The 70,668-nt window shown below is 47.1% G+C and overlaps 19 pseudogenes; all 19 read left to right on the top strand.

Annotated features, from left to right (window-relative positions):
• Nucleotides 1-29,319: 29,319 nt before the first annotated feature.
• Nucleotides 29,320-29,438, top strand: LOC146798324 (5S ribosomal RNA; annotated as a pseudogene).
• A 966-nt stretch (nt 29,439-30,404) lies between these two features.
• Nucleotides 30,405-30,512, top strand: LOC146798323 (5S ribosomal RNA; annotated as a pseudogene).
• A 340-nt stretch (nt 30,513-30,852) lies between these two features.
• On the top strand, nt 30,853-30,970 carry LOC146798322 (5S ribosomal RNA; annotated as a pseudogene).
• An 88-nt stretch (nt 30,971-31,058) lies between these two features.
• LOC146798321 (5S ribosomal RNA) lies at nt 31,059-31,177 on the top strand (annotated as a pseudogene).
• Nucleotides 31,178-38,895: 7,718 nt separating this feature from the next.
• Nucleotides 38,896-39,014, top strand: LOC146798320 (5S ribosomal RNA; annotated as a pseudogene).
• Nucleotides 39,015-39,129: 115 nt separating this feature from the next.
• On the top strand, nt 39,130-39,237 carry LOC146798319 (5S ribosomal RNA; annotated as a pseudogene).
• Nucleotides 39,238-39,340: 103 nt separating this feature from the next.
• LOC146798318 (5S ribosomal RNA) lies at nt 39,341-39,459 on the top strand (annotated as a pseudogene).
• Nucleotides 39,460-40,000: 541 nt separating this feature from the next.
• LOC146798317 (5S ribosomal RNA) lies at nt 40,001-40,118 on the top strand (annotated as a pseudogene).
• A 104-nt stretch (nt 40,119-40,222) lies between these two features.
• On the top strand, nt 40,223-40,340 carry LOC146798316 (5S ribosomal RNA; annotated as a pseudogene).
• Nucleotides 40,341-40,659: 319 nt separating this feature from the next.
• Nucleotides 40,660-40,778, top strand: LOC146798315 (5S ribosomal RNA; annotated as a pseudogene).
• A 103-nt stretch (nt 40,779-40,881) lies between these two features.
• Nucleotides 40,882-40,990, top strand: LOC146798314 (5S ribosomal RNA; annotated as a pseudogene).
• An 8,756-nt stretch (nt 40,991-49,746) lies between these two features.
• LOC146798313 (5S ribosomal RNA) lies at nt 49,747-49,865 on the top strand (annotated as a pseudogene).
• A 316-nt stretch (nt 49,866-50,181) lies between these two features.
• LOC146798312 (5S ribosomal RNA) lies at nt 50,182-50,299 on the top strand (annotated as a pseudogene).
• A 334-nt stretch (nt 50,300-50,633) lies between these two features.
• On the top strand, nt 50,634-50,752 carry LOC146798311 (5S ribosomal RNA; annotated as a pseudogene).
• Nucleotides 50,753-51,071: 319 nt separating this feature from the next.
• Nucleotides 51,072-51,190, top strand: LOC146798310 (5S ribosomal RNA; annotated as a pseudogene).
• Nucleotides 51,191-52,169: 979 nt separating this feature from the next.
• Nucleotides 52,170-52,278, top strand: LOC146798309 (5S ribosomal RNA; annotated as a pseudogene).
• A 2,731-nt stretch (nt 52,279-55,009) lies between these two features.
• Nucleotides 55,010-55,118, top strand: LOC146798308 (5S ribosomal RNA; annotated as a pseudogene).
• A 3,004-nt stretch (nt 55,119-58,122) lies between these two features.
• Nucleotides 58,123-58,234, top strand: LOC146798307 (5S ribosomal RNA; annotated as a pseudogene).
• A 490-nt stretch (nt 58,235-58,724) lies between these two features.
• Nucleotides 58,725-58,843, top strand: LOC146798306 (5S ribosomal RNA; annotated as a pseudogene).
• The last annotated feature ends 11,825 nt before the right edge of the window (nt 58,844-70,668 follow it).

Genomic DNA, 70,668 nt, shown 5'->3' with positions numbered 1-70,668 from the left:
CCCGGGGCTGCGGGTCCCCGCTACATAAATAAATAAATTGCCCCCGGGACTTACCCCACCCTGGGGCTATGAAAATGAAGAGCAGGAGCCCGCGCTTCAGTTTTTTTCCAGCAGGATTCGCGCACCCTGTACGAATTCTGCCGATTTTTTGTTATTTGTTTAATGCTCTTTTTGCCCTGGGGGTCCCTGTGGGACCTGCTGAGCAGGCCTAGGGGGTAAGGGTGTTTCTACCCTGCCCCCTTTTCTTGTTTTTTTAAACTTTATTTCCCCTTTTTGTTGTGACTCGGTTCTACCGAGTCACAAGATGGCTGCCAACAATTCCTGGTTTGGAGTGTTGGCAGCCCTTCAGAGTGTAGCTCGTGCCCAGGAGGGTGCGCAAACCCTCCTCGGAGCTCAGATATCGAAACTTTCTTTTTCTAATTTCTCAGCAACTACTGAACCGATTTACACCATTTAACAACAAGCATTGGCATAGCCAATAGGTCTCGCTTTTGGGACCTTATAAGTATTCAGTTATGCAGCACAATATCCTTGGTGCAACAACATCAACTGTTGCATGGCTAAACACTTATGAGGTCCCAAAGGCGAGACCTATTGGCTATGCCAATGCTTGTTTAATCTCTCCTCATCTGCCTTCTCATGCTCTCTTCACTTGCTGCTCTCATTTCCAACATTGAGAAATCAAATAAAAAAAGTGAAATTGCTTGCATAGCATTCATTATGGAAAAGCACACTTTAAAAACAATGTGTTAAAAGTAAAACAGATACTTCTGGATAAGAAAAATGTCCCAATGTCCCTAAAATGTCAATTTCCAAATGAAGCATTTCAGATCAAACCTCATTTGTTTGTAACATCGTCCTGAACATCTCACCCGTATCTGTTGGACTTGGCCCTTCTGGCAGGTTCACCCCTGAATTTTTTTTGCTTTTATTGGTGACTTGGTGATAGTGGTTTTTGGTTCCTGCGCACTTTCCCTGTGTCCCAGGGTAAAGTGCGTGCGCACTGAGTGCATGTGGTGAGATAGGCCTGCCCTCCCATAGGAATGTATGCGTCCCTGGTAGTTCCTGATGCGTGGGGTGTGCATGGTCGAGTCTGGTATGTACAGATGTGTGTGGTTAAATGCTGCGCAATGATGCGTGCGGCGTGCGTGTAGCTAGTATGGAAGTGCCACTTCTAGAAGTGGGCACTTCGGTGTGCCGTGTAAAATATGTGCCTTGTCACGTGATTGGCTGGCTGAGGTCATGTGACGGGCTAGGGATTCCCCAGAGTCAGGAGGAGTCACCCGGTGGTGAATAGGGAGATTAGCATGCTGATGGCTGGGGAGGAGTGCGCCTTGGACCTGAATAGGGCAGGGCTTTCCCCACATAATGCTGGCTCCGCCCCCTGTGGTGCGACTGACGACCCTAGCCCTGCCAGTGAATAGAGTGAGGGGCTGAGCACATCAAGGGTGCTCCCCAACCAGCTGCGACTGGTTTTCCCCCTCACCCTGAACCAAGAACAAAGGGCTTTACTGTATAAAAATGGGGCTGTGTCCCCACAAAATCTGTTCTCTTCCAGGATCCTACCTGAGGGGGGCTGCTGCTGCTGCTGGACCAGAGGACCGCCACTTGGACTACCTCCCTGCCTGGAGGCCCTGTGAGCTGGCTCTGGATCCAGCCTTGCCCCCCCCCCACCCCTGCCTGGCTGCATGCAGGGGAGAACTTTGCTGGACTTGGTGTCTATGGGCATCCCTAAGCGCCTGGAAGCGTTTTTATTTTCCTTCAGTGCTCAGGAGCGCTTTGTTGCTGCAAGCCGGTGCCCACCCGGCATTTGCCCCGTTCTGGACTGATCCTGAGGTCCCCTGGCAGGTGCCCACCCTGCCAGGGACATTGCCGTGGTCATCGGCGGGTGCCCACCCCGCTTAATTAATTGTCTCTAGAGCGGGTGTCTACCCCGCATTGTTATCGCCATAGCGGGTGCCTACCCCGCTTATTTGCAACCCGTTGGCCTTACAAACGAAAGCGGGTGCCCACCCCGTATTGCCAGCCTTCGCGGGTGCCCACCCCGCTTTGTGTGCCTCAACAGTGGAGCCATCGTTGCATTATCATTTGGACCGAAGGCGGGAGCCCACCCCGCGCTTCGGTAAGGAGAAAAGTTCTCCGCCGCTGCCGCCGGCGCCGCGAGAAGCCGGAGGGTTGCCTGGCAACCGGGACTCCTACCGCTACGTCACTGGAACGCAGAGCGGGCAGGAAGTCCCGGCGTCAGGAGAGACCGCGAGAACTGAGAGGACGGAGCAGTGCAGGCTCCGTGTCCGTCCCGTGCGGGCCGCTGCCCCGAAGCCCGACGCCACCGCGGAAGCCCAGCGGGAGCACCCTGGAGCCCAGGTGAGGCGTCCTTGTGTGTGGAGTCCCCATGGGGCTGAGGGGGGCATTTGTGATGGAGAGCCTGCGAGGCTCCAAGGCTCTAGGGGGCATTTCATTTGTTTCTTGAGCCCCGAGAGGGCTCCACCGGCGGTGGGGGCATTTCTGTCGTGCCGGCAGGCACCGGGGCAGTGCGAGTGTCGGGCGGCCCCGGAAGGCAGCGGGCCGCCCCAACGTGTTCCCGAGCCCCGAGAGGCTCCAACGAGGCCCACATTGTTTTCGCTTACGAGCCCAGGGAGACTCCAAACATAGGTGGCATTGTGTGCGTGTTCAGAGCGCATTGCACGCTCCAATGACGGGGGCAATACTTGCATAGAGCCCTGACAGGCTCTAGGGGGCCACAAGTGTTGCGCATTTAGAGTCCAGGAGAGGCTCCAACCCCTGCCATATTTGTTTAAGAAGGCACAGTGGTGCCCCAGCATTTCTCCAGTTGCCCAGCACTTAGTGGGCAACTGCTACGTGTAGGTTGTGCTTTGTGCGCCCTGGTTTGCGCAGCCTGCGAAGGAGCACCCTGACTCTGCTGGACACAGGGCGTCCTTACCCCAACAAGGCCAGTTGGCCTAGGGACTGCCACAGGTGGTGGCTAACGTGAGTTTTGCGCTATTTGTTCTTAACCTGCACCTCTGAATGTGTTTTATGCGTCATGTGTAATGTGCTTTTACCCCTACAGGTATTGTGATACTTAGGTGGTTGTTTCTCTCCTAGTATAGGTGGTACTAGTGAGGTCCTGATTCCCTGCGTAATATTCCTAAGGTGGTTAGGGTTGCGTAGGTGGTACTTACTTGTTACCAGTAGTTACTGGTTGTGTGCTACATTTTCTATTTAGTGCTACAGTGATTGTATGTGCTATGTTCTAAAGTATTATTCCTACGTCTAAGTGCTATTTCTACAAAGTGCTAATTCCTGACAGTGGTCCATGTGGCCCTGTCCCCTGTATATATAATCCCTTGTAAATTCTGCCCGTGCCTGTTGGCACATTGTTAAGTGTGTGTTTTTATCTAATGTGTTTTGGTATAATACAAAGGCTATTTTTATATAATACCTTGTGTGGAGTTTCCTTTGTGGTGGGCCTTGGGTGTTGTTGCTGGGTGCGCGCGCAAACGCTTTACACATTGCCTCAGGGATAAGCCTGACTGCTTGTGCCAAGCTACCAAGGGGGTGAGCAGGGGTTATCTTTGGCATGTACCTTCCTTGCCCTGACTAGAGTGGTGGTTTCTGCCTGGCTTTGGCGCAAGCGCTAGCCAACCAGAAATCCCATTTCTAACAGTATCTATGAAGAAAAGCGCACTGGTTCCATTAAGTGGGAGCTCTTCTTCTGCAGCACAGGGGTGGCTGGCTGCCAACCTGTCAGTGGGCAAAGTTTGAATGGAATCTGAACATAATGCTAGGGTTCATATTTGGATTCAAAATATTCACCCAGCGCCTAGTATTGCCACGTGGCACAAGCAGAAAAGCTCAAATGTAATTTAAGTCTACTTTTATTAATTCGATCCTATTAAAGTTAAAGTTACCATTGATGATTTTCACGTCATAAATATTTCCCCACCTCGTCACCTCAGCTTCGTTCTTCCTGAGTTGCACAGAATGTTTCCATGTTGAGTTGGCGACCAGGCAAGTGCCTTGGGATGATAAAGTTGGAGTGAGCGCAATATAAGAATTATGATCACATGTGTACCGCCCGCATCCACAGTACACTTCATGTGCCCCAAAAGAGTGATAGTGATGCACAAGCTGGAAGCCTGTTTCACAAAATAACAGCGAGCCTGACCCTGTTTTTCACAGTACGAAGGCCAAGTAAAGAAAATAACAATTTTAAAAGTATTTCAAGCGCTGTGACTGAAAAAGCTTATTTTTCACCAAGAGTTCTTATTCGTACATTGTACCGTGTTGTGGTGCATGTAACGTGTATAATAATATAATAAATAAATCACACCTTGTAGAAGGGCGGGTGGAATCACATAAAAGTATTACTGTCACGGTTATAGGAGTTTGTTTTTTCACTTGTGTGATAATTTTAAGTTCAAAATAACAAATTGAGGCGGGTGCCTGCCTAGCTGCATTCTTCCCAATCAGCGCAGGAGTACAAGGAAAGAAGAAACGCAAGCAGAGAGGGAGGGCGAAGGGCTAGGTGAGGAGGAGGAGAGAGGAAGGAGGAGTGAAGGGGAGAGCAGAAGCAAGAACCGATAGGTGGAAGATGAAAGAACGGAGCAAAAAGAAGGCAAAGAGGGCAGGGAGAAAGCAAAGGAGAGTTAAAGTGTGACAGAGGGCAGAAATGGCAGAGAGGGGAAGAAGGGTGGCAGGAGCAAAAGGAGCTGAAGAACAAACATGGGGAGGCAAGCGGAGAGGCAAAAGGGCATAGGAAGGGAGAAGAGAGGAGACGAAGTAGACGGGAATGACGTGACGGTCAAGATAAGAAAAGGACGAAGAAAAGATTATGAAAGATAATGAGTGCAGCGCTGCTGCTAATGTGCATGCTACATTACAAAACAGGAGCCCTGAAAAGACACAATTAAAACTAATTGTGGGATAATAAACTTTAACAAGCATTGGCCGCGCGGCCGTGAAAGTGACACGGCTGTGCGGCCCGCTAAAGTGAAAGTGATCACGATCGCGATCAATGACAGTTGGCGGCTGCGCGCATGCACGCTCGCGTGAACGCAAGCGCTAGGCCACCAAAAGCCTGTGGCAGCACTTAGAAAACCCACACACTAAAAGTCTCGCCAGACCAGCACATGTGCTGGGTCGGGCAAGACCTAAAAAGGGCTCTTTCTGAACCAAGGGCTACCTTTTTGACAAATTTGATGTAATTCCGTTCAGCAGTTCCGGCTGTAGCTTTGTCTAAAGTTTCCTATGGAAAATAACATGGGGAAAATGCGTTTTAAGACCCACTTTTTTCTCAGCCCCCGCTTGACGAATCTCCCCGAAACTTTCAAGACAGAAGCTGACCGGAGCTAGCCACTTTTTAAAAAAAATTCGGGAAGATTCATCAACCAGCACCAAAGTTATTGGAAAAAGAAAAAACGCTTTTCCTATGGAAACTAGGTCCTAACCAAGCCTGGGCAAATCACTACACTAAGCTCGCGTAATTTGCGAAGTTTGCGCTACTTCGCACTACGCGAATTGCATGTAGCACAGTGCAAATACGCGTAGCATAGCGTAGCGTAGTGCAGCGGTCATTTTTTGCTTGCTCGCGGTCCTCAACGTCAAGTTGGCGACCGCGAGCAAGCAAAATGATATCCTGGCGAAACTTTTTCCTCGTTCGCGATCAGCAACATCAAGTTGCCAATTGCGAGCGTGGAAAATAAACCTCTCGGCGAGATTCTCAACGCAGGGAGGTCAGGTTTCTCATTGCGAGTGGTCGCGTATGCTCGCGACCGCTCGCGATGAGAAACTACCAGTCCGCGTTGAGAAAGCTGCCGCTCGAGTAAAAATCTACTCGAGCAGCAGAAAACTACAGCTCGCACTGTGCAAGATGCCATTTTCAATGATTACACCGTGCCGGATGCTTGTCCGCACTGTGCAATCATTGAAAACAACATCTTGCACAGTGCAAACAGGGTACTACGCAGTTCGCGAAGTGCTACGCGTAGCTCGAGTAGTGCGAAGTGCACTTTGCGTAGCTACTCGTAGCGCTGTTTCGCAAACTACGCCCAGGGTTAGTCCTAACTATAATTACCTACTGGTGACCGCCATTAGGTTATATATGTATATATATATATATATATACAAGAAAGAAGCAGAGAACTTTGGCTAGTTCTCAAGTTTAGGTGGAAAGCATCTCCTGTATAGAGCACTCTCAACAGCAACGACACGCTAGATCTGCTCACGTCAAATGTCTGCTTTTCTATCAAAGTCTTTAAGCGTAGGATTAGCACAGTTTCATCTATGCCAAGAAAGAAAAGAACAAAGTCTTTTGCCATTTCTACAGCCATATCTTTAAGCATAGGATTAGCACAGTGCTGTCCATGCTGAGCTGTGACAAAAGCCAATTACCACTCTAGGCACAGTATCACAGTTTTGAATTGGTAAAATACCAACCAAGCCAACCTGAAATGAGTAAAATCAACCCCTGACATAGTGTTTCGCTCTACTTAGAGCTCTTCAGAGAGGTATAGCTTTGTCCAGACACAAGGGAGCACCCAGTATAAGTCAAAGCAATACCTTTTTAGGCATAGCGTGATGCAATAATTTTGCAAAAAGGAAGCAGAGAACTCTGGATAGTTCTCAAGTTCAGGTGGAAAGCAGATCCTGTAAAGAGCACTCTCAACGCCAGCGACACTCTAGATCTGCTCACCTCAAATGTCTGTTTTTCTATCAAAGTCTTTAAGCATAGGATTAGCACAGTGTCATCCATGCCAAGAAAGAAAAGAACAAAGTATTTTGCCTTTTCTACAGCCATATCTTTAAGCATAGGATTAGCACAGTGCTGTCCATGCTGAGCTGTGACAAAAGCCAATTACCACTCTAGGCACAGTACCACAGTTTTGAATTGGTAAAATACCAACCAAGCCAACCTGAAATGAGTAAAATCAGCCCCTGACATAGTGTTTCGCTCTACTTAGAGCTCTTCAGAGAGGTATAGGTTTGTCCAGACACAAGGGAGCACCCAGTATAACAAAATCTTTAAGCCTAGGACTAGCACAGTGCTGTTAATGACTAGCTGTAAAATTACAAAAGCCAATTACCACTTCAGGCACGGTATTAAAGCTTGAAATCTTTAATTGCAGAAGTTACCCAGCATGATATTCACTGAAAAAACTATAGGTTTCAGGGACGTTATAGTTAGTTGGACATTTCACTCGTACAAAACCATAGAAATTCCCCCGTTATGGTTAATACAGCGAACTATAACTCGCGCCCCCGCAATGCACTGCTGATGATGTCACATATTACATCATTCATGACATGGTCAGTGACATCACTGATGACATCACTGATGACATCATCCAGTGACTGCGTGTTTCTATAAAGTTTAAATATGTAATTTATATATGCCAAGGTGTATTGAAGAATGAGTGGGTGTATAAGTGTCTGGAAGGAGGATTTAGCAGGTGCATCACTGACTGTTTAAGTGAGTTATTACATGTGTCTTATTGAATGCATGGGTTAGTGACTAAACTGTGTGAATGTCTGTACCGGTCTGTCTGCTGTTGTATAAGCTGCTCCATGGGTTGGTTAGTAGCTATATGAGTGTCTATATGGGTTATTGATTGGTTGCCTGAGTATTTGTATGGGTGTCTGAGTATGTGTGTTGGTGCGTGGGAGGTGTGTGACTCTGTGCATACATGTTTGAGTGATTGATTCACTGGCTGTATGGGTTCAATAGTGCATGTGGAAACAGCTGTATGGGTGGGTCAGTGTGTGTATGGGTGTGTTACTGAGTGAATGGATGTCTCAGTGGTACATGTCCAAGTAACTACATATGTAAAAGGCAGTGTATGTGAAAGTTGGAGTATATAAATGACTACATGTGAGAGTCAGTGATTGTGAGAGTGGCTGTATAGATGAGTGTTTACTTGTATCAGTGATTGTATTAGAGAGTAATTATGTGTTTGTTTCTGTTTGAATAAGTGAGCTGTTGTGTGTATAACTCTATAGGTCAGTAAATGGTAGTGTGATTGATTCTTTGCATGACTGACTAGGTGTGTGAGTAACTCCATGAATGATTAGTGCTGTGTGAGTATCTGTATAGGTGTATGAGTGCATATGATAGTGTTGTATTGATGAGTGACTGTATGTATGAGTGATTGTATGGGTGAATGAGTGGATTTGTGTGTAGAACTAGGAATCAGTGAGTGCGTATGTAGTAACTGGTATTGGTGTGTCGATGGTTTCCAAAATGGTAGTCTGTATTTTACAGTGGGTGTATTAAAGGTTATATTGGAGTGTCAGGAGGTGCATCCGATTTTCACGTGGATGATGTCATCAGTGATGTCATCAATGATGTCATTTGAGATGTCATCAGTGATTTCATCAGTGATGTCACTGACCATGTCATGAATTACGTAATATGTGAAGTCATCAGCTGTGCATTGCTGGGGTGCGAGTTATAGTTAACTATAACAGAGGAATTTCTATGGTTTTGTACGAGTGAAATGTCCAACTGAATATAACGTCCCTGAAACCCATGGTTTTTCAAGTGAATTTCTAAGGTTTTTTAAATACTAATTTCTAACTATAACGTGCCTGAAACCTATGGTATTTTCAGTGAATTTCAATGGTTTTTTAAATGCTAATTTCTAACTATAACATGCCTGAAACCTATGTTTTTTTCAGTGAATTTCAATGGTTTTTTAAATGCTAATTTCTAACTATGCCTACAAAGTTAGGACATGTGAAGAAAGAGGAAGAAAAGCGCAGAAAGAAGCAAGGCAAATGCAGTAAGAGGCAAAAGAAGGCCAGAAAGACAAAGAAAACTGCAGGAAGAAGAAAGAGATGTGCAGAAAGAACCAACAGAGGACCACAAACTCCTCCTGTGCCCCCAACGTTTTAGTGATGGGTACTGGTGGTAACTGACTCTGACTAACCAGGACCAGAGCCAGTGCTATGCTAAAAGACACTTAGAATACAGTAAAAATACATACATACACTAGGGAACACTATGTGTTGGGGTACCCCTGTAATTGGCATGACTTCCTCTGTATTTGCCGTGAGTTAGTGCCTGGGTCATTACATGAGTACATGGGTAGTGACTGGATGATTAGAATGCTGCAAGGACAGTGCATGGTGATTTTATATCTGCTTGGGTTTTGGCAGAGTGATTGGATGAGTATATGATGCTGGATGGCTGATTTGAGGAGTGCATTGGTAGTGACAGAGCGATTTCTGGAGTGCATTGGTACAACCTGGATAACTGGAGGAGTGAATCACTATTGTGTAGGTGATTAGAGGTCTGCATGGGTAGTGCACAGGGGATTGTAGCAGTGCATGTGTTAGTGCCTGGGTCATTGCATAAGTACATGGGTACTGATTGGATGATTAGAGTACTGCAAGGACAATGCAGGGTGAATTAATAAAGTGCCTGAGTGATTGGATAAGTACATGGTGCTCGGTGGGTGATTGGAGGAGTGCATGGGTAGTGACAGGGGAATGGCTGGACTGCATGGGTACTGCTCAGGGTATTGTAGCAGTGTATAAGTTAGTGAATGAGTCATTGGATGAGTGCATGGGTAGTGACTAGATGATTAGAGTGCTGCAAGGAGAGTGCATGGTGAATTTATATAAGTGTTTGGGTTTTGGCAGAGTGATTGCATAAGTACACACATGTCATATTAGGCCCCACCCCCTCCCCGCACCACTGTGCAAACGCACCCCCTGGCGGGTTTTAATTTGGGGGATTAGTTCCCCTTGAATCCTGAGGGTCCCTGGGGGCCAACTAGCCCGCCAGGTACCTCCAGTAAGCGCCACAGAGCTGCGCTGCAGAGAGGTGGTCCGAGGCCACACCCCTTTTTACACCTCTCCGCAATGCAACTCTTTGGTGCTTATTGGACGCACCTGGTGGGCTAGTTGGCCCCCAGGGACCCTCATGATTCGAGGGGACTTAATCCCCCAAATTAAAACGTGCCACAGGGCGTGTTTGCACACTTGTCACATCAGGCCACGCCCCCTCCCTGCACCACTATGAAAACGCACCCCTGGAGTGTTGTAAATTGGGGGATTACATCCCCTTGAGTCCTGAGGGTCCCTGGGGGCTAACTAGCCCACCAGCTACCTCCAGTAAGCGCCACAGAGCTGCGTTGCAGAGAGGTGTAAAAAGGGGCGTGGCCTCTCAACACCTCTCTGCGACGCAGCTCCCTGGCGCATACTGGAAGTACCTGGTGGGCTAGTTCACCCCTAGGGACCCTCAGGATTGAAGGGGACTTAATCCGGACATTTATAATGTGCCAGGGGGTGCGTTTGCACAATTGCTATGTCAGGCCCCGCCCCTTCCCTTCACCACTGTGCAAACGCGCCCCCTGGCACATTTTATGTTGGGGGATTATTTCCCCTTGAGTCCTGATGGTCCCTGGGGGCCAACTAGCCCACCAGGTACCTCCAGTAATCGCCACAGAGCTGCGTTGCAGAGAGGTGTAAAAAGGGGCGTGGCCTCTGAACACCACTCTGCAACGCAGCTCCCTGGTGCATACTGGAGGTACCTGGTGGGCTAGTTGGCCCCAGGGACCCTCAGGATTCAGGGGGAGTTAATCACCCAACTTAAAACGTACCACAGGGCGCGTTTGCACACTTGTCACATCAGGCCACGCCCCCTCTCTGCACCACTGTGCAAACGCACCCCCTGGTGCATTGTAAATTGGTGGATTAAGTCCCCTTGAGTCCTGAGGGTCCCTGGGGGTCAACTAACCCACCAGCTACCTCCAGTAAGTGCCACAGAGCTGTGTTGCAGAGAGGTGTAAAAAGGGACGTGGCCTCTCAACACCTCTCTGCAACGCAGCTCCCTGGCGCATACTGGAAGTACCTGGTGGGCAGGTTCGCCCCCAGGGACCCTCAGGATTGAAGGGGATTTAATCCCCCAATTTACAATGTGCCGGGGGTGTTTTTGCACACTTGCTATGTCAGGCCCCGCCCCCTCCCTTCACCACTGTGCAAACGTTCCCCCTGGCGCGTTTTAATTGGGGGATTAATTCCCCTTCAGTCCTGATGGTCCCTGGGGGGCAACTAGCGAACCAGGTACCTTCAGTAAGCGCTACAGAGCTGCATTGCAGAGAGGTGTAAAAAAGGGGCAAGGCCTCTGAACACCTCTCTGCAACGCAGCTCCCTGGCACATACTGGAGGTACCTGGTGGGCTAGTTGGCCCCCAGGGACCCTCAGGATTCAAGGGGACTTAGTCCCCCAACTTAAAACGCACCATAGGGCACGTTTGCACACTTGTCACATCAGGCCACGCCCCCTCCCTGAACCACTGTGCAAACGCACCCACTGATGCGTTGTTAATTGGGGGATTAAGTCCCCTTGAGTCCTGAGGAACCCTCGGGGCCAACTAGCCCACCAGCTACCTCCAGTAAGCACCACAGAGCTGCGTTGCAGAGTGGTGTAAAAAGAGGGCGTGGCCTTGGACCACGTCTCTGCAATGCAGCTCCCTGGCACTTACTGGAGTTACCCTGTGGGCTAGTTGGCCCCCAGGGACCCTTAGGATTCAAGGGGACTTTATCCCCCAACTTAAAACGTGCCACAGGGCGCGTTTGCACACTTGTCACATCAGGCCACGCCCCCTCCCTGCACCACTGTGCAATTGGCCCCCTGGAGCATTGTAAATTGGGGGATTATATCCCCTTGAGTCTGTCCTGAGGGTCCCTGGGGGCCAACTAGCCCACCAGCTACCTCCAGTAAGCGCCACAGAGCTGCGCTGCAGAGAGGTTAAAAAGGGTCGTTGCCTCTCAACACCTCTCTGCAGCAGCTCCCAGGCGCATTCTGGAGGTACCTGGTGGGCTAGTTTGCCCCCAGGGACCCTCACGATTGGAGGGGACTTAATCCCCCAATTTACAATGTGCCAGGGGGTGGGTTTGCAAGCTTGCTATGTCAGGCCCCGCCCCCTCCCTTCACCACTGTGCAAACACTCCCCTTGGAGCGTTTTAAGTTGGGGGATTAATCCCCCTTGAGTTCTGATGGTCCCTGGGGGCCAAGTGGCCCACCAGGTACCTCCAGTAAGCGCCACAGAGCTGCGTTACAGAGAGGTGTAAAAAGGGGCGTGGCCTCTGAACACCTCTCTGCAACGCAGCTCCCTGGCGCATACTGGAGGTACCTGGTGGGCTACTTGGCCCCCAGGGACCCTCAGGATTCAAGGAGACTTAATCCCCCAACTTAAAACGCAACACAGGGCGCGTTTGCACACTTGTCACATCAGACCACGCCCCCTCTCTGCACCACTGTGCAAAGGCATCCCCTGGTGCATTGTAAATTGGGGGATTAAGTACCCTTGAGTCCTGAGGGTCCCTGGGGGCCAACTAGCCCACCAGCTACCTCCAGTAAGCGCAACAGAGCTGCGTTGCAGAGAGGTGTAAAAAGGGGTGTGGCCTCTCAACACCTCTCTGCAGCAGCTCCTTGGCGCATACTGGAGGTACCTGGTGGGCTAGTTTGCCCCCAGGGACCCTCAGGATTGAAGGGGACTTAATCCCCCAATTTACAATGTGCCAGGGGGTGGGTTTGCACACTTGCTATGTCAGTCCCCGCCCCCTCCCTTTACCACTGTGCAAACGCGCCCCCTGGGTCGTTTGAAGTTGGGGGATTTCATCCCCTTGAGTCCTGAGGAACCCTCGGGGCCAACTAGCCCACCAGCTACCTCCAGTAAGCACCACAGAGCTGCGTTGCAGAGTGGTGTAAAAAGAGGGCGTGGCCTTGGACCACGTCTCTGCAATGCAGCTCCCTGGCACTTACTGGAGTTACCCTGTGGGCTAGTTGGCCCCCAGGGACCCTTAGGATTCAAGGGGACTTTATCCCCCAACTTAAAACGTGCCACAGGGCGCGTTTGCACACTTGTCACATCAGGCCACGCCCCCTCCCTGCACCACTGTGCAATTGGCCCCCTGGAGCATTGTAAATTGGGGGATTATATCCCCTTGAGTCTGTCCTGAGGGTCCCTGGGGGCCAACTAGCCCACCAGCTACCTCCAGTAAGCGCCACAGAGCTGCGCTGCAGAGAGGTTAAAAAGGGTCGTTGCCTCTCAACACCTCTCTGCAGCAGCTCCCAGGCGCATTCTGGAGGTACCTGGTGGGCTAGTTTGCCCCCAGGGACCCTCACGATTGGAGGGGACTTAATCCCCCAATTTACAATGTGCCAGGGGGTGGGTTTGCAAGCTTGCTATGTCAGGCCCCGCCCCCTCCCTTCACCACTGTGCAAACACTCCCCTTGGAGCGTTTTAAGTTGGGGGATTAATCCCCCTTGAGTTCTGATGGTCCCTGGTGGCCAAGTGGCCCACCAGGTACCTCCAGTAAGCGCCACAGAGCTGCGTTACAGAGAGGTGTAAAAAGGGGCGTGGCCTCTGAACACCTCTCTGCAACGCAGCTCCCTGGCGCATACTGGAGGTACCTGGTGGGCTACTTGGCCCCCAGGGACCCTCAGGATTCAAGGAGACTTAATCCCCCAACTTAAAACGCAACACAGGGCGCGTTTGCACACTTGTCACATCAGACCACGCCCCCTCTCTGCACCACTGTGCAAAGGCATCCCCTGGTGCATTGTAAATTGGGGGATTAAGTACCCTTGAGTCCTGAGGGTCCCTGGGGGCCAACTAGCCCACCAGCTACCTCCAGTAAGCGCAACAGAGCTGCGTTGCAGAGAGGTGTAAAAAGGGGTGTGGCCTCTCAACACCTCTCTGCAGCAGCTCCTTGGCGCATACTGGAGGTACCTGGTGGGCTAGTTTGCCCCCAGGGACCCTCAGGATTGAAGGGGACTTAATCCCCCAATTTACAATGTGCCAGGGGGTGGGTTTGCACACTTGCTATGTCAGTCCCCGCCCCCTCCCTTTACCACTGTGCAAACGCGCCCCCTGGGTCGTTTGAAGTTGGGGGATTTCATCCCCTTGAGTCCTGAGGATCCCTAGGGGCCAACTAGTCCACCAGCTACCTCCAGTAAGCACCACAGAGCTATGTTGCAGAGAGGTGTAAAAAGGAGCATGGCCTCTCACCACCTCTCTGCAACGCAGCTCCCTGGCGCATACTGGAGGTACCTGGTGGGCTAGTTTGCCCCCAGGGACCCTCAGGATTAAAGGGGACTTAATCCCCCAATTTACAATGTGCCAGGGGGTGCGTTTGCACACTTGCAATGTCAGGCCCCGCCCCCTCCCTGCACCACTGTGTAAACGCGCCAAAATTAAAAAAAAATATAACAAATGTTTGGCCCTGGGGGTCCTTCTGTGACCCCCTGAGCAGGCCTAGGGGGTCAGGGTGTTTCTACCCTGCCCCCTTATCTTGTTGTATACCTTTGTTTCTCTGTTTTCTGGTGACTCGCTTCTACCGAGTCACAAGATGGCTGCCAACACTTCCTGGTTTGGAGTGTTGATAGCCAATCACAGTGAAGCTCATGCACGGGACTTAGGCTCCGCCCAGATATCAAAACTTTTATTTTTCTCATTTCTCAGCAACTACTGAACGGATTTACACCATTTAAAAGAAGGTCGCTTTCTGATCCAAGCACTACCTTTTTGCCAAATTTGGGGTAATTCTGTTCAGTAGTTTCGGCTGTAGCCTTGCACAAAGTTTGGGAAATTGATTTTTTGACTCTTATTTTTTGAATCTCTCAAAAACTACTGAACGGATTTACACCATTTCTGAACCAACGCGCTACCTTTCTGGCAAATTTGGGGTAATTCCGTTCAGCAGTTCGAGCTGTAGCTCATTGCAAAATTTCCTATGGAAATTAACAAGGGGAAAACGTGTTTTGGGACCCTCCCTTTTTTCTCAGCCCCCGCTTGATGAATCACCCCCAATCTTTCGGGATAGGAGCTGACCTGGATAGACTTTTTTTCGGAGAATTTCGCAAAGATTCATCAAACAACACCGAAGTTATTAGCAAATCAAAAAATGCTTTTCCTATGGAAACTAGGTTGTAACTATAACTACCTACTGGCGACCGCCAGTAGGTAAGAGATATATATATATATATATATATATATATTCACTTAAAAAAACATAGGTTTCACACATGTTATAGTTAGCTGGACATTTCACTTGTGAAAAACCATTGAAATTCCCCCATTATAGTTAGTGCAGGCAACTATAACTCACGCGACCGCAATCCTCTGCTGATGACGTCAGATATTACATCACTGTATTTAGACACTTATTTACCCATGTCTTCTTCCATTAATTTTTAGCTATACATATATTACAAATATTTTTTTTTCAGAAAGACACATATGTCATCAGTGATGTAATATCTGACGTCATCAGCAGAGGATTGCGGTCGCGTGAGTTATAGTTGCCTGCACTAACTATAACGGGGGAATTTCAATGGTTTTTCACGAGTGAAATGTCCAGCTAACTATAACATGTGTGAAACCTATGGTTTTTTAAGTGAATTTGCAAGGTTTTTTAAATGCTAATTCCTAACTATAAAGTGTGTGAAACCTATGGTTTTTTCAGTGAATTTGTACGGTTTTATAAATGCTAAGTTATGTATTTATTTTATTTTTTTAAGGTTTTTCACCATGCGCGCACCGTGCGCGCGCTGTGGGCGTGCGGTGCGCTTCGCGCACCGCACGACCAAGTTACGCAGTTCGCGGAATCTTTCCATTTCTACCATACACGCACGCTACGCGCACTCCGCGATTTTTCGAACCAAAATTAAAAGATATTTTGGCCCTTGGGGGTCCTTCTGGGACCCCCTGACAAAGGCTAGGGGGTCAGGAATTGTCCACCCTGCCCCCTTTTCACGTTCTCCACCTTTGTTTTTCACCCCCTCAGACTGCGAGAGACAAAATGGCGGCCGACACTGCCTGGTTTCGACCGATTCGAATGTTTACTAAGATCTAACAACCAATCAGAATCGCGCTCGCGCACGGCAGCGTGCGCGTACGGTAAGTTTACCGTACGCGCACGGTGCGCGCTTATAGATATATATATGCTTTTAAATGCTATTTTCTCAGGAAATACTGAACAGATTTACACCAGACCTGCAAAAGGCACATCCCTGACCTGAGGAATACCTCTCTGCCAAATTTCAAGTAATTCTGTTCAGCCGTTCGGGCTGAAGCTTGGACTAAAGGTCCTATGGAAAAATGCATGGGGAAAACGCGTTTTGGGACCCCCCCTTTCTTTTTCTCAGCCCCCGCTTGACGAATCCCCCCGAGACTTTCAGGGAAGGAGCGGAGCGAGGATTCGTCAATCGGCGCCAAAGTTATTCCAAATAGAATGTTGCGGATTTCCTATGGAAACACGATCCTAACTATAACTATCTACTATCTACTATCTACTGCCAACCGCCAGTAGATAATATATATATATAATTATATATGGAACTGTGGGACCCGTGGGAAGTGGCGCGCATCCTGGCAGAGCCTACCGGCTTGTCAATACTGTTCCAAAGTTATGTGAGCGTACTCTCAGGATATAGCACAGACAATCCAATTCTTTGCAGGGAATTGTTTAATAACACAATGCGGTTCGACTGCCCAGCAGCCTAGGTCACATTTATTTACACCACCCCTAGGGTGTCCTTAAAAGTGCATAATAAACATAAATGAGGGACACACGAGGGTCTAATGTTTCAGCCAAATTGGACTGGTCTAAAAGTTATTAGTCAAAGACACGTTAAAGCCTAAACTTGGTGCAATATAATAATAGTCAAAGGAAATTAGACCAGATTACTACTCTTGTATACACATATATCAAATAAGCACCATAGTATAGTATAGTGTGATGCAAAAGGTCATGCACTTATAAGCATTATTGGCAAGGTGCCTCAAAGGCAGGAATCAAAGGTAGACGGCGGAACATCGGCAGAAAAATGAGCGTAAAAGCATAGTGCCTGGACACTGCCATGTCGCTGAATCACATACTTCTAGTACAGAGCTGGTCCAGGCCAGATTGTAAAAATGTGCACCAAAAAGGCGCTTAAATGGATACGGAAGAGGTTAATAAGACTCTTATTAATTTGTCCAAGAAACCTTTAAGTGACATTGAGAATCGAATTCTCTGCTTAGGTCCTCTTTCTGTCCCTCCTCTTCTTTTAACTATACAGACACGAGAATAGACCTGTACAAATACATACGTAAACTCAAACTTAGAAAGTGGCACAAGTTGAGGTCTGCAGGTCCAGACAAAACCGATGCAAGCCATACACAGGGCAATGAGTTTGACCTTGACATTAGAGACATGGACACACTTGTCATATTATTGCAGTTGCAACAGGAACCCAACCATATGGGGACAGATGCAACTGTGACATCTGTACTTGATGTGTTGGGTATCACCCATGATGCAGCAGCCAGTACCAGTTTCAAGCCATGATCCACTTTCTTCCCTACCTTTCCACACGATAGCATTGACACATTCCATGAGGTAGTCACCAAATCTCTCATGGAATTTTGATGGCTACAGCCTGAACTGCTGAACGAAATGACTCCATATTTGGCAAAAAGGTAGCTCTTGGTCCAGGAAGCACTTTTTTTTGTTAAATGGTGTCAAACCGATAAGTAGTTCCTGAGAAATGTATTTTGAAAAAAATATTGATATCTGGTGACCGGGGTGGATCCGCGAACACCGCCCCCCCCCCCCCCCCCCCCCGCTCTCGAGCCTGACTCTGATTTGCTGCCAATACTTCAAACCAGGAAGTGTTGGCAGCCATCTTGGCAGCTATCTTGTGACTCGGTTGAACCAAGTCAAAACACAAAAGTTGAAAAAAGGGGCACGGTAGAGACACCAAGTCTGCTCAGGGGGTCCCAAAAAAGCATTTTTTATTTTATTTACAGCAGGATTCGCACCAAAAAAAAGGAATATTAGGCATGGTCTCCAAAGCTTCGTTTAATTAAGGCCCTGTGTGGGCCTTAATTAAACCAGGGGCAATGGCAAATGTGATGCGGGCCCGGGGACCGCCACCTCTCTGGGGCTTTCATCTTTAAATGGGGGGCCTCCCACCCACGGCAGCCAGTGGTGATTGCTACCTCCATCAGGTGTGGGGGGGGTCCTGCCACCCACACTCCCCCGGGGACCACCACCTCCCCAGGGCTATGCAAATGAGGGGAGGGGGCCTCACAGCCCCCCTCCAGGAGCCCTTCTTGGCCCTGGGAACCACCACCCCCAGGGCCGGCTCAAGCAATGTCCAAGGGGGCCCACCCCAGCACACTGCAGTTTGCTATGGCAGGGCGGGAGCACTGCTCCTGCCCTGTCATAGCAAACTTCTGCTTCGCTTCATGGAAGTGAGAACAGGAAAACTGCTTTTGCTTCCATGAAGGGAAGCAGAATTGTTTTTGGGCAAAGGGAGCTGCATGTTTGCAGCTCTCTGCAGGGGCATTGGGGCTCCCCCGTGGTCTCCAATGTGAGGCCAAGCCCTGGGGCCCAAAATGCCCTGGGCAGGGGAGCCGCACAGGCCCACTACCTATGTTTTTTTAATTATTGGCTATGCTCCAGGGATAGGGTCTCTGGGGCTATATATTCCTCAGAAGGAAGGGGTCCCCAGGGCCAAAAATGTCCCTGGTTGAGGGGGGCCGCTCTGGCCTACTATTCTTTAAAAAAAGAATTGGCAAGCGATGGGGGACGGGGTCCCCGGGGCCAAAAATGGCCAATGAGGGGGGACCAAGCGGCCCCCCTACCTTTTCTACATATATATATATATATATATTTTTTTTTTTAATGGGAGGGCCCCGGGTATGGGGTCCCCGAGGCTGATATCAGGCAATGTAACGGGGGCCATTAATTTTCTTTTTTTCCTTTCGTGATAGGAAGCGCTGCTCTCAGCGCGGCTCCCCATGTAACGTCACAGTGGATTAATATATAATTCAGAAGGTAGTGTTGCATTTGTGAACTTCTTTAAAGAGCTAGTTAGATTGAAGTTAATGGTCACATCACATTTGATAGAGTTAGACATAATGTAAAAAAATGAAAATTGAAAGTTACATTTGAAAAGCGTATTATATTGTTGTACATTGAATTCATACTTTTGATTTGAAAATTCGCGACAGGTTTGTGAATCTGGAAAATATTTTAAATGAGTATGTATGTTAGAAAAAAAATAAGGTTCCCTTTTGGGTTATAGGGTGTCTCTAAAAAGAGCCGTTGTTTTCATTATGACTTTGTTGGAGCTACATGTAAGTGTGGATGCACAGCTTAAGGTTTTTGATGAAAAACTCTGTTTCCTTCAGAGAGTTTGGGACTCACGTCTGAGCATACCCGTGCCACTCGGGGTGACAAATGCAAAAACAACAGTTGATGGACAGAATGCAGAACAATGTCATACATTCACCCCAGTACAGAGATCTGGGCCTAAATCCATCTTTTTTTGCTCACCATGCCATGCCGTCCATCAATTGTGTGTCTTTTGCTTTCTCGCCCTAAGTGTGCCGGGTATGCCTAGACGTAGGTCCCGGGCTCACTGTGCCACTGGAATCAAGCTATCCTGGCTGAAGAGGGGTGAAACCCCGAAACCGGTCCTAGGATGCTTGTTTCCGGTCCAGGGAGGACCTGGCTTGGCAGTTCGGTCTGGACTGTTCCCATGAGGCACAGGGCGAAGACTGATTTGCATATGGCCAGGTCTAAACTAGGGTGGCATGGTGAGCAAAAGAATGATGGATTTAACCCAGATCTCTTGACTGGGGGAGAATGTTTTGATTTGTACTGCATTCCGTCCATCAATTGTGTGTCTTTTGCTTCCTTGCCCTTAGTGCGCTGGGTATGCCTAGACGTAGTTCCCGGGCTCACTGTGCCACTGGAATCAAGCTATCCTGGCTGAAGGGGGTGAAACCCCAAAACCGGTCCTAGGATGCTTGTTTCCAGTCCAGGGAGGACCTGGCTTGGCAGTTCGGTCTGGACTGTTCCCAAGAGGCACAGGGTCAAGACTGATTTCCATATGGCCAGGTCTAAACTGAGGTGGCATGGTGAGCAAAAGAATGATGGATTTAACCCAGATCTCTTGACTGGGGGAGAATGTTTTGATTTGTACTGCATTCCGTCCATCAATTGTGTGTCTTTTGCTTTCTCGCCCTAAGTGCGCCGGGTATGCCTAGACGTTGGTCCCGGGCTCACTGTGCCACTGGAATCAAGCTATCCTGGCTGAAGAGGGGTGAAACCCCGAAACCGGTCCTAGGATGCTTGTTTCCGGTCCAGGGAGGACCTGGCTTGGCAGATCGGTCTGGACTGTTCCCATGAGGCACAGGGTCAAGACTGATTTGCATATGGCCAGGTCTAAACTGGGGTGGCATGGTGAGCAAAAGAATGATGGATTTAACCCAGATCTCTTGACTGGGGGAGAATGTTTTGATTTGTACAGCATTCCGTCCATCAATTGTGTGTCTCGTGCTTTCTCGCCCTAAGTGCGCCGGGTATGCCTAGACGTAGGGCCCGGGATCACTGTGCCACTGGAATCAAGCTATCCTGGCTGAAGAGGGGTGAAACCCCGAAACCGGTCCTAGGATGCTTGTTTCGGGTCCAGGGAGGACCTGGCTTGGCAGATCGGTCTGGACTGTTCCCATGAGGCACAGGGTCAAGACTGATTTGCATATGGCCAGGTCTAAACTGGGGTGGCATGGTGAGCAAAAGAATGATGGATTTAACCCAGATCTCTTGACTGGGGGAGAATGTTTTGATTTGTACTGCATTCCGTCCATCAATTGTGTGTCTTCTAAAATGGTGTAGAACATGCTGTTTTTGAGAAAACCGATAACTGATTGGCTGATCATCAACATTGTGCACTCAAAAATAGGATGCATGTTACTTTCCTGGAAAAGCATGTTGCTGATTGGTTATTAATTAATTATCATTGATAACAAAGGCAACTACACAGCTCAACGTGAGGCCATAAAAAAGAGAGGAATAATGACAGCAGTGGCACTAAGGAACCTAAAAAATAAGATCTCAGGACCATGTTTCCTCCCCCTAACCAGGGTGATACAGGCAAAACTAATACCACCTATGTAAGCGAACCATGAGATGGACAGATGCTGAAACACTGAATGTCACTATAGCAAAAGTTTTGAGAATGATCTATGGGTTACCAGGACATACATCACCCGCACAAATGAGGCTAGAATTTGGGTTACAAAGACAAGAGCTGGCCCCCAAAGGAGCATTTATTAAAAAATGGTATAAAATCAAAAGAGGGCAGCCCGATTCGCTGAACGTCTACCTGTGGAAAGAATTAAAAACCACAGAGACCTGCCCATCCAGACACTATTTGGACACTTCACTTGATGAACTGGGGATACGGCACCTCTGGGAATCAACAGGGACCTATGCGAGTTTCAAATAAATAGTAAACAACATTGTTAAAAAAGAATCCATCATATAAGACAAAGCCATCCTGTCAGAACGTGCACATGACTGGCTGACCATACAGACTTACAACAAAGCATCACCTCCAGCATACCTCTACACCATCTTCTCTAAAACCACCAAAGAGATGTTTCTGAGATTCCATCTAAGCTTATTACCATCTGCATACCATCTGCCCCCATGACTATGCCCTCCAAAGCCAGCAACCTGTCGACTCTGTGGGGAAGGTGAAGAGAACATAGTGCACCTCATCACCATATGTAGGAAGTTAAGTTCACACGGAAACGCCGATCTCTCCTCAGACCACTCTTCAATAAGAAACATATACGGACCCGAAGGCAAGCAGTGCTAGCAAGCTTCTCCGGCGAGGACATCCAACTAAGCTGTCGCCTGGTAAAATTCTTAACCGCCGCTGAACGCAGTATCAAGAAGCAACCTGATTGCCTGGGAGCTGGCACTACAGATGAGCTGAATCCGGTTCCCTCACCCACCTCGCGCAAGACTCTGACTGCATCTCCACTATATTTAGAACTCTAGCATAGTTTAAATTTGAATTTGAATTTGAATGGGGATTTGTAAAGCGCGTAGCTACCCTAGGGCGTCCCAGCGCTGAATTGACCTATAGTTCCAGAGGGGGGGTAGAAGAAGTGGAAGATTATGGGAAGAGCCAAGTTTTTAGTTGCCTACAAAAGGCCAAAAGATTGTATTCTCTCCGCATGGAAAGTGGGAGAGCGTTCCACAGTTTTGGGGCGTTGTAGGAAAACAAGCGCCCCCCGGATCGGGCCTTTTTTATTCTGGGAACGCTGGCCAGGGAAAGGGAGTCTGATCTGAGTTGTTTGTTAGAGTGATGGGGTTTGACGATGGAGACTACCGACACTCCTGAGGCGGAAGCCGGGAGAGAGACACTCGAATTTTAAAACACTGCAAATTTTAATCTTATGTTTTTACCTGTATGCTTGTAGCTTTCTGGGCACTTTAATTCCCATCTGGCTAATCCCGCACAGCGGATGCAAGCGCTGTCGCGGGCTGGGATCTCACTCATTGCCGCCATTCTTCGAACAGCCCACAGGCCACGCCCACGGACGTGAGGCCACGCCCCTTTCTCCGCATCCTATAAGAATGTGTATATCTCGGACGCGCAGCGGACGAGCGCAGCGGGCGCGCCGTCAGCGCGCCAAAGGCGTGCCTAAGGCAAGCCCGTCTGCGCCCGTCCGCGCCCTGACGGGCCCCAGGGCATGCCATGCTACAGGGCGGATCACCTATTCCCGTGAAGAGCTGCTGGCCACCAACAACGGCCAGGGCCACCTGTATGAGTCATCACGCAATCGAGCCCAGAGACTGGGGCTCCTAGTTAACCGCTGACCGTGGATCCGGCAATCCTGGCGGGGGAGTGGCAGCCATCTTCCGCCACGACCTGAGCGTCACCGCCTTGACCTGCCTGAATCTCTCAGACACTGAAAACTTGGTTCTAAAAATTGATACTTCCTACACAACTATGGCATGCGTCCTTCTTTACAGACCCCCTAACAACATGCCGTCCTTCCCTTTAGCGCTCAGTGAACAAATTGCCAACCTAGCCATTGATCATACCAGGATTCTACTGGTGGGGGACCTTAACTACTGGTTCAACGATCCTCTGCAAGGTCCTCAGTCGCGTGAACTCACTGAGCTTCTTACAAAACTAAACTTCGAACAACATGTACGATCACCAACTCACTGTAAAGGCCACATTCTGGAACAGGTCTGGACCAACTCTCTTCTAGTTACGACCCCGGTCACCTTTCCGTGTCTATGGTCGGATCATCTTCTTATCAAATTTAATCTCATCCATCCCCCTAAAAAGTCCACCGCCACAGCTATGGGTGGAAGAGCTAGGAACTGGAATTCCCTAGACAGGCCGGAATTCCTACAAACTCTTGCTACCTCCATTCCCTCCCACAACCCTGATATCAATATAGCAGAAAACAATCTCTCTCTCTGGCTGCAATCAGCCAGCGATGCCCATGCTCCATACAAGACGATCAAATTGGCCCGACGAGCCGATGCCCAAAAATGGTTCTCTCCTGACTTAAAAGCAAAAAAACTGGCCCTTCGACAACTTGAGCGACGTTGGCGTCGCAACTATGCCCCTGACGCTAAAACTCGATACATCTCTGCCAGGAAGGACTACATGAAATTTATTTTAGTTACTAAAACTGCTTACTTTTCCTCCCGTATAACCAACTCAACCAATAAATCTAAGGACATATTTTCTATTCTTAATGAATTAACCAACCTTGACAATGTTCTGCCTAGTTTGCCCCCGACCCAGGTTCTCTGCAATTCACTGAACGTTTTTTTTACAGAGAAAATCACGGCCATCAAAGCCAGTATTCCACAAACCTCAAGTCCTCTCCTTTCTGTTCCAAGCCCCAACACTATCGACTTACTTAGCAGTTTTCCCCCCATCACCCCAGAATTATTCCAGGAATTACTGGTAAGAGTAAAATCTGGCGCCCCATCTGACAGATGTCCTCCTTATATCTTGAAAGACAGCCTATCAGTTAATCCGGCTCCCGCCTGTACCCTTCTAAACAACTCTTTGGCCACTGGACTAGTCCCCCTCGCATTCAAAGAAGCTATCGTAATACCCCTTCTGAAGAAACCAGGTGCAGACCCGACTTGCAATGCAAATTATCGTCCAATCTCCCTTCTTCCCTTCCTTGCAAAGGTGTTGGAGGCTCATGTCGCCAACTGCCTGTCCAACTTCATAGAGACATCAAACTACCTTGATCCACATCAGGCGGGCTTTCGTCCAGCCCATTCAACAGAGGCGGTGGTAGTGGCAGTAATGGACACCCTTAGGGACTGCGCAGACAATCGCATTCCACAGGCTCTAGTGCTCCTGGATTTGTCAGCCGCATTTGACACGGTTGATCACACCATCTTGATCGGCCGTGTCTCTCAGGCTGGCCTCCGGGGCACGGCAGCTGGCTGGCTGAAGTCCTTTCTAGCAGACCGTTCCCAGGCAGTTCACCTGGGTAACTTAGCGGGCACCAAGCAAGCCATCACATGTGGTGTACACCAGGGCTCGTCCCTGTCACCCCACCTGTTTAACCTCTATATCTTCCCTTTAATCCAAGCTCTTAGAGACAAACAGGTAACGGTGCTGAACTACGCGGCCGACCTACAGCTCCTATTCACAATTGACAACTCAGATACGTCCATCTCCTTCTTTCAATCAACAATGAGGTTCATCCAAGCTTGGATGAACCAAAATCATTTGAAATTGAACCCAGGAAAAACCGAGCTGGTCCTGACTGGGGACAGCGCTAAATACTGGGGCCCACATTATTGGCCAACAGAAATGGGTCAAGCTCCGATCCCTTCATCTTCGGCAAAGACGCTTGGCATCACCCTAAACAGCGACCTTTCTCTAAAAACGCAAGTAGGCCAGGTGGTCTCCACGTGCCTCTTTCAAATGAGAAAAATCCGGAAGGTTCGCCGCCTTTTGACCCACGAAGCCCTGATACAGGTGGTGATCGCAACTGTGATCTCTCACATAGACTACGCTAACTCGATATATTTGGGCCTCCCCCAGTTCCTTCTGAAACGACTTCAGATGGTGCAGAATCAGGCAGCAAGACTGATTTTGAACCAGCCTAGATGGCATTCTGCCACCCCCCCTTCTGAAAACACTTCACTGGCTCCCGGTCGCCCAACGCTGTACCTTCAAAGAGTTTTCGTGAGTAGGCGTACGATGCGATAAGTTTCTTTAGCAGAGTTGGCTGCCGCTAATATTTTTTCCTCAAAGAAGGTTGCCTGCGTGTTTTTTTACAGTTTTTATAGTGCTTGATGGCGGCCCTATACTCGTTTTTACTTTCCGTCGCCCAGTCCTTTCTCCAAAGGCGCTCGAGTTTTTTGCACTTCTTCCTAAGATTACAGATGAGCTGAATCCGGTTCCCTCACCCACCTCGCGCAAGACTCTGACTGCATCTCCACTATATTTAGAACTCTAGCATAGTCAAGCCCTGGCACACCTTTCACTTAAACAGATCATCCAAATCTGAACGGTCGAGGGAGCAGTGCACCCGCGCCACAACAACCCTAAAAACAGTATTCGAGCTGGGAGCCTCATGCCGTGGAACGCTAACACTGAATACTCAAAGTTAGATGTTAATAGAAACCTTTCCTATTTTGCACAATTAGTTCCTACTATATTTCAATGGTTTTAAATGTACGCATTTCATTTTGGTGCAAAGGTCTTAATCAACTATGTAGATAGCCTGCTGTACCCTTAGAGCTAAACGTCGAACACAATAGTAGGTTATCTTTTGCTGCCCTTCACTAAGCCCAAAAAGTCCCTGTTGCATTCTGCACTATCTTCTGCACACTCTGGCACCTGCCTCTTGCCGTTTCCTCTATGCTGCTGGTAAGATTCTGACTAAGGAGGACAATTTATTTCCTGCATTGCAGCTACACTTCTGTTTACAAAAGTCATTAATCTGGGCTTTGGCCCACTAAGGTTTTGGGGGGCTCATCTTAAGGTTATTTTATTGTGTTTTAACAGTGGCTAACAGCCTTTTAAAATTGCTGTCCTGGAAAATGATATGTGATGCATGTTTGTAAAGGTTTTATTTATCCATACAATAAACACTTCCTTACTTACTCACTTACCATCGTGACCCTACACTGTGGCACCGCGAAGGAGTCGTGACTCCTATAAATTACAGAACCAGTCTGGGCACTTTTAGAAGACACTAAGAAAGGGTTAATATGTCCAACCAATAGAAATGTGTTTCAGAATTTGAAATAATGAAGGAAGCATTTTGATTTGTTACTTACATTTATTTGTGTGCAGAAAGAGAGGGAAAGTTTGCCATTACTGGTTCTACTTTGATGAGAGTGGTGCATTACATTTATTGTGTGAGAAAGAAAATCTTTTATGAGTTTCTGATATTTCATATTCTGCAATACTATTTCAGAGGCGAGTTACAAATTTGTAAGGTGTGTAGTAGTGCTTCAGTCTTTGTAATGATATTTTTAACTTTGAAAAGCATTATTTTTAAAGTTTGCTAATTATTACAGAAGTGTGGTGTTTGAAATATGTTATGAAATGTAAAAATGTGTATTGTAGTTTGTTTTATTGTACTCAAATGAAAATTTAAATATGTTGTGCACTATAATATGTGTGCTTTGGTAGATGGATTAGTGAATAGGGTACTTCGTATGAGTTTCTGGTAAAGTATAGTTGAAATACGCCTTATAAATTTAGGTGTCTGCTTGAAATGAGAACTGCAGTCTGTCAAGTTGAAAGGAGTGCATGGTCTTGTGACTGAGGTATCTCTCTACTTGTACATGTATTTTCTGATGTGTTATGCATGTGAAGATGCTAGACGTGCGAAACACAGGTATACAACTATTTGTCTGTTTCTTTTATTTATGATGGCACTAGCAAAAGCCACAGACACATGCATGCATGTTTTCAACAATATGGTGACTCTAGCAACAGTAATATGAGAAGGATTGCTGTTTAAAATTTGGTAGCTGTAATATTCTGAGTAGTTGCTTAATAGTGAAACTGCAAGAGAAAAGTGGGTTTCTTTTATGATGCCACTAGCAAAAGGCACAGACCCATGCTTGCATGCTCTCAGGAATATGGTGAGACTTACAACTTGAGGTGTGGGGGTGAGTTTACATACAACGCATGCGTGCATATTTCAAGTATAGGAATAGGGAGTCATTTACATAAGGGTATTTTTGGGATATTTATCATCGCAAAGGTAATAGTTAATTTTGTTTTCATGCTATGTTGTTGTCACATGAGTTGGTATGGTGGGGCAGAGATTCACGATTGTTTTTAGGTTAACTTTTTTGAAAAATTCATGTTAAAAAGGATGTCATTTATTAAGTGACTTTTCAGATGGTTCAGTGGTTGACAGATGTATTTTTCACATACTATAGATATCCCTGAAGAAGGTTGAAAGAACCGAAATACATTGGATGTAGTAATTGGACTTTGGAGAACTCAGAATTTTGTCAAGTGTTCTGGAATAGGCCTGGATGGGCAACTTTGGAATATGTAACACGCACAAGCAATTGGAATTTTGAGCCTTTGACGTGATTGAGGAACTGTGAATAAAAATTGGAGATTAAAAAGGATGAACTTTGGAATACTTTTGGCTTAAGTGTATAATATTGAACACTAGTGTATCAGGCCGTGTAACCCTTTGTTGACCTGTAAACAATGGGTCGACACTTTTTGAGACTTACAACAATGACATGCGAAGGGTTGGTGCTTTATATTTTGCGAGGCCCAACACTCTTAGTAGTCGCTGAATAGTGAAGCTGTAAGAGAAAAGTGAAGTTTAAGACATGTTGGCAGAGGGATTAATGATTAGGCTACTTCATATGAGTCTGTGGAACGGTACACTTGAAGTACGCAGTATAAATTTAGGTGTCTGCTTGAAATGGGAAGTGCAGTCTGTCAAGTTGGAAGGATGGCATGGTCTTGTGACTGAGGTATGTCGCTACATGCATCTGAAGATGCTTGACCTATAAAACACAGGTATACATCTATTTGTATGTTTCTTTTATGTATAATGCCACAAGCAAAAGGCACAGACACATGCATGCATGCTTTCAGGAATATGGTGAGACTTACATCAGTGACATGCGAAGGGTTGCTACTTTATATTTTGCTAGGCCCAACACTCTTAGTAGGCGCTGAATAGTCAAACTGCAAGGGAGAAGTGAGGTTTAAGACCTGTTGGCAGAGGGATTAGTGATTAGGCTACTTCGTATGAGTATGTGGAAAGTTACACTTGAAGTATGCCGTATACATGTAGGTGTCGACTTGAAATGGGAAGTGCAGTCTTCCAAGTTGAAAGGACTGCATGGTCTTGTGAATGAGGCATGTCTCTACTTGTACATGTATTTTCACATGTGTTATGCATCTGAATATGCTAGACGTATAAAACACAGGCATACTTCTTTTTTTATGTTTCTTATATGTATGATGCCACTAGCAAAAGGCATAGACACCGGCATGTATGCTATCAGGAATATGACGAGACTTACAACAGTGACATGCAAAGGGTTGCTGCTTTATATTTGGCTAGGCCCAACACTCTTAGTGGTCGCTGAATAGTGATGCTGTAGAAGAAAAGTGAGGTTTTAGAGTTACCTGGATGGGAGAATGCCTGGGAATATCAGGTGCACTAGGCTTTTTTTTTGCTTTAGGTGAATGAGGGTGGCTTGTCTTGCTTACGATGGCCAGCATTGAAGTAGAATGAAAAAAGCTAAGAGCCCCAAAGTCAATGCTCTTCATACCTACAGCCATACCACACAGAAAGCACGTGACCTCATCTGATCTCGAAAGTTAAGCATGGTTGGGCCTCGTTAGTCCCTGGATGGGAGACCGCCATGGAATACCAGGTGCTGTCGGCTTTTTAGTTTTTGTTTGTTTTGCTTTAGGTGAATGAGGGTGGCGTTTCTTGCTTACTATGGCCAGCACTGAAGTAGAATGAAAAAAGCTAAGAGCCCCAAAGTCCGTGCTGTATATGCATACGGCTATACCACCCTGAAAGCACCTAATCTCAGAAGCAAAGCAGGGTCGGGCTGGGTTAGTACCTGGATTGGAGACCGCCTCGGAATATCAGGTGCTGGAGGATTTTTCAGTTTTTCTATTGCTTTAGATGAATGAGGGTGGCTTGTCTCGCTTACTATGGCCAGCACTGAGATAAAATGAAAAAAGCTGAGAGCCTCAAAGTCAGTGCTATTCATGTCTACGGCCATTCCTCCCTGAAAAACATGATCTTGCCTGATCTCAGAAGTTAGGCATAGTCGGGCCTGGTTAGTAACTGGATGAGAGACTGCCTGAGAATACTAGGTGTTGTAGGCTTTTTTGTTGTTGTTGTTGTTGTTTTGCTTTAGGTAAATGAGGTCAGCTTGTGTTGCTTACTATGGCCAGCACTGAAGTAGAATGAAAAAAGCTAGGAGCCCCAATGTCAGTGTTCTTCATGCCTACAGCCATACCACCCTTCAAGCACCGTATCTCATCTGATCTCAGAAGTTAAGCAGGGCAGGGTATGCTTAGTACCTGGATGGAAGACCGCCTGGGAATACCAGGTGCTGTAGGCTTCTTGTTTGTTTTGCTTTAGGTGAATGAGTGTGGCTTGTTTCCCTTACTATGGTCAGCACTGAATTTGAATGAAAAAAGCTAGGAGCCCCAAAGTCTGAACTCTTCGTACCTATTGGCATACCACCCTGAAAGCACCTGATCTCGTCTGATCTCAGAAATTAAGCTGGGTGAGGCCTGATTAGTATCTGGATGGAAGACTGCTTGGGAATAACAGATGCTGAAGGCTTTTTTTTGTTTTGCTTTAGGTGAATTAGGGTGGTTTGTCTCGCTCACTATGGCCACCACTGAACCAGAATGAAAAATCTAAGAGCCCCAAAGTCAGTGCTCTTCATACCTACTGCCATACCACCCTGAAAGCACCTGATCTCGTCTGATCTCAGACGTTAAGCAGGGTCAGGCCTGGATGCGAGACCGGCTGGGAATCCAAGGTGCTGTAGGATTTTGTTTTGCTTTAGGTGAATGAGGGTGGCTTGTCTCATTACAATGGCCAGTACTGAAGTAGAATGAAAAAAAGATACATACCTACTGGCATACCACCCTGAAAGCGCCTGATCTCGTCTTATCTCAGATGTTACGCAAGGTCGGGCCTGGATCGGAGACTGCTTGGGAATACCAGGTGCTGTAGGATTTTTGTTTTGCTTTAGGGAAATGAGGGTGGATTGTCTTATTTACTATGGCCAGCACTGAAGTAGAATTAATAAAGCCAAGAGCCCCAAAGTTAGTGTCCTTCATGTCTATGGCCATACCACCCTGAAAGCCCCTAATCTTGTCTGATCTCAGAAGTTAAGCAGAGTCGGGCCTGATTAGCACCTGGATGGGAGTCCTCCTGTTAATACAAGGTGCAGTAGGCCTGTTTTCGCTTTTTGTTTTGCTTTAGGTGAATGAGGGTAGCTTGTCTCACTTATTATGGCCAGCACTGAAGTAGAATGAAAATAGCTAAGAATCCCAAAGTCAGTGATCTCCATGCCTACGGTCATACCACCTTTAAATCACCTGATCTCAGAAGTTAATCAGGGTCGGGCCTGGTTAGTACCTGGATGGGAGACCGCCTGGGAATACCAGGTGCTGAGGCTTTTTTTTGTTTTTTGTTTTGCTTTAGGTGAATGAGGGTGGATTGTCTCGCTTACTATGACCAGCACTGAAGTAGAATGAAAAAAGCAAAGAGTCCCAAAGTCAGTGTTTTTCCTACCTACTATCATACCACCCAGGAAGCACCTGATCTTGTCTGATCTTAGAAGTTAAGCACTGTCGGGCCTGCTTAGTACCTGGATGGGAGACTGCCTGGGAATACCTGGTGCTGAAGGCTTTTTTTTGTTTTGCTTTAGGTGAATAAGGGTGGGTTGTCTCGATTACTATGGCCATTGCTGAAGTAGAATGAAAAATGCTAAGAAACCCAAAGTCAATGCTTTTCATGCCTACAGCCATACCACCCTCCAAGCACCTGATCTCGTTTGAGCTCAGAAGTTAAGCGGGCCGGGACCGGTTAGTACCTTGCTGGGAGACCATCTGGGAATACCAGGTGCTGTAGGCCCTTTTTTTGGGTAGCTTGTCTCGCTTACTATGGCCAACACTGAAGTAGAATCAAAAAGGTTAAGAGCCCCAAAATCAGTGCTCTTCAAGCCCACGGCCATACCACCCTGAAAGTACCAGATCTCCTCTGATCTCAGAAGTTAAGCTGGGTCAGGCCTGGCTAGTATCTGGATGTGAGATAGCCTGTAAATACCAGGTGCTGTAGGCTTTTTGTTGTTTTGCTTTAGGTGAATGAGGGTGGCTTGTCTCACTTACAATGTCCAGCACTGAAGTAGAATAAAAAACCAAGAGCCCCAAAGTCAGTGCTCTTCATCACTACTGCCATTGCATCCTCAAAGCACATGATCTTGTCTGATCTCAGAGGTTAAGCAGGGTTGGGCCTGGTTAGTACCTGGATAGGAGATCACTTGGGAATACTAGGTGCTGTAGGATTTTTGTTTTGCTTTAGTTGAGTGAGGGTGGCTTGACTTGCTTACTATGGCCAGCACTGAATTAGACTTACAAAATCTAAGAGTCCCAAAGTCAGTGCTCTTCATGCCTAAGTCCATACCACCCTGAACCACCTGATCTCGACTGATCTCAGAAGTTAAGCAGGGCCGGGCCGGGCCTGGTTAGTACCTTGATGGAAGACCGCCTGAGAATACGAGTGTAACGCCCTGAACGTCTCAGGATCGTTTAACAGACACGATAATGAGAACGCAACCACTTGTGAAGGTTTAGTTATTTTAATGAAGGCAAAAATAATACAAGGAATAAACAAAGGTTATAGTCACTGGAATCCTCCAGGCTAAGTACGTTACCAGCCCACAGCACGGATGGTCCTAACCGTCCTCTGCATATACGCCGATCCCGGCGTATGCCAACAGAGGGCAGAAATGAAATGGCCGACAATGCCAATCGGTAGGCTGTGAGGGGCACGAAGAGTGTTGGGGAGAATCGAGGAGTCAGGGAAACACCCAGCCGGGGTCTCTACCTGAAGGGAGCAGCCGCTCAACCTCTTCCTCAGACTGCACCGGGACGCGGAGTCACCTCCTGGTGATGCGTCACCGATACCCCAATCACAAGCAAAGAAGACTGAACCGAGAGCAGCCGCTCGATCGATCCCGTGGACTTCCGAGTCTGTAACGCGGCAAACACCTCCTGGTGTGCGTTACAGCTGGCAGTCCCTGTATCTCTGGTCGGGCTGGGAGTTACGACTCCAACCAGCAAAAGCGCCACTGCGCTTTGACTCAGCCGAGTCAAAAAGCGAAGCTCAATGGTTATCCGGTAGAGCTTCCGGGTCCTTCACAGGTGACGATGGGGCAAGACACGGCCCAGGGAGTATCGACTCGACCTACCTCCGTTCTTGCCTTACTGGAGTACCACTCCGGAACACTGCTCTTCACTAAGCAGGTACGTCGGTGTAAACACAATATCCGACAGCGTTGTACCTCCCGGTTCCTCCCTTTATAGGGCGTGTTTTCCTTGAGTTATGTAACAGCTCTCCTGTTTACAGAAGGGCGTGTTTTCCTTGAGTTATGTAACAGCTCTCCTGTTTACATAAGGGCGTGTTTTCCTTGAGTTATGTAACAGCTCTCCTGTTTACATAAGGGCGTGTTGTCCTTGAGTGATGTAACAGCTCTCCTGTTTACATAAGGGCGTGTTTTCCTTGAGTTATGTAACAGCTCTCCTGTTTACATAACCTCTCAACCGCTAAGCATCCTGGGAGATGTAGTCCGTTTTCGCTGGTTACCGTTTTCCTCCCCTCGCATGACAGGACTTCTTGACAGTACATCCTCCCTCTCAGCGGCTCCCCCTGGGTCCAGCGCTGGCAGGAAAACGCCGATGGAACAAGGAGACCAAGCGCGGAGCATGAACCCCTTCAGCCGGTTCCCATGACTGCTCCTCCGGGCCATAGCCTTTCCACGCAACCAGGTACCACAGCTTCCCCCTGCGCCATTTGGACGCCCGTATGCCCGACACTTCATACTCCACCTCCGACTCCACGCATACCGGCCTAGGTGTCCCAGACGGCTTGGAGGGTGCTGGTTTGAGCAATGATACATGAAAGACAGGGTGTATCCGCAATGACTGGGGCAAGCACACCTTCACGTTCACGGGACCCATACACTTGGTAATTCGATAGGGGCCCATGTACTTGGGATGGAACACACTGTTCTTTCGAAACCTCATGTTTCTTGTGGATATCCAGACGTAGTCTCCAGTGCGGTACAGTGGCCCGGGCCTTCTCTTCCTGTCTGCCGCAGCCTTGTATCTTCTCTTGGCCTCTATTAGGACAGCCCTTGAGCACATCAACGTGTCTTTTATGTGTGCCACCCTGTCCGCTGTGGCGGGAATCCTGTCCTCTCTGAACGGATGTAGAAATGGCAAGAACCTGGGATGTTGGCCATAGTTGCTATAGAAAGGAGATGACTGTGTGGAGCTGTGAGTGGCGTTGTTATGGGCTATCTCTGCAACCCATAGCAAGTCGACCCATTCTTCCCTGCCCTGGTCCACAAAACATCGCAGATACTGTTTGAGCGTTTGGTTCAGACGCTCGGTTTGGCCGTCCGTTTGAGGGTGGTAGCTGGTGGACAGGGCGGTCTTAACATGCAGCGCAGTGCACCAAGTCTTCCAGAATTGCGCAGTAAACTGCAACCCCCGGTCCGACATGATCACCCCAGGTAATCCATGCAGTCGTACCACATTCTTTAGGAGTAGTGACGCCAATTCCCCGGCCGTAGGGACTCTCTTGCAGGGGATGAAGTGCCCCATTTTCGTCAAGTAATCCACCACCACCAGTATTGCCGTCATCCCCTGGTCTACCGGTAGGCCCACCACGAAGTCCAGTGATATGCTATCCCATGGTCTATCCGGGGTCGGAAGTGGATGTAAGAGCCCTTGGGTTCGGCCATGGTCGGCCTTCATGGTAGCACACGTAGGACACTCCTGTCCCCACCTCCTGACATCCACTCTCATGGTTGGCCACCAGAAATGCCGTCCCATGCTAGCCACCGTTTTTTCAAAGCCCAAATGACCTGCGCATGGAGAGTCATGGCACCAGATGAATGCTTGTTTCCTTAGCCTAGGCGTGGGTATCAATAGGCACCTGCCCTTCAGGGGTATCCCGTCCTTCAGCTGCCATTCTCTGTGACTGAGGAGCCACCTCCGCCATGCGAATGACCTGATCCCTCTCTTTATTCCCCTCAGGAAAGTATCCGGTTGGATAACCCCCAATACCATCCTCGGGGAAATGATGGAATGCTCGGTCGCAGGCAATGGTTCCTTAACTGCAGATTGACGGGACAGGGCGTCCGCCTTCCGGTTTTCCGTCCCCGGCCGATATGTGATGCGGAAGTTGAACCCCGCAAAGAAGATCATCCACCGCAGCTGTCTGGGAGAAAGGTGTCTTGTGGCCGTCATGAACTGTAGGTTCCGATGGTCCGTGTACACCGATACCACATGTCTTGCCCCCATCAACCAATGCCTCCATTCGGTGAAGGCGTCCTTGATTGCGAGAAGCTCCTTCTCCGCAATATGGTAGTTGCGTTCGGCGTCGTTGAGTTTGCGGGACATGTACGCAACGGGATGAAGCACCCCTGTGTCGTGGTTGCGTTGGGACAAGATAGCCCCCAGCGCCACATCCGATGCGTCCGCTTCCACCACGTAGGGGAGATCCGGATCGGGGTGAGCCAACACCGGCGCCTTACCAAAGGCGCTTTTCAGGGCCTCAAAGGCTTTGTTCGCTTCAGGGGACCAGACAAACTCCTTGGACTTCCTCAGTAGCTGTGTGATTGGGGCCACCAATCCTGAAAATCCATCTATAAACCGCCTGTAAAAGTTGGCGAAGCCAATGAAACTTTGGACGTCCTTCACGCTTTGGGGCACCGGCCATTCTTTCACCGCCTTGATCTTTCGTTCTGCCATCTCCTGTCCCTCTGGACTCAGCATCACTCCGAGGAATTCCACGGATGTGACGTGGAAGTCACACTTGCTGAGTTTACAAAACAGCATGTTTTCCCTCAGCTTTTGGAGCACAGCTTTGACGTGGTGTACGTGCTCCTCCACACTGGACGAATAGATGAGGATGTCGTCGATATATACGACCACGTAGATATCCAACTCCTCTCTGAATACCTCATTCAAAAAGTACTGAAAGGCTGCCGGGGCGTTGCACAGACCGAACGGCATGACGAGGTACTCAAAAAGGCCGAACCTGGTCTTAAAGGCGGTCTTCCACTCGTCTCCGTCCCTCATGCGCACCAGATGGTATGCCCCTTTCAAATCCAACTTGGTGTAGATACGAGCTTTCTTGACCTGTTCCAGAAGTACACTGATGAGAGGCAAGGGGTACCGATTCTTTACGGTTATCGCATTCAATGCCCTAAAGTCCACACAGGCTCTCAGCTCCCCATTAGCCTTCGGGATGAAGAAGAGTGGCGAGGCGGCCGGAGACTTGGACGGGCGGATGAATCCTAGCTTGAGGAGTTTATCCAGGTACCCCCGGAGATGCACGTTTTCAGGCTCCGTCAGGGCATACAGCCTGCCGCAGGGAACGCTGGCCCCTGGCACCAGGTCGATCTGGCAGTCAAACTGTCTATGTGGTGGTAGCACTTCCGCTTTCACCTCATCAAATACATCCTCAAACCTGTGATAAGCCTGGGGGAGAGCCACATCTTTTTCTGCCGCTGTAGCCACCGTCTGACTCCCGCTCTCGTCTGCGTCAAGGGATTCCGTTCTTATTCCACAATGCAGGATGCAATACGGTGACGTCAGTTCGATGCGATGTGTTGGCCAATCCACAGAGGGGTTGTGTTTCTGTAGCCACGGCAATCCCAATATGACGCCATATTGGGGTGCTCGGATGATGTTAAAATCGATTTGTTCCAAATGGTTCCTCCCACATCTCATCGGAAGGACCCCCGTGTGCTGCCCGATGGGCCCCGTCACCAATCGCCTTCCGTCTACAGCATAGACGTCTTCGGGTACAGCTTTGGGAAGAAGCACTAGCCCTAGCCTGCATGCCTCGTTGTGGTCCATAAACATGCCAGTGGCCCCTGCATCCACCATGGCCACAACGGGTATCCACTGGTCATGCACTCCCACGTGCACCGTGAGAAACAGGTGTCGTTGTCCCTTAGTGACCGAGTTGGAAAGTGAAGGGATGGATGAGTGACTCCGAGATGCCCCTTCTTTGGTCTGGGAGTCCTCTAGTTTTCCGCCGGTACGTCCACCACGGCTGTTACCGACCGGTTGGCCCGATAACGTGACGTCTTCGGTTTGGCAGGGCATTCACGTACGTAGTGGCCTTTTTTTGCCACAATATAGGCACAATCCTTGTTTACGGCGTGACTCTTTCTCCGTGGCTGTGAGGCTCGCTCGTATTGCGCCGATGTCCATGGGTTCTCCCTTGGATGCGGTGGAAGTTTCAGGACTTCCCACTGTCACATAGGATGGAAGGGATTTTCCTTTTCTCCCATGATCCCCCTTTCTTTCACTTAGCCTATGTTCCAGCCGTAATACCAGGTTGATAAGGCCCTCACATGTCTTGGGTTGTGGGTCAATATGAGCCACGGCGTCCTTGAGCTCATCGCACAGCCCGTGATGGAAGAGCGCCGTCTGTTTAGCAACAGGCCACTTGGTTTCCGCAACCAGCCTTCGGAACGCGTTGAGATACTGCACCAGGTCGTTGGATCCCTGTCTCAACTCAAGCATTTCACGGTCCGCCGTGTACGAGTCAGCCCTTCTGTCGAAGACCTTCAGGAATTCCTCGCGAAAAGCACCCCAATCACATAAGATGGGGTCGTCCCTGCTCACCAGAGGTACGGCCCATTGTGCCGCGTTTCCAGCCAAATAGGATATAAGGAAAGCCACACGAGCCTGACTCGTGGGGAACGCCCTTGGTTTGCACGATAAATGTAGCGCCACTTGTGTGAGGAATACCTGCACTGTGTTAGGATCCCCACTGTACCTCTCTGGTGTTGCCAAGGGGACGGCTACCGGCATTTCCACTACTACCGCAGGGGTCTGGTTCGTGAGGGAGGTGCTGGGCGTGAGCGGGTCCAATTGGATAGCATCCAGTCTGGCTTTTACATCGGCTGTTTCTTGCCTGGAGGCAGCCAATTCAATTTGCACGGTCGCCAAAGCAGCCAGCACATCATCAAGTGTTGCCATGTCTGTTATCGACCGGGAGACAGTTAGTGTTATTAAGGTCGGATATTTTGTAACGCCCTGAACGTCTCAGGATTGTTTAACAGACACGATAATGAGAACGCAACCACTTGTGAAGGTTTAGTTATTTTAATGAAGGCAAAAATAATACAAGGAATAAAAGGTTATAGTCACTGGAATCCTCCAGGCTAAGTACGTTACCAGCCCACAGCACGGATGGTCCTAACCGTCCTCTGCATATACGCCGATCCCGGCGTATGCCAACAGAGGGCAGAAATGAAATGGCCGACAATGCCAATCGGTAGGCTGTGAGGGGCACGAAGAGTGTTGGGGAGAATCGAGGAGTCAGGGAAACACCCAGCCGGGGTCTCTACCTGAAGGGAGCAGCCGCTCAACCTCTTCCTCAGACTGCACCGGGACGTGGAGTCACCTCCTGGTGATGCGTCACCGATACCCCAATCACAAGCAAAGAAGACTGAACCGAGAGCAGCCGCTCGATCGATCCCGTGGACTTCCGAGTCTGTAACGCGGCAAACACCTCCTGGTGTGCGTTACAGCTGGCAGTCCCTGTATCTCTGGTCGGGCTGGGAGTTACGACTCCAACCAGCAAAAGCGCCACTGCGCTTTGACTCAGCCGAGTCAAAAAGCGAAGCTCAATGGTTATCCGGTAGAGCTTCCGGGTCCTTCACAGGTGACGATGGGGCAAGACACGGCCCAGGGAGTATCGACTCGACCTACCTCCGTTCTTGCCTTACTGGAGCACCACTCCGGAACACTGCTCTTCACTAAGCAGGTACGTCGGTGTAAACACAATATCCGACAGCGTTGTACCTCCCGGTTCCTCCCTTTATAGGGCGTGTTTTCCTTGAGTTATGTAACAGCTCTCCTGTTTACATAAGGGCGTGTTTTCCTTGAGTTATGTAACAGCTCTCCTGTTTACATAAGGGCGTGTTTTCCTTGAGTTATGTAACAGCTCTCCTGTTTACATAAGGGCGTGTTTTCCTTGAGTTATGTAACAGCTCTCCTGTTTACATAAGGGCGTGTTGTCCTTGAGTGATGTAACAGCTCTCCTGTTTACATAAGGGCGTGTTTTCCTTGAGTTATGTAACAGCTCTCCTGTTTACATAACCTCTCAACCGCTAAGCATCCTGGGAGATGTAGTCCGTTTTCGCTGGTTACCGTTTTCCTCCCCTCGCATGACAGGACTTCTGGTGCTGTAGGCTTTTTGTTTGTTTGTTTTGCTTTAGGAGATTGAGTGTGGCTTGTCTCCCTTACTATGGCCAGCACTGAATTAGAATGAAAAAAGCTTAGAGCCCCATACTCAGAACTCTTCATACCTACTGGTATACCACCCTGAAAGAACCTGATCTCATCTGATCTCAGAAATTAAGCTGGGTCAAGCCTGGTTAGTAACTGGATGGGAGACTGCTTGGGAATACCAGGTGCTTGCTGTAGGCTTTTTTTTTGTTTTGCTTTAGGTGAATGAGGGTGGCCTGTTTCATTACTATGGCCAGCACTGAAGTAAAATGGAAAAAGGTAAGAGCCCTAAAGTCAGAGTTTTTATACCTACCGGCATACCATCCTGAAAGCACCTCATCTCGTCTGATGTCAGATGTTAAGCAAGGTCGGGCCTGGATGGGAGACCACCTGGGAACACCTGGTGCTGTAGGATTTTTGTTTTGCTTTACGTGAATGAGGGTGGCTTGTCTCGTTTACTATGGCCAGCTCTGAAGTAGAATGAATAAAGCCAAGAGCTCCAAAGACAGTGCACTTTATGTCTATGGCCATACCACTCTGAAAGCACCTGATCTTGTCTGATCTCAGAAGTTAAGCAGAGTCGGGCCCGGTTAGCACCTGGATAGGAGTCCGCCTGTTAATACAAGGTGCAGTAGGCTTGTTTTTGTTTTTTTGTTTTGCTTTACGTGAATGAGTGTGGCTTGTCTCACTTATTATGGCCAGCACTGAAGAAGAATGAAAAAAGCTAAGAATCCTAAAGTCAGTGATCTTCATGCCTATGGTCATACCACCTTGAAAGCACCTGATCTCAGAAGCTAAGCAGGGTTGGGCCTGGTTAGGACCTGGATGGAGACTGCCTGGAAATACCAGGTGCTGTAGGATTTTTTTTTTGCTTTAGATGAATGAGGGTGGCTTGTCTCACTTACTATGGCCAGCACTGAAGTAGAATAAAAAACCTAGGAGACCCAATGTCAGTGGTCTTTATGCCTATAGCCATACCACCCTGAAAGCACCTGATCTCTTCTGATCTTAGAAGTTAAGCAGGGTCGGGCCCGGTTAGTACCTTGCTGGGAGACCGTCTTGGAATACCAGGAGCTGTAGGGCCTTTTTTTGGCTTTAGGTGAATGAAGGTGGCTTGTCTCGCTTACTATGGCCAACACTGAAGTAGAATGAAAAAGGTTAAGAGCCCCAAAATCAGTGCTCTTTGTGCCTACGGCCATACCACCCTGAAAGCACATAATCTCAGAAGTTAAGCTGGGTCAGGCCTGGCTAGTATCTGGATGGGAGATAGCCTGTAAATACCAGGTGCTGTAGGCTTTTTGTTGTTTTGCTTTAGGTGAATGAGAGTGGCTTGTCTCACTTACAATGTCCAGCACTGAAGTAGAATAAAAAAACAAGAGCCCCAAAGTCAGTGCTCTTCATCACTACTAACATTACATCCTCAAAGCACATGATCTCGTCTGATCTCAGAAGTTAAGCAGGGTTGGGCCTGGTTAGTACCTGGACAGGAGATCACCTGGGAATACTAGATGCTGTAGGGTTTTTGTTTTGCTTTAGTTAAGTGAGGGTGACTTGTCTCGCTTCCTATGGCCAGCACTGAATTAGACTTACAAAATCTAAGAGTCCCAAAGTCAGTGCTCTTCATGCCTAAGTCCATACCACCCTGAAGCACCTGATCTTGACTGATCTCAGAAGTTAAGCAGGGTCGGGCCTGGTTAGTACTTGGATGTTAGACCACCTGGGAATATCATGTGCTGTAGGCTTTGTTTTGTTTTTTTGCTTTAGGTGAATGAGGGTTGCTTGTCTCGCTTACTATGGCCAGCACTGAAGTAGAATGAAAAAGGATAAGAGCCCCAAAGTCAGTTGTCTTCATGCCTATACCACCCTGAAAGCACCTGATCTCTTCTGATCTCAGAAGTTAAGCAGGGTCGAGCCTGGTTGGTACCTTGATGGGAGACCGTCTGGGAATGCTAGGTGCTTTAGGCTTTTTTATTTTTACTTTAGGTGAATGATGGTGGCTTGTCTCGCTTACAATGGCCAGCACTGAAGTAGAATGAAAAAACCTAGGAGCCCCAAAGTCAATGCTCTTCATACCTACTGCCATACCACCCTGAAAGCACCTGATCTCATCTGATCTCAGACGTTAAAAAGGGTCAGGCCTGGATGGGAGGCCGCCTGGAAATATAAGGTTCTGTAGGATTTTTGTTTTGCTTTAGGTGAATGAGGGTGGCTTGTCTCGCGTACCATGGCCAGCACTGAAGTAGAAGGAAAAAAGCTATGAGTCTCAAAGTCAGTGCTCTTCATGTCTACGGCCATGACACCCTGAGAGCACCTGATCTCATCTGATCTCAGAAGTTAAGCAGGGTCAGGCCTGGTTACTAACTGGATCAGAGACTGCCTGAGAATACCAGGTGCTGTAGGTCTTTTTTAGGCTTTAGGTGAATGAGGGTGGCTTGTCTCGCTTACTATGGCCAACGCCGAAATAGAATGAAAAAGGTTAAGAGCCCCCAAATCAGTGCTCTTCGTGCCTATGGCCATACCACCCTGAAAGCACATGATCTCAGAAGTTAAGCAGTGTCGGGCCTGGTTAGTACCTGGATGGGAAACCGCATGGGAATACAGGGTGCTGTAGCCTGGTTTTGATTTAGGTTAATGAGGTTGGCTTGTCTCTCTTACTATGGCCAGCAATGAAGTAGAATGAGAAATGCTTAGAGCCCCAAAGTCAGTGCTCTTCATGCCTACGGTCATACCAGTCTTAATGTACCAGATCTCCTCTGATCTCAGAAGTTAAGCTGGGTCGGGCCTGGCTAATATCTCGATGGGAGATAGCCTGTGAATACCAGGTGCTGTAGGCTTTTTGTTGTTTTGCTTTAGGTGAATGAGGGTGGTTTGTCTCCCTTACAATGTCCAGCACTGAAGTACAATAAAAAACCTAAGAGCCCCAAAGTCAGTGCTCTTCATCACTACTGATATTGCATCCTCAAAGCACATGATCTCGTCTGATCTCAAAAGTTAAGCAGGGTCGGGCCTGGTTAGTACCTGGATGGGAGATCACCTGGGAATACTAGGTGCTGCAGGATTTTTGTTTTGCTTTAGGTGAATGAGGGTGGCTTGTTTCGCTTACTATGGCCAGCACTGAAGTAAAATGAAAAAAGCTAAGAGCCCCAAAGCAGTGCTCTTCGTGTCTAAGGCCATACCACCTGGAAAGCACAAGATCCCATAAGTTAAGCAGGGTCGGGCCTGGTTAGTACCTGGATGGGAGACTGCCTGGAAATACAAGGTGCTCTAGCCTTTTTTTGTTTTGCTTTAGGTGAATGAGGGTGGCTTGTCTCAAATACTATGGCCAGCACTGAAGTAGAATGACAAAAGCTAAGAGCCCCAAAGTCAGTGCTCTACATGCCTATGGCCATACCACCCTAAAAGCACCGGATCTTGTCTGATGTCAGAAGTTAAGCAGGGTCAGGTCTGGTTGTGAGACGGGCTAGGAATACCAGGTGCTATAGGATTTTTGTTGTTTGTTTTGCTTTAGGTGAATGAGTGTGTCTTGTCTCCCTTACTAAGGCCAGCACTGAATTAGAACGAAAAGGCTAGGAGTCCCAAAGCCAGAACTCTTCATACCTACTGGCATACCACCCTGAAAGCACCTGTTCTCGTCTGATCTCAGAAATTAAGCTGGCCCAGGCCTGGTTAGTATCTGGATGGTAGTCCGCCTGGGAATACCAGGTGCTGGAGGCTTTTTTTTATTTTTGCTCTAGGTGAATGAGGGTGGCTTTTCTCACCTACTATGGCGAGGACTGAAGTAGAATGAAAAAAGCTAAGCGCCCCAAAGTCAGTGCTTATCATGCCTACGACCACACCACCCTGAAACCACGTAATCTCAGAAGTTAAGCAGTGTTTGGCTTGTTTAGAACCAGGATGGGAGTCCGCCAGGGAATACCAGATGCTGAGGAATTTTTAATTTTTTGTGTTTTGTTTTAGGTGAATGTTAGAAATGGAATTTTGGTAGGCTAGGGCATGTGCCAAAGCCAGACAGAAACCACCACTCTAGTCGGGATAAGGGAGTTACACTCCTAAAATAACCCCTGCTCACCCCCTTGGTAGCTTGGCACGAGCAGTCAGGCTTATCTTAGAGACAGTGTGTAAAGACAGCGGTGTTGTGGGCCACCTACGGTGTCAGGAAGACCCGCAAACAGTACCTTTTAGAAATGCAGGGCGTCGGCGACCTCTCGTTGAGCTTCCGAAAGCACGGCATCCGTAGGCATTGTTTCCAGAGGTTGGTGCAGGAGTCGTCGGGGCCCTCGAAGTCACACGCGTTGCAGATCAAACTCCTCTCTGTTGAAGTCAGGAGCGCTGGTGTCGGCAGGTGTCGGGTTCAGCGGTGAGAAGTGCAGCAGTGCGGTGCCCTCAGTTCGCGGTGCGAGCATAGGCTCGGTGGTGGCGTCAGATGGCGTCGTCGGTGAGACCAGGTTCACGATGCGAAGTGAATGCGGTGCTCTTCGCGGTGCTGGTAGGTCGCGGTGCAAGCAGCGGCGGCGTCGCTGCTGAAGCGCTATCGTCGGCTGTGGAACTGGAGTCGATGGTGCCGGAGTTGGTAGGCCAAGGCTGTGGTGTAGGATGAGAGCGATGCGTCGTGTAACTTTACGAGCGGTGCCCTTGAACCACGGTGCAGGCAGCGGCGTCGATTTCGGCGTGGAGCGAAGTTGTCGGGGATACCAAGGCGTCGTCGTAAAGCGGGGCGGCGCGGACTGCGGGGCTCACAGATCATGGTGCGAGCAGCGGCGCGGTGGCGGCATCAGCAGGCATTGTCGGTGAGATCAGGGTCGTGGTACGGCATTGCAACTGTGCCCTCTGCGGTACCTTCAGGACACAGAGTCGGCAGCGGCGCCGTAGATGTCGTCGGGTGGCTTTTCTTCTGTTGCAGCACAAAACACAGTTTCCAGTGCTGAGGGCAGAAGAGCTTGAAGTATTTGCTGTTCCTTAGACTTCTTCAATAGGGGGCAAGCTCTACCTCAAGCCCCTGGAGAAACTCACAAAGTAGATTGCAGAAAGTTCAGTCCAGCCCTTTCACTGCCCAAGACAGAAGCATCCACTGCAGGTCAACACAGCAAAGCACACAGCAGGGTGGTAGTTCCTCCTCACAGCTTCTTCGGCTCTTCTTCTTGGCAGTCTTCTTGGTCAAAAGAGTTCTAACATTCATGGGTCTGGGACCCAATATTTATATCCCCAAATCCTTTGATATCTTAGGCAGAGAGTGTCTGTACCCAGCCAAAGCCAGTTCTACCTTCTCTGGTGTGACTTCCTGGCAGGAGGTGGAGACGGCATGGTCAGAGTAAGACCAGGCCCTTTGAGGTGCAAGGAAATCTCCTCCCCCTTCCCCAATTGCAGTCCTGGTCTATTCAGCCCTTTCCTGACCCACCTAGACTATCTGGAGCCACTCCTGCTCCCCAGCCATCTGTCATCCAAAACCCAGACAGGCAATCCACATTCCAGCAGAGGCACATGGGATGAGTGAGCAAGAAAATACCTACTTTCTAAAACTGGTATCTTCAAACACAGAATGTAAAAATCACCTTCACTAAAAGATGCATCTTTAGATTCTGAGTTCAGGTATACTAAACTTTATTTTCCTACCTAATTCCCCGGGCCAGTTATGTTTAAAAGATGTTATAAACAAATTCCTCATTCTGTCCTATTGGAAACCGGTAGCTTTGCAAAAGCGAAAAACGAAATTGGCCGAAATGCACTATCTGGACATGCCACACACACCAGGGCTTGTCCTACCTTTCACATACACTGCACCCGGCCCACAGGGTTACCTTGGGCATACCTTAGCGGTGGCTGACATGTAAGAAAAGGGAAGGTGAGGGACTGGCAAGTGTGTGCACTGGCGAAGTCGACATGGCAGTTACAAACTGCACGCAGACTCTGCAATGGCGAGTTTGAGTTACCTTTTCATGGCTACTCACGTGGGTGGCACAATCAGCGATGTAGGTCCACTAGTAGCATTTGATTCACAGGCACTGGCACATTCAGTGCACTTTACTAGGGACTAACAAGTAAATCAAATATCTAATCACGGATACACCAATCCATGACACAATTTACCCCAGGAGCAATTGCACTTTACCACTGATCAGCAGTGAGAAAAGTGCGCAGAAACACTACGCTAGCAAAAACAGAGTAAAAAACTGGGAGGTCAGAAAGCAAAAACTCAGGGGAAACAAGCCAAAAGATGCCAAGTATAACAGTGAATGAGGATGGCTTTTCTCACCTACTATGGCCAGCACTGAAGTAGAATGAAAAGAGCCCCAAAAGTCAGAGCTCTTTACACCTACGGCCAAATCATCCTGAAAGTACCTGATCTCGTCTGATCTCAAGAAGTTAAACAGACTCAGGCCCGGTTAGTACCTGGATGAGAGACCGTCTAGGAATACATGGGACTGGGGCTTTTTTTTTGCCTTAGGTGAATGGCGGTGGCTTGTCTCGCTTACAATGGCCAGCACTGAAGTAGAATAAGAAAAGTTAAGAGCCCGAAAGTCAGTACGCTTCATTCGTTCTGCAATACCACCCTGAAAGCACCTTATCTAGTCTGATCACAAATGTTAAGCAGGGTTGGGCATGGTTAGTACCTGCATGGGAGACTGCCTGGGAATGCCATGTGCTGTAACCTCTTTTTTACTTTTTGTTTTGCTTTTGGTGAAAGAGGGAGGCTGGTCACGCTTAGTATGGCCACCACTGAAGTAGAATGAAAAAAGCGAAGAGCCCGAAATTCAGTTCTTTTCATGACTACAGCCATACCACCCTGAAAGCACCTAATGTTGGTTGATCTCAGAAGTTAAGCAGTGTTGTGGTTGGTTAGTACCTGGATGGGAGACTGCCTGGTAATACCAAGTGCGGAGGCATTTTTTGTTTTTTGTTTTGCTTTAGGTGAATGAGGGTGGCTTGTCTCACTTACTATGGTCAGCACTGAAGTAGAATGAAAAAAGCTAAGAGCCCCAAAGTCAGAGCTCTTTATACCTACAGCCATACCACCCTGAAAGAACCTGATCTCGTCTGATCTCAGAAGTTAAGCCGGCTCGGCCTAGATAGTACCTGGATTGAAGACCGCATTGGAATACCAGGTGCAGAAGGCTTTTTTTTGTTTTGCTTTAGGTGAATGAGGGTGGCTTGTCTTGCTTACTATGGCCAGCACTGAAGTTGAATGAATAAAGCGAAGAGACAGAAAGTAATTGCTTTTCATACCTACTGCCATACCAACCTGAAAGCACCTGATCTCTGAAGTTAAGCAGGGTCAGGCCTTGTTACTACCTGTATGGGAAACCACCTGGGAATACCCGGTGCTGTAGGATTTTTTTTTGTTTTGCCTTAGGGGAATAAGGGTGGCTTGCTTGCTTACTATTGCCAGCAATGAAGTAGACACAAAAAAGCTAAGATCCTCGAAGTCAGCTCTCTTCATGCCAACAGCCATACCACAGTGAAAGCACCTGATGTGGTCTATTCTCAGATGTCAAGCAGGGTCGGGCCTGGTTAGTACCTGGATAGGAGACAAGACACCCTCATTCACCTAAAGCAAAACAAACAAACAAAAAGCCTAAGCACCTGGTATAACCAGGCAGTCTCCCATTCTAGGTACTAACCAGGCCCAACTCTGCCTAAATTCTGAGGTCCGATGAGATCAGGTGTTTTCAGGCTTGAATGGCCGTAGGCATGAAGAGCTCTGACTTTGGTACTCTTAGCTTATTTCATTCTACTTCAGTGCTGAACTAGCCACCTTCATTCACGTAAAGCAAAACAAAATGGCCTACACTAGCTGGTATTCCCAGGCGATCTCCCCTTCCAGGTACTGACCAGGCCTGATCCTGCTCAACTTCTGAGAACAGGTACTTTCAGGTTGGTATTGCCATAGGCATGAAGACCACTGACTTTAAGCTCTTAGCTTTTTTCAGTCTAAATCAGTGCAGGCCATAGTAAGCGAGAAAGGCCACCCTCATTCACCTAAAGCAAAATAAAAAAATAAAAAAGCCTACAGGCTCTGGTATTCCCAGGCGGTCTACCATCCAGGTACTAACCAGGTCTGACGCTCCATAACTTCTGAGTTCATAAGAGATCAGGTGCTTTCAGAGTGGTATGGCTATAGGCAAAAGAGCACTGACGTTTGGGTTTTTAGCTTTTTTCATTCAACTCCAGTGCTGGCTATAGTACACAAGACAATACACCCTCATTCACTTACAGCAACACAAAAAAACAAAAAAAAGCATCAGCACCTGGTATTCCCAGGTGGTCTCCCATCCAGGAACTAACCAGGTCTGACACTGCTTAACTTTTGAGACCAGCCAAGATTAGGTGCTTTTAGGGCTTGTAGGTTTTTTGTTGGTTTTTTATGTTTTGCTTTAGGTGAATGAGAGTGGCTTGTCTCGCTTAATATGGCCAGCACTGAAGCAGCATGAAAAAAGCTAAGAGCCCCAAAAGTCAGTGCTCCGAATTCCTACGGCCATACCACCCTGAAAGCATCTGATCTCAGATGTTAAGAATGGTAGGACCTGGTTAGTACCTGGATGGGAGACTGCCAGGAAATACCAGGTGCTGTGGGCCTTTTTTTTTGCTTTACGTAAATGAGGGTGGCTTTTCTCGCTTACTATGGCCAGCACTGAAGTAAGTGAAAAAAGCTAAGAGCCGAGGAGTCTTCATGCCTACGGCCATACCACCCTGGAAGCACCTGATTTTGTCTGATCTTAAAAGTTATGCATGGTCAGGCCTTGTTATTACTTGGATGGGACACCTCATGGGAATGTACGCTTTCTGGGTTTTTTTGCTCTAGATGAATGAGGGTGGCTTGTCTCGCTTACTGTGGCCAGCACTTAAGTAGAATGAAAAAAGCTTAGAGCCCCAAAGTCAGTACTCTTCATGCCTAAGGCCATACCACCCAGAAACCACCTATCTTCTGAACTCAGAAGATAAGCAGTGTTGGGCCCAGTTAGTACCTGGATGGGATACCGCCTAGGAATACCAGGGGCTGAGGCTTTTTTTTTTGCTTCCTGTGAATGAGGGTGGCTTGTCTCGCTTACTATGGCCAGCACTGTAGTAGAATGAAAAAAGCGAAGAGTCCAAAGTCAGCGCGCTTCATCAGTCCGGCCATACCACCCTAAAAGCACCTTATCTAGTCTGACCTCACAAGTTAAGCAGGATTGGGCGTGGTTTGTAGCTGCAGGAAACGTCCCAAAACGCAATGTGGCCACACCACATTTTCACAGTGAAAACAAACCCTTTTTTTGGAAAGTGCTTAGCTGTAGATTTTGAACCCTAGCTCTGCCGGCACCTAGGAAAACCTAGCAAACATATACATTTTTGAAAACAAGACACCCAGGGGAACCCAGAATGGGGTGACTTGTCTGCCCTCACCAGGTTCTGTTACCCAGAACCCCTTGCTAACCTCAAAATGTCACCAAAAAAACACATTTTCCTCACATTTCTGTGGTGGAATGTTCTGGAATCGGCGCGGATCCACAAAATTCCACCCACCCTGCATTCCCCAAAGTCTTCGGAGAAAAATTATACCTCACATGTGTTGGTAGGCCTAGTGCCCGCGACACGAAGCGGCCCAAAACGCAATGTGGACACACCACATTTTCATAGTGAAAACTGACCCCTTTTTTGCAAAGAGTCTAGCTGTAGATTTTGAACCCTAGCTCTGCCGGCACCTAGGGAAACCTAGCAAACCTAGACATTTTTGAAAACTAAACACACAGGGGAATCCAGGATGGGGTGACTTGTCTGGCTCTCACCAGGTTTTGTTACCCAGAATCCCATGCAAACCTCAAACTTTGTAAAATAAAAAAACACATTTTCCTCACATTTCTGTGGTGGAAAGTTCTGGAATCTACGTAAATCCATGAATTTGCTATCACCCAGCGTTACCCCAGGTCTCCCAATAAAAATGGTACCTCACTTATGTGGGTGCCCCAAGTACCCGCATCGGGCGAAGGCCCAAAAAGTATTGAGGAGACATCAAAATGACCTATCACAAAACAACCTGGTTTTGCAAGGGAGTCACCTGTGTTTTTGACCCCTGGCTCGGTGGCCATCTTGGGAACTCTACCAAATCCACACATTTCTGAAAACTAGACACCCGGGGAAGTCCAGCAAGGTATGGCTTGTGTGGGTTCCCCAACGTTTCCCTACCCAAAATCCCCTGCAAACCTCAAACTTAGCAGAAAGAATCCTTAGTGTCCCGAGTAAAATGATACCTCACTTGTGTGGGTGTCCAATGCAGAATTGGCTAAAAACGTATTTAAAAAAAAAATGTAGCGCTTAGAATTGTCGGTGCTATTCCCTAAATCCCTATGTTTTGGGCTCTTCCCAATCACAGGCCCTTGCTCCACCCCCACAAGTGAGGTATCATTTTACTCGGGAGACTGAGAGGAACGCTGTGGGGAGTCCACAAACCCTGGCTATCTTTAAAATCCCCATGGTGTTGGAAAAAAAGGACGCAAATTCGGCCTGGATACCTTATGTGGTCCAATAGTTACAGGGGTCTAAGCGCGAACTACACCAAATAGCAAAAAAAAGGCTTAGCACAGAGGGGGGAAAAGGCCTAGTAGTGAAGGGGTTAACTATCTTTTTTGCTTTAGGCTAATGAGGGTGGCTTTTCTCACCTACTATGGCCAGGACTGAAGTAGAATGAAAAAAGCTAAGAGCCCCATAGTCAGAGCTCTTTATACCTACGGCCATACCGCCCTGAAAGAACCTGATCTTGTCTGATCTCAGATGTTAAGCAGAGTCTGGCCAGATTAGTACGTGGATGGGAAACCGTCTTGGGATACCAGGTGTGGTAGGCTTTTTTTAACTTTTGCTTTAGGTGAATGACGGTGTCTTGTCTCGTGTACTATGGCCAGCACTGAAGTAGAAAGAAAAAAGCTAAGAGCTCCAAAGTCAGTAAATTTCTACCTACTGCCATACCACCCTGAAAGCACCCGATCTTGTCTGATTTCAGAAGCTAAGCAGTGTCAGGCGTGGTTAGTACCTGGATGGGAGACCGACTTGGAATACCAGGTGCGTTAGGCTTTTTTTTGTTTTTTGCTTTAGGTGAATGAGAGTGTCTTGTCTTGTGTACTATGGCCAGCACTGAAGTAGAATGAAAAAAGCTAAGAACCCCAAAGTCACTGTGCTTCATGTCTACGGCCATACCATCCTGAAAGCACCTCATCTCAGCAGTTAAGCAGGGTAGTGCCTGGTTAGTACCTGGATGGGAAACAGCGTGGGAATACCAGGTACTGTAGGTTTTGAGGATTTTTTTATTTTGCTTTAGGTAAATGAGGGTTGCTTGTCTCGCTTACTATTTGCCAGCACTGAAATAGAATGAAAAAATCTAAGAGCACCAAAGTCAGTGTTCATGTCTACGGCCATACCACCCTGAAAGCACCTGAATGCGTCTCATCTCAGAAGTTAAGCAGGGTTGGGCCTAGTTAGTGCCTGGATGGTAGACAGCCTGGGAATACCAGGTACTGTAGGCTTTTTTTGGTTTTCTTTAGGTGAATGTGGGTGGCTTATCTCGCTTACTATGACCAATACTAAAGTAGAATGAAAACATCTAAGAGCCCCAAAGTCAGTGCTCCTTATACCTGCGGGCATACCGCCCTGAAAGCATGTGATCTCAGAAGTTAAGCAGGGTGGAGCCTGGTCAGTGCCTGGATGGTAGACAGCCTGGAAATACCTGGTCCTGTAGGCTTTTTTTTCTTTAGGTGGATGAGGGTGGCCTGTCTCACTTACTATGGCCAGCACTGAAGTAGAATGAAAAAAGCTAAGAGCCCCAAAGTCAGTGCTCTTCATGTCTACGGCTATACCACCCTGAAAGCACCTCATCTCGTCTCATCTCAGAAGTTAAGCAGCGTCGGGTCTGGTTAGTACCTGGATGGGAGACTTCCTGGGAATACCAGGTGCTGAGGCTTTTTTTTGTTTTTTGCTTTAGGTGAATGAGAGTGTCTTGTCTTGTGTACTATGGCCAGCACTGAAGTAGAATGAAAAAAGCTAAGAACCCCAAAGTCACTACGCTTCATGTCTACGGCCATACCATCCTGAAAGCACCTCATCTCAGCAGTTAAGCAGGGTAGGGCCTGGTTAGTACCCGGATGGGAATCTGCCTGAGTATACCAGGTACTGTAGGTTTTGAGGATTTTTTTTATTTTGCTTTAGGTAAATGAGGGTTGCTTGTCTCGCTTACTATTTGCCAGCACTGAAATAGAATGAAAAAAGCTAAGAGCACCAAAGTCAGTGTTGTTCATGTCTACGGCCATACCACCCTGAAAGCACCTGATCACGTCTCATCTCAGAAGTTAAGCAGGGTTAGGCCTAGTTAGTGCCTGGGTGGTAGACAGCCTGGGAATACCAGGTACTGTAGGCTTTTTTTGGTTTTCTTTAGGTGAATGTGGGTGACTTATCTCGCTTACTATGACCAATACTAAAGTAGAATGAAAAAATCTAAGAGCCCCAAAGCCAGTGCTCCTTATGTCCGTGGGCATACCGCCCTGAAAGCACCTGATCTCAGAAGTTAAGCAGGGCGGGGCCTGGTCAGTGCCTGGATGGTAGACAGCCTGGAAATACCTGGTCCTGTAGGCTTTTTTTTTTTCTTTAGGTGGATGAGGGTGGCTTGTCTCACTTACTATGGCCAGCACTTAAGTAGAATGAAAAAATCTAAGAGCCCCAAAGTCAGTGCTCTTCATGTCTACGGCCATACCATCCTGAAAGCACCTCATCTCGTCTCATCTCAGAAGTTAAGCAGGGTTGGGCCTGGTTAGTACCTGGATTGGAGATTGACTCGGAATACAAGGTGCTGTAGCCTTTTTGTTTTGCTTTAGGTGAATGAGGGTGGCTTGCCTAGCTGATGATGGCCAGCACTGAAGTAAAATGAAAAAAGCTAGGAGCCCCAAAGTCAGTGCTCTTCATGCCTAGTCCATACTACCCTGAAAGCTCTTGATCTTGTCTGATCTCAGAAGTTAAGCAGGGTTGGGCCTGGTTAGTACCTGGATTGGAATCTGTTTAGGAATACCAGATGCTGTAGGCTTTGTTTTTTTTTGCTTTAGGCGAATGAGGGTGGCTTGTCGAGCTTACTATGGCCCGCACTGAAGTAGAATGAAAAAGGTTAAGTGCTCTTCATGCCTACTGCCATACCACCCTGAAAGCACCTGATCTCTTTTAATCTCAGACGTTAAGCAGGGTCGGGCCTAGGTAGTTCCTGGATAGGAGACCGCTAAGGAAAAATACTTGGTGCAGGCTTTTTTTGTTATTCTTTAGGTGAATTTGGGTGGCTTGTCTCGCTTACTATGGCCAACACTGAAGTAAGATGAAAAAAGCAAAGAGCCCCAAAGTCAGATCTCTTCATGCCTATGGCCATACCACCCTCAAAGTACCTGTTCTTGTCTTATCACAGAAGATAAGCAGGGTCGGGCATGATTAGAACCTGGGAGACATCTTGGGAATACCAGGTACTGTAGGCTTTTTGTTTTGCTGTTGGTGAAAGAGGGTGGTTTGCCTTGCTTATTATGGCCAGCACTGAAGTAGAATGAAAAAGATAAGAGCCCCAAAGTCAGTGCTCTTCATACCTACTGCCATACCCCCCTGAAAGCACCTGATCTCAGGAGTTAAGAAGTGTCACGCCTGGTTAGTATCTGGATGGGAGACCACCTGGGAATAAAAGGTGCCGTAGGCTTTATCCATTTATTTTTTTGCTTTAGGTGAACGAGGGTGGCTTGTTTCGCTTACTATGGCCAGCATTGAAATAGAAGGAAAAAGCTAAGAGCGTTAAAGCCAGTCCTTTCCATGCCTACTGCCATACCACCCTGAAAGCACCTAAACTCAGAAGTTATGCAGGGTCCGGCCTGGTTAGTACCTAGATGGGATACCGCCTGGGAACACCAGGTGCTGTAGGCTTTTTTTTTTGCTTTAGGTGAATGAGGGTGGCATGTCTCGCTTACTATGTGCAAGCACCTGATCGCTTCTCATCTCAGCAGTCAAAGCAGGGTGGGGCCTGGTTAGTATACCTGGATGGGAAACCGTTTGGAAATACCACATCCTGTAAGCATTTTTGTTTTTTTGCTTTAGTAGAATGAGGGTGGCTTTTCTCGTTTACTATGACCAGCACTGAAGTAAAATGAAAAAATCGATGGGGCTCATTTATGAGCCCCTGCGTCACTTTTGCGCAACCGGTGCGTCACTTTTTGTTACACATCAGTGGCGTAAAACATGTGCCATGTTGCGCCATATTTACGAAGTGACGCATCTAGGTAAATGCGTCACTTCGTAAACCCCTGCTCTACATTATACCTGCGCCAGGTATAATGTATGCAAGGTGGGTGTACCCCCGCAAGAAAGGGTCGTAGGAGTGGCGCAGCGAAATCTATGAGATTTCGCTGTGCCACTTCTAGGACGCCAATGCGTTAAAACCTTACGCCTGCCTCATGGCAGGCGTAAGGGTGACGCAGGCTGTTTCACATGGGTCTTGCCCCATGTGAAAGGAACATTGCTGGAGTTGCTTCAGGCTTCCGACACAACTCCAGCAATGCGCCACTTTTTGCGCCGACAGATACATCAGTTATACTGACGTATCTGTCCTTCCTTGCGACATGATGCGTCATATTATAAATATGACGCATCATTGGTGTGGCAAGGAGAGCGCACTGAGAAGTGACGCATCGCTGCTTTCACGCAGCGATGCGTCACTTCTCATAAATGAGGCCCTAAGAGTCCCAAAGTCAGTGCTCTTCATGACTACTGCCATACCCCCCTGAAAGCAACTGACCTTCTCTGATATCGGAAGATAAATAGGGTTGGGCCTGGTTAGTGCCTGGATGGGACACGGTCTGGGAATACCACTTGCTGCAGGTTTTTTTTTTTCTTTAGGTAAATGTGGGTGGCTTGTCTTGCTTAATATGGCCAACACTAAAGTAGAATGAAAAAAGTTAAGAACCTCAGAGTCAGTGCTCTTCATGCCTGGTGCCATACCACCCTGAAAGCATCTGATCTCGTCTCATCTCAGAAGTTGAGCAGGGATGGGTCTCGTTAGTACCTGCCTGGTAGACCACCTTGGCAGGAGCTGTAGGTTTTTTTCCCCCTAAAGGTGAAAGAGGATGGCTTGTCTCGCTTACTATGGCCAAACACCTGATCTCCTCTCACCTCAGCAGTTAATCAGGGTTGAACCTGGTTACTACCCGGATGGGGGACAGCCTGGGAATACCGGGTGCTGTAGGATTTTTTTTTTTTTGCTTCAGGTGAATGAGGGTGGCTTGTCCCGCTTACTATAGTCAGCACTAAAGTAAAATGAAAAAAGGTTAGAGCCCCAAAATCAGTGCTCTTCACGCCTCCAGCCATACCACCCTCAAAGCAACTGATCTTGTCTGATCTCAGAATTTAAGCAAGGTCCGGCATGATTAGTACCTGGATGGGAGACTGCCTGTGAATACCAGGTGCTGTAAGCTTTTGGGGATTTTTTTAGTTTTGCTTTAGGTGAATGAGGCTGGCTTGTCTCGCTTACTATGGCCAGCAATGAAGAAGAATGAAAAAAACTAAGAGCCAAAAAGTCAGTGCTTTTGATGCCTAAAGTCCTACCACCCTGAAAGCACCTCATCTTGTCTGATTTCACAAGTTAAGCAGGTTCGGGTGTCATTGCTACCTGGATGGGAGACAGCCTGGGAATACCAGGTGCTGTAGGCATTTTAGTTTTTTTGTTTTGCTTTAGGTGAATGAGGGTGGCTTGTCTCGTTTACCATGGCCAGCACTGAAGTAGAATAAAAAAAGGTAAGAGCCCCAAAGTAGGTGCTCTTCACGCCTACAGCCATACCACTCACAAAGCAACTGATCTTGTCTGAGCTCAGAAGTTAAGCAAGGTTGGGCATGATTAGTACCTGGATGGTAGACTGCCTGTGAATAGCAGGTGCTGTAGGCTTTTTGGGATTTCTTTGTTTTGCTTTAGGCGAATGAGGGTGGCTTGTCTCGCTTACTATGGCCAGCACGGAAGTAGAATGAAAAAAGCTAAGAGCCTCAGAGGCAGTGCCCTTCATGCCTGGTGCCATACTACCCTGAAAGCACCTGATCTCGTCTCATCTCAGAAGTTGAGCAGGGATGGGCCTAGTTAGTACCTGCCTGGTAGACCACCTGGGCAGGAGCTGTAGTTGTTTTCCCCCTAAAGGTGAAAGAGGATGGCTTGTCTCGCTTACTATGGCCAAACACCTGATCTCCTCTCATCTCAGCAGTTAATCAGGGTCGGGCCTGGTTACTACCCGGATGGGGGACCGCCTCGGAATACCAGGTGCTGTAGGTTTATTTTTCATTTTTTTATTTACCTTATGTGAAAGAGGGTTGATTGTCTTACTATGGCAAGCACTAAAGTAGAATCGAAGAAACTAAGAGCCCCAAAGTCAGTGTTCTTCATGCCTACCGCCATACCATGCTGAGAGCCCCTGATCTTCTCTGATCTCAGAAGTTAAGCCAAATCGCGCCTGGTTAGTACCTAGATGGGAGACTGCCTGGGAATACCAGGTGCAGTATGATTTTTGGGATTTCTTTGTTTTGCTTTAGGCGAATGAGGGTGGCTTGTCTCACTTACTATGGCCAGCACTGAAGTAGAATGGAAAAAGCTAAGAGCCCCAAAGTCAGTGCTCTTCCTGACTACGGCCATACCTCCCTGAAAGCACCTGATCTCAGAAGTTAAGCAGGGTCAGGCCTGGTTAGTACCTGGATGGGAGACCACTTGGGAATTCCAGTTGCCGTAGGCCTTTTTGGTTTTTTTGGTTTTGCTTTAGGTAAATGAGGGTGGCTTGTCTCGCTTACTATGGCCAGTACTTAAGTAGAATGAAAAAAGCGAAGAGCCTCAAAGTAATTTTTTTTCACACCTGCGTCCTCTGATCTCAGAAGTTAAGCAGGGTCGCGCATGGTTAGTACCTGGATAGGAGAGCACCTGGGAATACAAGTTGCTGTAGGCTATTTCTTTGTTTTTATTTGCTTTATATGAATGAGAGTGGCTTTTCCTGCTTATTATGGCCAGCAATGAAGTAGAATGAAAAAAGCTAAGAGCCCCAAAGTCAGTGCACTTCCTGCCTACAGCTATACCACCCTAGAAACCCCTGATTTCAAAGGTTAAGCTGTGGCAGGCCTGGTTAGTAGCTGGATGGGAGGCCGCCTGGGAATACCAGGTGCTGTAGGCTTTTTGTTTTTTTTGTTTTTGCTTGTGGCGAGTGAGGGTGGCTTGTCTCACTTACTATGGCCAGGAATGAAGAAGAATGAAAAAAAGTCTGTGCTTTTGATGCCTATGGTCCTACCACCCTGAAAGCACCTAATCTTGTCTGATTTCATAAAATTAAGCAGGGTCAAGCATGGTTAGTACCCGGATGGGAGACGTCATGGGAACACAAGGTGCTGTAGATTTTTTCATTTTTTTTTAGTTTTGCTTTAGGTGAATGAGGGTGGTTTGTCTCGCTTACAATTTCCAGCACTGAAGTAGAATGAAAATACGTAAGAGCCCCAAAGTCAGTGCTCTTCATGCCTTCAGTCATACCACCTTCCAAGCACCTGATCTTGGCTGATCTCGAAAGTTAAGCAAGGTCCGACATGATTAGTACCTGGACGGGGAAACTGCCTGTGAATACCAGGTGCTGTAGGCTTTTTGAATTTTTTTTGTTTTGCGTTAGGTGAATGAGGGTGGCTTGCTTGTCTCACTTACTATGGCCAGGAATGAAGAAGAATGAAAAAAATCAGTGCTTTTGATGCCTATGGTCCTACCACCCAGAAAGCATCTGATCTTGTCTGATTTCACAAAGTAAGCAGGGTCAGGAATGGTTAGTACCTGGATGGGAGACCTCCTGGGAATACAAGGTACTGTAGGCTATTTAGTTTTTTTTCGTTTTGCTTTAGGTGAATGACGCTGGCTTGTCTCGCTTACTATAGCCAGCAATGAAGAACAATGAAAAAAGCTAAGAGCCAAAAAGTCGGTGCTTTTTGATGCCTAAAGTCCTACCACCCTGAAAGCACCTCATCTTGTCTGATTTCACAAGTTAAACAGGTTCGGGTATGGTTACTATCTGGATGGGAGACAGCCTGGTAATACCAGGTGCCATAGACATTTTAGTTTTTTTGTTTTACTTTAGGTGAATTAGGGTGGCTTGTCTCGCTTATTATTGCCAGCACTGAAGTGAATGAAAAAAGGTAAGAGCCCCTAAATCGGTGCTCTTCACGCCTACAGCCATACCACCCACAAAGCAACTGAGATTGTCTGATCTCAGAAGTTAAGCAAGGTCGGCCAGGATTAGTACCTGGATGGGAGACTGCCTGTGAATAACAGGTGCTGTAGGCTTTTTGGGATTTTTTTGTTTTGCTTTAGGCGAATGAGGGTGGCTTGTCTCACTTGTTATGGCCAGCACTGAAGTAGAATGAAAAAAGCTAAGAGCCCCAAAGTCAGTGCTCTTTATGACTATGGCCATACTACCCTAAAGGCATCTGATCTCAGAAGTTAAGCAGGTTCAGGCCTGGTTAGTACCTGGATGGGAGACCACCAGGGAATTCCAGTTGCTGTAGGCTTTTTGTTTTGCTTTAGGTGAATGAGGGCGGCTTTTCTCGTTTACTATACCCAGCACTGAAGTAGAATGTAAAAATATAAGAGCCCCAAAGCCAGATCTCTTCACTCCAGCGGCCATACCATCCTGAAGGTATCTGATCTCAGAAGTTAAGCAGGGTCACGCCTGGTTAGCACCTGGTTGGGAGAGCGCCTTGGAATACAAGCTGTTGTAGGCTATTTTATTGTTATTATTTGCTTTAGGTGTATGAGGGTGGCTTGTCTCACTTACTAGGGCAGGCACTGAAGTAAAATGAAAAAAGCTAAGAGCCGCAAAGTCAGTGAACTTCATGCATATGGCCATACCACCCTGAAGCACATGATCTCTTCTGATCTCATAAGTTAAGCAGGGTCAGACAGCCTTCCGCTATGCAGGCTCCCGAGACAGTGGATCCTCCACCACGACTCCCTGTGCCACCTCCGGACCAGCCGTGTCCGTCTTCGTCCTTCTATCACACTCAACGGCCCCCCACATTAATCCACACACCCGCCGCCCCCTAGGCGAGCAGTAGCTGCACTGTCGAGTAGGCAATAATGGACCCATCGAGTACGCCCACCCAAACACTACAAACCCCATGGCACATCCCAGTTCAGTTTCCCCCCAGTTTCTCTTACTGGCAATGCTCTGCTACAACACAGACCACATCCTCACTGAACAAGATATTGATGTACTCCCTATTTTGATAAAGGTCTACTCTGCTACTTATGAACCACATTTACCTATGCGACACACGTTGTATGTACGTACGTTTAAATCTTAAAATGCCAATAAAAAGAATTTTCCAAAAAAAAAAAAAAAGTTAGGCAGGGTCGGGCCTGGTTAGTACCCGGATGGGAGAATGCCTGGGAATACCAGGTGCTGTAGGCTTTTTTTTTCCTTTAGCTGAATGAGGGTGGCGTGACTCGCTTACTATGGTCAGCACTGAAGTAGAATGAAAAAGTCAGTGCTTTTCACTCCTCCGGCCATACCACCCTGAAAATGTCTGATCTCAGACGTTAAACAGGATCGCGCCTAGTTAGTACCTCGATGGAAGACTGACTGGGAAAACAAGGTGCTATAGGCTTTTATTTTATTTTTGCTTTAGGTGAATGAGGTTGGCTTGTCTTGCTTACTGTGGCCAGCACTGAAGTAAAATGAAAAAGGCTAAGATCCAAAAGTCAGTGATCTCCATGCCTACGGCTACACCACCCTGAAAGCACCTGATCTCTTCTGCAGTTAAGCAGCGTCAGGCCTGGTTAGTACCCGGATGGGAGACTGCCTGGGAATACCAGGTGCTGTGGGCTTTTTGCTTTGCGTTAGGTGGATACGGGAGGCTTATCTCGCTTACTGTGGCCAACACTGAAGTAGAATGAAAGAATCTAAGAGCCCCAAAGAAGTTAAGTAGGGTTGGGCATGATTAGTACCTGGATGGGAGACTGCCTGGGAATACCAAGTGCTGTAGGCTTTTCAGGATTTTTTTGTTTTGCTTTTGGCGAATGAGGGTGGCTTGTCTCACTTACTATGGCCAGCATGGTAGGAGAATGAAAAAAGGAAAGTGCCCCAAAGTCAGTGCACTCCATACCTAGGGCCATACCACCCTGAAGGTGCCTGATCTCAAAAGTTAAGCAGGGGCAGCCCTGGTTAGTAGCTGGATGGGAGAACGTCAGGGAATACCAGGTGCTGTAGGCTTTTTCTTTCGCTTTAGAGGAATGAGGGTGGCTTGTCTCACTTAACTATGGCCAGCAATGAAGTAGAATGAAAAAAGCTAAGAGCTTCAAAGTTGGTGCTCTTCAAGCCTACAGCCATACCACAGCGAATGTCCCTGATCTTGTCTGATCTCAAACGTTAAGCAGAGTTGGTCCTGGTTAGTACCTGGATGGGAGACCTTCTGGGAATAGCAGGTGCTGTAGCCTTTTTGTTTTGCTTTAGGTGAATAAGGACGGCTTGTCTTGCTTACTATGGCCAGCACTGAAGTGGAATGAAAAAGCAAAGAGCCCCAAAGTCAGTGCTCCTCATGCCTACCACCATACCACCCCGAAAGCAACTGATCTCCTCTGATCTCATAAGTTAAGCAGGGTGAGGCCTGGTTAGTACCTGGATGAGACACCGCCTGGGAATAGCAGGTGCTGTAGTCTTTTTATTTGCTATAGTTGAATGAGCGTGGCTTGTCTTGCTTATTATGGCCAGCACTGAAGTAGAATGAAAAAGCTAAGAGCCCCAAAATTAGTGCTCTTCATGCCTACTGCCGCACCACCCTGAAAGCACCTGATCTGATCTCATCTCTTCTCAGAAGTTAAGCAGTGTTGGGCATGGTTAGTATTTGGATGGGAGACTGCCTAGGAGTAACAGGTGCCTTAAGCTTTTTTTTGCGTTTCTTTTGCTGTAGGTGAATGAGGGTGTCTTTTCTCGCTTACTATGGCCAGCATTGAAGTAGAATGAAAAAAGCTCATGCCTATGGCCATACCACCCGGACAGTGTCTGATCTCAGAGCTTAAGCAAGGTTGGGCCTGGTTAGTGCCTGGATGGGACACCGCCTGGGAATAGCGCGTGCTGTACCCTTTTTGTTTTGGTTTAGGTCAATAGGGGTGGCTTGTCTCGCTTACTATGGGCAGCACTGAAGTAGAATAATAAAGCTAAGAGCCCCAAAGTCAGTGCTCTTCATGCCTACCACCATACCACCCTGAAAGCACCTGTTCTCCTCTCTTCTTGGAAGGTAAGCACAGTTGGCCTGGGTATTACCTGGACTGGAGACCGCCTGGGAATACCAGTTGCTTTAGGCTTTTTTTTGTTTGTTTTGCTTTAGGTGAATGAGGGTGGCGTTTCTTGCTTATTATGGCCAGCACTGAGTTAAAATGAAAAAAGCTAAGAGCCCCAAAGTCAGTGCTCTTCATGCCTACGGCCATACTACTCTGAAAGCACCTGAACTTGTCTTATCTCAGAAGTTAAGCAGGGCCTGTTTAGTACCTGAATGGGATACCGCCTGGGAATACCAGGTCCTGTAGGCTTTTTTGTTGTTTTTGTTTTGCTTTAAGTGAACGGGGGTGGCTTGTCTCGCTTACTAGTAATGGCACATGCCCGGGCCTTAATTTATCAATCAAATGGGGATTGCAACCCATTGTTGCTCTGCTTTCCACACGTTTCGTGTCTACTTTCCCTCTCTCCTCTACTTGTACTCTGCAGTCTGTCTTCTCTTTTGTTTTCTGATCATGCCTCCCTGGGATCCTATGTCTATGCAGTCTATCTTTTTAAGCTACTAAGTTACCGTTTCTCTCAGGGTTCTCTTGCTCTCCTAAACGTTACCTTTGCAATCTGTCTCTTTGTACCACCTATTACCATTCATTTCTGCTACCACTCACTCCTCTTGATGCACTTTGCCCCTGTGCACTTCTATGTTAACCATTCTGTCTGCAGTTTGTCTTTCACAGCTCCTCTCATTGAATCACTTTACACTGCAGGCTGCCTTTCTCTCCTCTTTTGATCCCTCGACTTTGGCGTCACAGACTTACCAAGGCCACGCACCGGTCATATGTTCGGATACTTCACGGGCTAACAGCGACTGTGATTACCCCTTTCCGCTCTTCCCAGAGCCAAGTTGCATTATTTCTATGCCGGGGGAAACGAGCCTCCGTTGATCACTGTCGTTGGATATAGAAGGACCTTGTGGGCTCTGGTGAACGCGCACAGGTCCATGTTGCATTATCTGTATGTCGGGTGAAACGAGCCAGCAGTGTTCATTATTTGCTTATACGGAGGGACCTCCTGGGCTCTGGTGAACACACACAGATTCTTTGTGAGCTCCTTGCATATGGAGCCCGTTATTCGTTGAAACCGCCGTCCCATACTGTCCAGACCTGCTGGTCACACTTTTTCGTAGTGTCACACTGTCTTAGTCATTCAGTACTGGTAGTCCTCAGCACTGAGCGTATCTGCTTGAACTCTGTTATGTTGTAGGTTTCTTACTGGTGGTTACAAAAACAAAGTGAAAAACCAAATGCATATTTTGGAAAACATGGAAGGGTAGTGGAAGTGGCGTTAATGCCAGGGTTGCAAACTTTGGAACTGGGGAGCCGAGGCAGGCTCCGGCCCTGTCACTGGCTCAACATCCTGTGATTCTAGATTAATCACTTATTTTATTTTTGATGTTTATATAGCACGAACTAGACCCAGAGGTATCAGAGCGCTTTACATGAGCACCAGTTGTGTTACAGACAGACACATTCATTTTTTGTTAGGCACAGGAAGATTAAGTGATTTGCCAAAAATCACAGCATGCTGAGCGTCCCTGCCGAGACTCCAGCTCGGTTCCCCAGCTTCAAGGTTATCCGCTCTAGCCCTATGAAAGTCTTTGTGATGACCAAATAGCGAATGTTTGCAATTCGCTATTTGGTAATCGCATACAACCATGTACGAATGGGTGTTTAACACATTTTGCGATTTCCAGTCGGGGATATTAATGAGTTAGAGCTTGATCTGTGACCCATTGTGAATCGGAAAAATCAGAGGGATGGTGGCCTGCTGGGGTCAGAAGACCACCATGTCTGTGATTGCTTTTTAATGTACCAATGTTTTTGTTCTATTTAAATGCAGCCCGCTTTCCTTAAAGGAAAACGGGATGAATTTCAAAAAGAAAAACAAAAAGTTTTCTTCCATTTTTAGGAGTAAGCAATGGTCCATGGAGCCACTACCTGCTCTCAAAAATGTTTTGACAAACATTCACAAAGGGGAAGGGGTCCCTTAAGGACCACTTCCCATTTGCGAATGGGTTACCACCTGCTTAAAGTAGGTGGCAAAATATGAATGTTTTGCACCCGCATCTCGGTCACAAAACATTCACAAATACCATTGTGATTTGGGATTAGGAAGGAAAGCCTTTAACACGCCCCTTCCCAATACCGAATCGCAAACCCAATTTGCGACTCAGTCATTGGTTACCGAATCGCAAATTGTGCCTTTGTACATTAATAAATGCCTTTTTTGCAGTCTCAAGCGGTCGGCTTCTGCGTATCGGGCCGTTTGCGACCTCAGATAAGCTTTGTAGATCTGGCCCTCCATATACCTATGCCTAAAAAAAAGAAAGAATCTGCCTCTGCATAATGTAACAGACGCTCATGTAAAGCGTTTAAATGTCCTTGGGCAGAGTTCGTGAAAAAATTGCAAAAATCACGAAATAAATGGAAATCCACACCTAAAGGAAAATGGACAGAGCTTTTAATTCTGTCGCTTGCAGCACTGTCCTTTATGCTTATGGTTTTGGAATGGTTTTGCCCTTTTTTAATATTAGCATTCTGTTAGGATTACTCCCATAGTCAATTTACCTGTGTGTTTTTGCAAGGGCTCAGCTGTTCTCATCGGGATGACTCCATTCAGTTTTACAGTTCATCGCCACAAAGCTGCTGCTGACAGTCTTACCAGAAGTCAAGTGAGGGCTGAGGGTTGATACTTTTTTATCCTTCGCCATTTGATATAGGCCCTGGGGCAACTTTGCCTCAACGCCCGATGCCCAGGGCAAGCACAGCACGTCTACTGACTGCAAATGTGTGATACAAAAATCGCTCTTCAAACATGCATGCTACATCGTGTCCAGTGTGCCCCTCTCCTGTGCTACTGCTCTGCCCACTTCCATTGTCACCAGCACACAGCAGCTACTGCTAACAATAAAGAGTGGTGGCTGTAAAAAGAACAACTGATGGACAGAATGTTGAACAATGTCAAGCATTCACCACAGTACAGAGACCTGGGCCTAAATCCATTTTTTTTGCTCCCCGTGCCATTCCAGTTTGAACCCAGCCATATGCAAATTAGTCTTGACCCTGTGCCCCATGGGAACATTCCTGCCCGGCCAGGTCCTCCCTGGATCGGAAACAAGCATCCTGGGACCGGTTTTGGGGTAACACCCCTCATCAGTCAGGCTAGCTTGACTCCAGTGGCATGGAGACCACAGGACCCACGTCTGGGCATACCGGTCCTACTCGGGGTGACAAATGCAAAAAGAACAACTGTGGGACAGAATGTTGAACAATGTCAAGCATTCAAAAGATTGGTGGGGCAGTGTGGGGCTGAATATATATATATTTTTTTTTTTTAAACACTTACCTGCCTCTGCCGCTCCTGGCCGCCGCATTGGTGCTCCTTCACAGCTTCATGGTTTCTGTAATGTTATGTTATTAAATTTGTAGAGCGCATGTTTACCATGGCGCTGACTGCACTAGAGCATGAAAAGTTTGCCCTTAATTTCTAAAAAGCCACATTTTAAGCTCCCTTCTAAAGGAGAGCAGGGTAGGCAGGGCCCTTATGTAGGGGAGGCTGTTCCAAAGTTTAGCAGTTCCAGTGAAAAAAATTCTTCCACACCAGTTCGACTTCCTGAATCGGGATCGTAAGTGTTTTGTATCCCAAGGATTGCAGTGGTCTGCTGGGTGTCTACCACTGGAAGATATGCCTCAGAAACTTGGGGGCTGTATTGTGCAGTGCCTTATGGGTGGTACAGAAGGCTTTGAATTGTATGCAACCTCTCACTGAAACCCAGTGTAGTTTTGCACCATCTGCAGTCTGTTAGCATGTTATTCCTGTAGATTCATGTAGAGGCCGTTACAATAATCTAGTTTGGATAGTACTGAGGCGGTGATGATTGTTTTTTTGACATTAGGTGGAATGTAGGGGAGGTTTCTTTGATCATCCTGAGGAAGTTGAAGGATTAGGAGACAATAGCCATCACCTGAGCACCATAGTTATGCTTAGTGTCAATATGTACACCCAAATTCTTGGCCTTAGCCACTGGAGTGGGAGGGGGACCTAGCTCAACTGGCCACCAGGAGCGAGACCAGACTTGGGAAAGTTTGCCAAAGGTTACCACCTCAGTTTTCCCTGAATTGAGCTTCAGGCCATGACTGTTCATCCATTAACTAATTGCCCGCATATTGTCCTGGAAGCGGGTGGAGACTATGGTATCGTTATTGAAGGCTGACACCACTAATTGAGTGTTGTTAGCATAGGAGGTGAATAAGAAGTCAAAGCAATTGATTAGGATAGCCAGTTTAGAAACATAAATGTTAAAAAGTGTTAGACTAAGCGAGGATCCATGAGGCACCCCGCAAGGGAGTGAAAAAGGGGAGGATTCATATCGACCAAGGTCACTGATTGTTGTCTGTTAGAGAGAAAGGAAGTCAGGAGGGATAAGGCCTTGTCTTTAACTCCTAGTTCAGCCAAGCAATTGATCAAGGTCTTATAATCCACCTTATCAAAGGCTGAGGACAAGTCGAGGAGAATAAGAGCTGTGGAACCTCCTTTATCTAATGCAGCTCTTTCATTATGCAGTTTCTGTGCTCTGCCCGAGTCTGAACCCTAACGGAGTTGGGTCCAGAAGATAGTTATCATGGAAGAACTGTGCAGACTGCATATTTAGCATTTTCTCCATGATTTTTGCAGGGAGAGGAAGGCGGGAAATGGGGCGGGTAATTGTTGGGGTCTGCTGGATTCAGACTAGGTTTCTTTTTTAAAGGGAGGATACAGGCTTTTTTCCATATGGATGGAAAAACCCCAGTAGAAAACATGGAGTTGAAGATGGAAGAGATATTAGTTGCTATCACCTCAAATGCAAGCTTGAGTGTGCCGGGGGTCATGGGTCTAGTGTAGAGCCAGATTTAAAACTATTAAGTATTTTGGCTACTAGGTCAGGAGTGGTAGGTAAAAATTCAGTGAAAGGAGCATAGGAGAGCTTTGTCTGAATGGTGCAGTCTTTAACATCCATCTTAGAAGAGTTGTAAAAAAAAAAAAAAAAAAGATTGACCTTTTCCCTAAAGCTGTGAGCCAGGGTGTCACAGAACTGTTGGCTGTGAGCAGCAATAATGGTTCCAGGAAGAGAGGTAAGCTTTGTTACTACTTGGAATAACTTCTTGGGGGAGTTTTTAGCTGATTCAATTTGCTGAGTGTAATAGTTGTTTTTTTTCCTTTTATTAGAAGAGTGTTATACTTGGTCAGTGCTAGTTTGTTGGAGTGCTTCTCGTGCGCATCATAGTACATGCACCATGTTTCCTGTCTCCTGCAGGCCAGCCTGACAGCCTCAAAGAACCAAGGGGCAGTGGATTCTCTTTAATTTGAATGGGAGGTTGTGGGTGGCGCTAATTTCAAGAAAGTGGAGTTTAGCCAGTCAATATAGCAGGAGGAGGCTAGTTCAGTATCAGATGAGAAGGTAGATTGAGACTGCAGAAGATGTTGTGTTAGTATGTTTTTGTCAATTTTGCTCCAGGCCCTATGGCAGGAGATAACACAGGATTTTAAGAGTAAGTGGTGGTCATGAGGGGTATTTAGTCCAAAGATGATGGCCTGATGGTCAGACCACCTGAGAGGAAGCATATCTTCTAAAGTGATAAAAGGGTTGTTAGTAAACAGGCCATCTAGGGGGTGCCCTGCTTGATTTTTGGGTTGCTTATTACGTTGAGTAATCCCTAAGGAGGCTGACATTTCAAGAAGAGCTTATGTGTCTTTGTCAGAATCAGATTATAGGTGAAAATTAAAATCACCTAGTATTGTGAAGTCATTGGCACATAGACTAACTTCTAGCTGTGTGTCGAGGTTTTTCACAAATCTGTTTCTTGGGTCTGGTGGGCGGTATAAAAAAACAAGCCTTTGAATGTGTACATCAAATTCAAAAAGTGGTTAGGGCAATTAACTACTGCATCTACCATACAGTAAGGGTGAATGTATAAATCCTAAACGGGGTGCACTGAACAAGAAGTTTAACCCCTATCAACTTCTAAAGGAGAAAAACTCCCAAACTCGCATTAATCTTTAGCAGTTCAGCACCCTAAATTAACTATGTATCTCCCATGTACTAAGCAAGAGTTCAACAAAATTCTTACAGGCAATCACCATATAGAAGACATATTCATTCCAGTACAGAGTGTCCTTCCGGTATATTTCATTATAAATTCTTTATTCATTTTCTTCTGTTGGTACTCAATTTAAAACGAAGCCTTTGAATGTGTGTTTGTTATTTATCCCTAGATTAAACAAGCACAATGCAATACGTCTCGCATTTACAAGAGTTTGAGCTATTGGCCTTGTGAATGTCAATGCCTTTTTGTTTATGTGTTGTTTTTAAAACAGATAAACAAAAGTAATTGTCATTTACAATGCCAATAGCTTAAACTCTTGCAAATGCGACACCTATTGCATTGCAAGTGCGATTGGTGCACGTGCTATAAAGATTTTTTTTTTAAGTGTTAGGAAGATGTTGCAGGCAGGATAAAGCTATTGGAGAAAATAGTGCTCGTAAGCTGTAATTATAGCCTACAGAGTAACAACATACGTAACAGGCGGTACTCAGGAGGGACTGCTAAGCCTATTGGCCAATGAAAAGCCACAGTTTACAGCGGACAATGACACAAGCCAATGAAAAATATGGGCAGAGAGTGGGTGGAGCTTCAAGTCCATACCTGAATACAGTATGCCTCGCAGAACAGCGCATGCGCTACCCAGGCTCAACCTAAAAAGGAGACACGTAGGACCTCAGTTATGGGTTCATTGGTAGAATAGCCTTCCTTATAGTGGCAGATTTCTCTCCTCTACCATTGTGGTGGGCAAAACTCCACCATGTTTTAAGATGTCTGCCTGGGTAAGTGATGTTTCCATGACAAAATGCCTGTATTCTCCATGACAGAAGCATTGTTGGGTGAGAAATTACCTGCAGAAAATCTGCCCACGACAATGTTGGCTGAAGGAAATTCTACCTGCAAATGTAAAAGTGGAATTTTTCCCCAACAGTGTAGATGCATTGTCAGTGTCCACATATCCAGTCACTTCATCTTGCAGCAGAGTGCTTTCCAGTCTGTGAGGAATACTCAATATTTCCTCATGTATGTCACCCTTTCCGTGGTGGCATTTCATGAAGTTAACACTGCCAGACATAGTGGATGGTCATCCACTCTAGACTGAGGGGTTGAACAGCCGCTGATTTTGGCACTATTAGCTCTGCACTTTGGTGGACCTAGTGAGGGACCAGATGTTTTATCTACACTAGTCTTACTGTCCTTTAGCCCATCTCTAAACGAGGCAGCTTCGACACCAGATTTGCATACCGTAACTGCTGTTTTTGGGCCGTTTTTTTCGTTACTGTTTTTCTATAATTCAGGCCATCATTGTTATCTGGGCTAAGCTTCAATGAAATGCTGCCACCCATTGCTCAGAAAGAAGTTCATTATCAATAGGGCACTTTTACATACATCCCTTAAGACCATCAGCATACTGCTTTTGTAAGATACCCATACTATTTTGAGTATATGAGGACAAGCCAGCTGGAGAGTTGTCAAATAAGGCTCGGCTGGGTGCCTTGTATAAGGTTATTCTAACAATACTTGCATAACAAATGGCTATGGTGCGGTGCACATTCGATATAGGACTTCCCTCATTTACCGATATTGTTTTGGGGTTTTTTTTGTATATTTATATAGCGCGTATTTACATTACACATTCAGGCACGGGGAGATTAAGTGATTTGCCCAGAATCACAGGATGTGGACACGACCTCGAGGCTCGAACCCTGGTTTCCTGCACCAGAGGCGGCAGCGCAGCCGATGGACCACATCCTCTCCTCTGGACCCGTTTATAAAACACAATAAAATAATTCTAAGAAAGAAAATACCAATAAAGATATGTGGGGAAAAGGTCAAATACTACACGTCTTCCTATCCGTATTTGCTTAAAAAGTGTCCTCAAAAATCACAATGTATTAATTGTTTATGGCCATTTGACAAAAGCCAAGAGGCGTATGATTTGGTTGATGAAGAAGCTTTATCAAATGAGAGTCACTAGTATCATTTGGGTATTCCTTCAGTTAAAATAAATAAAGAAATCTATGTCGTCAATGTTTTTCTTTTTTTTAAGTTTAGGTATGGTCAGAGTGATAACGTGCTCGGTTTGGCGGCTGCCTTAAATGATTTAGTGTCAATTCTCTGAAGGTTCACGCCCACGCCACCTATGGGATTGTAGGCGTTTGTTTACTAGCCTCACTAACAAGCATTGGCATAGCCAATAGGTCTTGCCTTTGGGACCTTATGAGTGTTTAGTTATCCAGCACAATATCCTTGGTGCAACAACATCAACTGTTGCATGGCTAAACACTTACAAGGTCCCAAAGGCGAGACCTATTGGCTATGCCAAAGCTTGTTTTCTTTCTGTACCACCAGACGCGGATTCTGAGATCCCTTCATATGTTCCAGAGATAGTCACCTCGAAATTTTCTTCAAGTCTGCAAGGGATGTCACCCCCAAAAACGACAGGTTTTATGTCCTGTAGGGACTGTCGCAAACAAATGTCTATGACAGGTCCCCTCCAGTTGTGGCTGTAATGTCTCGGCTTGAGTCACGTCTCCAAGGACTGCTGCGACTGCGCCTTGATGAACCCCAAGTCCATCAGGGACCGAAGGTGAAGCTTTATATCGTCAAGCACAAGAAGACACCTCATCGGCCCACTTTAAGTTGCGGTTCACGTCAAAAGCTCGTTACCGGTCACTTTCCTGAAGTTGACGTGGTCGTTCGAGAGGCCAGTTTTCATCCCAGTTGAAATTATCAGGTGAGTTAAAAAAGAGGCACTTAAATCAAAGCGGGATGCCACCCCCTCGTGCCATTAGCGTTTGCCTAAACAGGCGCAGAGGTGGCACTATCTTTTAACACGGGTGCTGACATGATACGCAAAGGGAGCATTACTCTTTTCTATTTTGTCTTATAGGAAATATGTGTTCTTTTGATGAGGAGGTTGCAGTGCCACAATACACAGATCAACGTTCTGAAATTAAATTATTTATACCACAAACTGTCATGATGTAATGGTTCCAGTAGTTTATCATTCAATGAGAAATATACTGACAAATCATAGGGACAGACAAAAAACAAATTCAAAAATTGTTATATGCACCTGAATTATTGACCACGACCTATTCACAAAGCTAAATTAATTTGTAAATGTAAGTTTAGGAGTGCATTTACCTCACTTATGCATGCCAGGAATTCACAAAAGGATCCCTGGCAGATCTAAGCCCTTTGACAGGATCGCAGATTCCGCCACACTAATCTCTTTTCATGTAAAAGTGGGGTGGGAGTATTAACGGGGGCCGTCCTGTGTGGTTCAAGGCGTGGTTTGCTTTGACGTTTGTAAGCGTGCACACATTTTGGGCATTACGAACTTCTTGCATTCACAAACTCCTACAATTCGTTTTTCCAGCCTGGAAAGGGTCACATTTTGCTGCAGGGTTGTCTGGGTGCAAAGTGCATTTACAGAGAGAAATCCACTCCAGCTATGTGGAGTTCTCTACCATAGACACCTCTGCACAGAGAAAATGGATTCCAAACTTGGGAATCTTGTGATTTCCAATGGAATCCGCAAGGAAACCTTTGCCAGGCACAGCTTTACATGCTTATCCCAGCCAGTTTTTGTAAATCCAACGAGTAGTAAAATTTCACTCGAATGTATGTTTAAAAATAAGAGTGCAGTTTTACTACTCTTTTTGTAAATTGGCCCCCATAAACTGAATTTAAACTGTGCTATTGGCTTACATTATTCCTTGTTGTTAAGTACATTTTGATTTATGAACTCGCGTAACCCACTATCGCTCATGAGAAGCACAGAGGGGAAGTTTATGTTAAATCATGTGTAGTGTATTCGCAGCACTGAAACATTGCAACAAGTTGTTTAACAAAGTTGTTTTTACTTGTTTCATTTTCTATTTACATGGCTCACAAACAATGAGATTTAATAACGGACCAAGCTTGTGACAAGTCCTGTGGTGCTTTCACCTCGTGCCCCCACATGTGTTGATGCAGTTTTGTATCGTAACACCCTCGAAAACGCATTTTTATGGCCGGATACCTCCGTGGGTAAAACTCTTGTGTGTGGCCTGCAGTTCACAAGCTAAAATACAGGCACAGCAAACTCACGCTTTCACCCACCCCACCTGGGGTTTATAAACTAACTACTAATACATGTGGCAACAGAAACATGTGGTAACAGAAACATCGCAAAAATCAATTGGAGAGTGGATCACTTGTCCTGAAAGAACCAGGGTATGCAAGGTCAGTACTTGGTACTGTTTAAGAAACCCTCATTCACGTTTAGCAAAGATCGAATAAGGCGGTATATCTTGATTCTCCGCTCAATTGTTATAAACGTGACAGCATCATCATTGGGTTGATCCAATGCTTCCTCCACCCGGAGGTTGTACCACTGGTAGTCTCAGTAGTGATCGTGAATAAAAAAGTGAGGTGACGTGTGGTGAAAGAGTACTCGATAAAAATCTCGTAAAACCAGCAAATGTCTTTTAATAGAGCTGGGTTCGAGATTGTTTTTTTCAAAAAAATTATATTGTAAGTGTGCACGTTTAAGACTTGTTATGGTCTAGTGCACTATAAAAAAGTGTCCATAAAAAAGGTCGACATGTTTCAGCCCTTTTAGCCCCGAAGGGTCAATCGGGCTTTCTTCAGGACCTAGCGTAGTGAAGAGTAGTGTAGAGTACCCTTAATTTCAAGGGGTCTCTGGTGAAAGAAATCAGGATGGGATGATTATTTTTCCCATGTATGTGTGTTCAACTTGAACCTATATTAGTCAATCAAATAGAATTTGTTGGGGGAGGGGGAGGGAAAATGACAGAAGACAAACCATGTTAGATATAAGTATCTGTTATGTATAAACAGATTGTAATCATAGCATCAAACATTATAACAGCTAAAAAATGGCAATTCTTTTGGAGTGG

Source organism: Triturus cristatus, chromosome 9 (genome assembly GCF_964204655.1).
Source record: "Triturus cristatus chromosome 9, aTriCri1.1, whole genome shotgun sequence".
Classification (NCBI taxonomy): domain Eukaryota; kingdom Metazoa; phylum Chordata; class Amphibia; order Caudata; family Salamandridae; genus Triturus; species Triturus cristatus.
The sequence above is the reverse complement of the archived record's forward strand: the minus strand, read 5'-3'. Positions and strand labels throughout refer to the sequence as shown.